The sequence below is a fragment of the Girardinichthys multiradiatus genome, chromosome 3 (genome assembly GCF_021462225.1).
Source record: "Girardinichthys multiradiatus isolate DD_20200921_A chromosome 3, DD_fGirMul_XY1, whole genome shotgun sequence".
Classification (NCBI taxonomy): domain Eukaryota; kingdom Metazoa; phylum Chordata; class Actinopteri; order Cyprinodontiformes; family Goodeidae; genus Girardinichthys; species Girardinichthys multiradiatus.
The window spans coordinates 25,780,273-25,852,361 of record NC_061796.1 but is presented as its reverse complement, the minus strand read 5'-3'; the positions used below and the strand labels follow the sequence as shown (position 1 = coordinate 25,852,361).

The 72,089-nt window shown below is 40.3% G+C and overlaps 2 protein-coding genes and 1 long non-coding RNA gene across 4 annotated transcripts in view; 2 read left to right on the top strand and 1 right to left on the bottom strand.

The window, feature by feature from the left end:
- ascc3 (activating signal cointegrator 1 complex subunit 3) overlaps positions 1–7,336 on the top strand; it is a 301,858-nt gene extending 294,522 nt beyond the window's left edge. The window contains exons 40-42 of the mRNA XM_047360681.1: positions 3,223–3,429; positions 3,840–4,015; positions 5,642–7,336. Coding sequence (XP_047216637.1) covers positions 3,223–3,429; positions 3,840–4,015; positions 5,642–5,789 — 531 coding nt within the window. The 3' untranslated portion in view covers positions 5,790–7,336. The remainder of the gene's footprint in view (positions 1–3,222; positions 3,430–3,839; positions 4,016–5,641) is intronic.
- A 6,287-nt stretch (positions 7,337–13,623) lies between these two features.
- On the bottom strand, positions 13,624–16,518 carry LOC124863946. Of its 2 annotated transcripts, XR_007037225.1 has the most exons (3): positions 16,266–16,518; positions 15,766–15,882; positions 13,624–13,905 (listed from the first exon to the last, which is right to left on the bottom strand). It is a non-coding gene; the product is annotated as an uncharacterized LOC124863946 (long non-coding RNA). The 2 variants fall into 2 exon arrangements; XR_007037224.1 differs by lacking the exons at positions 15,766–15,882; positions 16,266–16,518 and adding an exon at positions 14,320–14,466.
- sim1a (SIM bHLH transcription factor 1a) lies at positions 14,536–41,484 on the top strand. The gene is given in 13 exon segments (XM_047358516.1): positions 14,536–14,674; positions 14,874–15,383; positions 18,487–18,566; positions 21,226–21,315; positions 21,394–21,502; positions 21,596–21,681; positions 22,495–22,694; positions 22,963–23,069; positions 25,108–25,255; positions 34,980–35,148; positions 40,252–40,660; positions 40,815–41,434; positions 41,437–41,484. Coding segments are annotated over 12 exon segments (2,241 nt in total). The 5' UTR covers positions 14,536–14,674; positions 14,874–15,208.
- Positions 41,485–72,089: the final 30,605 nt, after the last annotated feature.

Sequence of the window (72,089 nt, the reverse complement as noted above, 5' to 3'; positions counted from 1 at the left end):
CAATTACAGCTTCAATCTAATTGCTAATTGCTGCTCTAATGAGAGAGTCCGGCCACAGCAACAGGCCCTGTGACTTCACCAAATTAGTGGGCTCCATCCTCCTCCTCCCACCTTCACGGCCCGCCACGTCCTACACCCCACAGAGTGGGAGGCTCTTTAATTAAATAATTAGATGTGCAGCAGCGTTCCTGTCTGACTTGCTCTAGGAGAGTAATCCTCAAATAAATAGCTTTCTTTGGATGAATTGGAGAGGCCTTTTTCCACATAGACATTCATTCATTCCATATTATTCCATATCTATGTCATTCTCTTTAGGCATTTGTCTTTTTGTGTATTTCTTCTCTTGATGGGGCTTTTAGGTCGGACCAAATGTTACATTCCCCCCAAAAAAACTCTTCAAACCACAGGAAAGCATCTGCGATAATAAAAGGCTAACGGCAGAGTGGATCCTGCTATATTAAGCTGAGGCTTTGCTGCCTAATGTCCTGGTTTCTAACATAGTTGGAACAACTAAAAGGAAGTCTACATTTCACCCTTTGGTTGTTGGGTTTAAAAAGGCTACATTATATTAGTTTGTAAAGCTTTCCATGAGGAAATCCAGTTGAGCTCTTGTTGTTCATGTGAGGAGGAAAAGTAGCAGCTAGTTTGTCAGTAAATGCAGAAGGTTTCTTCGCATGAAAACAATGTACCTACTGTACAACTTCCATCAATAAGCTTCTGAACCCCTAGATGATATTGAATATGATCCCCTTTGGCTGGTTCAATACCCCTGATGCTTCAATGTCGCTACTCTTCTGGACCTCTGAAGGTGGTTATATCTGAAATTAATCTGTTAGTAGCAGACGCGGTAAATCATAAAAGATCCCAGGTGGGGGTCTCCATTTATTCAACACATCGCAGCGACTTGGACAGGCTCAATGTTTAGAGAGGTTCTATGTGTCAAACCTATACATAAACGCCACCTACCAAGGACATCTACACTCACCGGCCACTTTATTAGGTACAACTGCCAACTGCTCGTTAACACAAATTTCTAATCATCCAATCACATGGCAGCAACTCAATGCATTTAGGCATGTAGACATGGTCAAGACGATCTGCTGCACTTTAAACCGAGCATCAGGATGGTGAAGAAAGGTGATTTAAGTGACTTTGAACGTGGCATGGTTGTTGGTGCCAGACGGGCTGGTCTGAGTATTTTAGAAACTACTGATCTACTTGGATTTCCATGCAGTATCATCTCCAGGGTTTACAGAGAATGGTCTAAAAAAGAGAAAATATCCAGTGAGCAGCAGTTCTGTGGGTGCAAATGCCTTGTTGATGCCAGAGGTCAGAGGAGAATGGCCAGACTGGTTCAGGCTGATAGAAAGGCAACAGTAACTTAAATAACCACTCGTTACAACCAAGGCATGCAGAAGAGCATCTCTGAACACACAATACGTTGAATCTTGAGGCAGATGGGCTACAGCAGCAGAAGACCACACCGGGTGCCACTCCTGTCAACTAAGAACAGGAAACTGAGGCTACAATTCACACAGGCTCACCAAAATTGGACAACAGAAGATTGGAAAAACGTTGCCTGGTCTGATGAATCTCCATTTCTGCTGCGACATTCGGATGGTATGTTCAGAATTTGGCATCAACAACATGAAAGCATGGATCCATCCTGTCTTGTATCAGCGGTTCAGGCTGGTGGTGGTGTAATGGTGTGGGGGATATTGTCTTGGCACACTTTGGGCCCCTTAGTACCAATTAAGCATCGTGTCAACGCCACAGCCTACCTGAGTATCGTTGCTGACCATGTCCATCCCTTTATGACCACAGTGTACCCATCTTCTGATGGTTTCTTCCAGCAGGATAACGCACCATGTCATAAAGCACAAATCATCTCAGACTGGTTTCTTGAACATGACAATGAGTTCACTGGACTCAAATGACCTCCACAGTCACCAGATCTCAATCCAATAGAGCACCTTTGGGATGTGGTGGAACGGGAGATTCGCATCATGGACGTGCAGCCGACAAATCTGCAGCATCTGTGTGATGCTATCATGTCAATATGGACCAAACTCTCTGAGGAATGTTTTCAGTACCTTGTTGAATCTATGCCATGAAGGACTAAGGCAGTTCTGAAGTCAAAAGGGGGTTCAACCCGGTACTAGCAAGGTGTACCTAATAAAGTGGCCGGTGAGTGTATGTGGGCACTTCCACATACTGTGGAACAGTAGAACATTGTCTGAAGCATCACACCGAACCTACCAGGCTTCCTTCATCCTGGTGCAGCTTAATCTCACATGCACAGATCTGAATATCTAAGAAATAACAGAAAACTTTGAAGAAAGTCTTTGATTTAAGATTGAAGTTGGCTTATAGTCTTTTTCATTTAATTATGTGGAAGGTCCTTATGTTGAATCCATATGAACACCTTGATCTACGATTAGAGTTTGATATGGAGTGTATGAGAGGACTCATGATGTAGTGTTCCTTGTTCCATATTTTTGGTTCTGTCCTGCGGGATTTTGGGGGAGTATCCTACGGGAATATATTAAGCCAAAGATGTTTTTAAAGGCTACCAAGTCTTTGATGTAGCCAGTTTGAGAGCAGTGTCCATATTCTCAACATAAAGTGGAGCATGTTCCAGTGCAGGTTAGACTCTACCCCTGGTCTCTGATCTTGTTTGTGGCAATCTCAGGAAACAGTCATGGAGAACAAGGTGTCCTGTTTCATCAGATGATGTGACTCTGGTGGCATTTTCAATAATAACAATGAGCCATCTCCCATAAGTCTAGGATATGCTTCCTAACTCCAAAAAAGTGGTATGTTCCCCTTAGGTTGGAGGTCAATCTTCCCTTTAAAGGCTTTAGAGGTCATGGTGCACCCCTTCTGGCCCAGAATGAGCTGGAGAGTGTCCCTGGGGGACAGATGTCAGGATTTCCCTCCTGAACCTGTTACCTTTCCTACCCACCTATGTGATGGATGTGGATGGGTAAAAAACAAGTCACTGAAATCCTTCCCTTGGCTTTTATCTCTTTTCCCCAACAAACTAACTTTCAGAACTGTAGGTTTACCCAACTGTCCAGGGCTGTTCTATTCATACTATATTTTTTCCACTTCAGCTGTTAGGGGTCAGAATGTTGCAGCTAAATATTGTAAGTTCAGCTTGCTATAACTGGCAGTGTTGCCCATCACTTCTCTTGTTTCACCTTGCTCCTCTCCTGCCAGGCATGGTCCTTCCTGAGTCACCTCCCAGTGCTGGAGGTCCAGATGAGTGTGAAGGGCTGGTGGGAGCAGAGCCAGGAGCAGATGGAGCGTGCCCTCCCTGCAGCGGGCGCTAACCTCAGAGAGGAGAGCAGCTGGTTGGACCTCCATGCTGACCAAGAGTACGTTCTGCAGGTGTCGCTGCGTCGGATTAATCTGGGTCAGCAGAGGGTAAGTGTGCCCAATGCACTGTCATGTCAGGAATCTGAAGCCTTAAAATGAAAAATTTGCTTTTAATCTGTGAGATGTAGTATAGAAACTGCAGGGATCTTGTTTAAATCACAATTATGTCACTACTGGGATAGCTGCAGTCATTGTAGAAAGAAAGTACACCCTTTGTCAGATCTAAAGTTTTAACTTATAAATGTTCTTTTATTTATCAGGTTCTAAAAATATTTCAACCTAACCCATAGATTCCACACTGCCAATAATTATTTAACAAAGGTGGAATCTAAATGGAAAAGTTTGTGAAAAACGTACACCCCAAAAGTATTTAAACCCTCATATTTAAAGGAATGTACTTTACAATAAAACTACAAGTGTAATTATGAGTTAAGATCAAGGCATGTTTGTTATTACAGAGAAAGCAAGACAGTAAGGCCCAGGCTCCCAGGTTCCCTAAGGCAAAGGATGAGGGCTGGTTCCTCATCATGGGGGAAGTGGATCGCAAGGAGCTGCTGGCTGTCAAACGGGTCGGATATGTGCGGAATCATACAGCTGTGTCTGTGGCATTCTACACTCCAGAGAAGACTGGAAAGTAAGATTTGGTTCGAAAAAAGCAATAATCGAGGCCTGACTGAAACACTGGGGACTCCAAAGATGATCAGTAGAGGAACTGCTTTATCTTTTCAAAAGAAACATCCCCTTTTATAGCAGCATTAAAACTTTAAACAAATGGTGCTCCAACTGGAGAAAGTCATTCCCTTGTAGTTCTTTTTCCTGTTATCTGCTAAAACAATCATGCATATAGAAATCATTTTGGTAATCTGTACTGACCCGAACATGGAAACATTTAGTCTGATTTAGAGTTGGACAATAAAAAAGACTAAGCCTTTTATGAAGTGTATGTAAATATCTGGTTTCACATGAAGATGAAACATTCAGTGATAGACAAATCTGCCCAGACCTCCTATGCATTTTCACCACCTGACAGTCTGATGGGGTCAACAGCTGGACTTAGCATCTGGCTGAGTGGTTGTTTGGTGCAGTTACACAATACTTCACGAGGAATGACAGTGTGTGTGGATTCATTTTAAATAGGCACTGCTTCCTATGCAACACATGCTGGGATATTGACATAACTACTCCTAACAGCATCACTTCATTCATGATGCCACTACTGGTCTAATTTATCAGCACCCCTGGTAGAGATGTTTAGAAAGGCCTAAAACCCGCTTTTTCTTTTATTGTAGTGCCATTTGATACTGAAAACAAAGTCACATGTTAAGATTTTTCTCTTTTTTTTAACAAAGACTCATTTATAAAGTGCTGCCTCCAAAAACAAAGTACTCAGTTAATCATGCCCTTACCAAACCTTGAAACTGAAGCTCATATATCCGAAGCCCGCTGCGGCTGATAGTGGCATGTTGGGGTCACCAGGTCTTCAAAACGAACATTATATGCTATATACATGCAACTTGGTCTTTGGGAGTAATGCCGGCAAAAAGCATTTTCTGTCCTCCCATCACATGTAAACGTGGAGTTTGCTAAACTTTATTGGGTCTTTAGGAACTGGAGCTGGAACTGTGTGCTTTGGTCAGATGAGATTAAGACCCTCCGGGTGAGTCTGTGAAACAAAGAATGAATATGTTTTGAAGCATTGCAGGATCTCTGTTAAATGTTAAGTATGGTGGAGGATCTGTGACGCTGTGGGCCTTTTTTTCTTCCCACGATCCTGGAAACCATATTAAAGTGCATTGTGGTCTCTGGAATACAAATCTTGAGGACTGAAAATGAATCCTTCGGTTGTTCAGCAGATTAAAGATTCAAAACATATATCCAATTCATCATCATTAATTGTGCTAAATCATTTATTTTAAGGCTTTTTAGGCATATTAACCAGGGATGCCAATAGTTGTGTTTTCTACCTGGTGTTGTAGATCAGCTACCCTGTGTAAGTTGAATCATTACCTCACTCATCCCTGCTTTGCATGTTGAGTCTATTACTTCATAATTAGACCTTGTTCTCTTGCTGATTAACTTCAACTGTTTTCCTCAGTAGGTGCTTTAATAGGGAGCTCTGTAGACTTCCAGTTTCAGTAAGTCATCAGCACAGAGTGAGCATTAGCCCAGTGTTAGCTCTTAAAAAAAAAAAGTAAACAGCTTGACTTGGGTTCAAAAATGTTGTGGAAGTATGACTCACCACTGATCCTTCTGCTTGTAGGTGCATCTACACGCTGTATGTGATGAGTGACAGCTACCTGGGCTTGGACCAGCAGTATGACATCCACCTGAATGTAACACCTGCCAGCATTGCAGCGCAGGTCAACACAGAAGTGGTGGACTCGGTGACCGGACTGTCCCTCAGCTGAAGACCAGCAACAGAGAAACCTTTGACTTGCCCCAGCATAGCAGCAGTTCCGGCCTCATTAACAGGGAGGTGGGGGATCTGAAACACAGTGACCAACTTACCCAAATTTCCTTTTTGGCCTGACACATGTGTCCTTATTTTTTCACGTTATTGGAATTTTCTAAAGTTGGAATGAAATTAACTGTGGTCCAAACACTTTGGTCAAACAGCTACAATAAGACTATCAAACAACTTCTTTATCTCTGAGCAGCCAGTTTGGACCTGTGTTTAGAGTGTTGAGCAAGCTGCCCCACCTTGAGAGAACATAAAGTAACACGAGGGAGTTCTTCATCCAGCTGATCCATTCTCAGGAGTGTGGATGTGTATGAGTAGCTCTCATACTGTTATTTCATGGTACCATAGTGGCTCTATTAAATCTACAGGTTCTTGCTACTCAACCTCCAGATGCTGAAAGACCTGTTGCTCACATTAGCATCAGCCCAATGTGAGGTTTGCTTGTCAAAACGTGGACCATTACAGAACATTATCAGCTCATTTATTCCTCACTCAAGTAACATAAAACAGCTTTGGAAACTTTCCACTTGAACTGAATGCAGCAGGTTGGAAATTTGACATAAATTCCCTTCATAGTTTACTTTAAGACAATAGAAATTCACACCTGGTTATTCAACTCTAGATAAAAAAGTTTTGTTTTCCTACGTCCTTAGTGCTGGTGGCAGAAATCATTTGTTTAATAAGGATTTTTCTGATTGGTGATAATCAGCTTTCAGTTCATGAGCAGATTTAGTTTGTTTGAAACTGGCCTGACTGACCTCCCAACAGCAGAGGGACAAATGATTTCCTTCTGGCAGGTTTACAAGCTGGCAGCATAGTTCATGAAGGGCCGTTACTGATTCATGTTGCGGCCTTTAGACAGTCTGCAGGGATTTCTACACATTGTTATAACATGGATATGGATATTGTTGAGTGTTATGTAATTAAAATGTACTTTGGCTGGAACATTGAAAGAAAACACTCAGTTCTAACAGTTCTAAGAGCAAACAGCAATGAACAGAACCATTCAAGACAAGCCTTGAGTCAACCTCTCTGGACTTGTGGGAAACAGGAGACCCATAGCAGTTATAATTGATCTAATCTGAGATAAGATATAAGGCAAAGAACATTTTCTAAAAATGTGTTAGTTTTATTTCCATGTTAAGATGGAAAGTTAAGTTTACAACTTTAAATGATATTTAGATATGAATGAAACATGTATTGCAGCGGGTTAAACTGAAAAAGGCCGACTGATCTGCTAGAGTAGATTTAAAGCAGCAGGCGTGTTCTCAACAGATGATTTACTCAAGAGAACTGTTCTGATTTTCCTCATCACCGACGTTCCTGGAGGTCCTTCAGAGTTACTAACAGGACCAACACCCGAGTCACCAACCAGAATAACTGTGGCAGAAATGGCTTTGAAATCTGTTTGTGTTGAATGTGACATTGTAAAACAAGTCAAGCTGCTTTGATGCCAAACCCTGGAATTATTTCAAAATAAAGTTTCACTCTGCATCTTGTGTATGGGTGTTCACTGTGTTATACTGGAGTCCCATTCACCTCTGGGATTTAGTTTCACTGCCTCCATCCTCAGCCTCAGCCTGATGGGAAATAATCTGGCCTGAGGTGGAGTTTGTATCTCTGGTTTGGCAGTAGTAGATTCTTATAAGTTCTTAAGTTCTTGCTGCATTAAAGCAGTGAAAACCAACTTTCCAAACAGCCACATGTGAAATCTCTAACCAAATAAACCCAAGAACCAAACTTTCCCTCTACATTTATTAGCAATGCATCGGTGCATATATGTGTGGAGATTTTCTGTCTATCATCATATGCTTCCTATGTAACGTACGCTTGTCTTAATTTTGTTTCAGTGTATTCGCCTGCTTTCAAGTGTTTCATTGCTTTCCCTGTCCCCGTGGCTCCATGATAACTTAAAGATTGTGGAATTTTGTGATGGAGAGAAAATTTACCAGGAAACAAAACAAAGACACACTGTAGCTGTTGAAAAAAAAGACACAAATTCTTTACCTTAGCATTAAAGGTAAAGGCATTTGTTTGGTTGACTGTTTCTATGTTGTAGCTATGCTTCTGAGCAGTAAGCTGTTGGAAAGCCTGTTTATTTCCCTTTAAATGAAAAGAAAAATGGATTTGTGAGTTAAGCAGCAGAGTTCAGTATGTGAGCTGTGCTCATAAGAAACTTGCCAAATTCTCTATCGCAATGCCAAACAGTTTATTCTGCTATTGACTCTTGTTTGGTGCCGTTTATTGGATTGGATGATTGAAGGACACACAACATATTGATATTGGCATCTTAGAGGATTGAGTTTGGTCCCTAAGAGTGGAGATTTGGATTTCCCACTGGTTGCACAATCTCATCTCACTACCCCCCTCTACCATTCCTGGGTGACCCCTGAGTTTAAAACCCATCTGAACCAGAAGAAAAGGGCTTTTAACTCGGGACAGAGAGGAGCAGTTCGGCACGGGCTCCAGTGGAGGATCAGGAGGTGTAAAGGAAGAAGCTGGAGGAGCAGCTCGCACAGAACAACGTGCGGGACGTGTGTAGAGGACTTAAGAACAATTCTGGTTTTGGACAGTGCCAGAGGGACACTGCACTGTTCAATGGTTGGGATTAATTGGAATGCATGTACCTGACTTTTGTGAAGTGCCTTGAGATGACATGTGTTGTGAATTGGTGCTATATAAATAAACTTAATTGAATTGTTAGCACCTGGGGTACCACAATTTCAAAACCGCAGTCAATAGCAGAATCAATTGTTTAGCAATTGACAGAGAGGATTTAGCGGGTGTTTTCATGGGCGCAGGCCACATAGTCGACACTGCTGCTCAACCCATAAATGCCTTCTCTTTGCATATGTGGCACCCAGCGCTTGGTATAGGCCACATAGGAGATTCCCTATAAGGTGCCAACTGCTGAAGGGGGCGGTGCTGCAAAAACTCCACCAAACAAATATAGAATGAAATCAACAATAGAAATAATGTGTAGCCCTGGCTGGCACCCTTTTCTCATGCTCTGTATTAAAGTTAAAAAATATATATAAAATCAAACAATCCCCCATCCTGTGCCGGTGTCGTGATGTTCCTCATCTGGTGAACCTCCATCTGCTGCCATTCAAATCCTAAAAAGGAAAATTGATCCTGCCTACCAATGTGCAACAATCAGCTGATCCAACATAAGTAAGTAAAGAAATGTGTAAATGAATTTGCTGAGTGTCTGAGGGCGGTTCTCCATCTCTTCCTTTTTATCTGGCGGGGAATGTGGGGTTGCTCAGTGGGAGCAGCCCCACTGAGATCACCACCAGAGATCAGCTGCTAGCTCTGCTACCTCTGGTGTAAACAATGGAGCATGGCCAGCCATGCAGTCTCCAAACAAGTACTGTAATAAAGAAAGTCAAAACGTTGTCCATAAAATGGTTGGCTCCATAATGTGAACAAGCAAGGTGGAAAAAACCAGGAACACAAAATGCGTCTAACAAAAGTAGATGTAAAAAAAGGTGAAACAGGCTACCTGAAGTATGAAGAAAATGTTCTCCTTTTATATAGAAATAATTCTGCCACCGGGAACACTGTATCCCATTCTATTATTATTTAAAACATATTTCACAAAATAATGACCGTAACTTTCAGAATAGGATAACAAGGTTTTGAATGAAATAGTTACATTATTTTTTTGCCACAATACGAATATTCTTCAGAAACTAGCTTGCAGATAAAAATTTCGGACCATGTCTTTATACCTGATGAGGAACAGGGCTGTTCTAAAGGTGTTTGGTAGAAACATCTGCCTCTTTGCCAGCTTATTTGTGCTTTTTGGGTGTAGAACATGATGCAGATCAGCTTTGTTATGTTGAGGGTGCAAAGCTTCCTAATAATGCTGCTGTAGAACTCTAACTGTAATGCAACCTCTTTTATTTTATAAAACCACAATCTCAACTAAATCATTTATATTGACCACATCAAGCAGTCAAACATATTTGATAGTAAATATACTGTAGTTTACACAGGGATGTCAAACACACACACACTGCAACCATCGATATTAGCACTGAGTTTTTCTACATAACATATTAAAGCTATAATAGCTTGTCTGCATACAGCTGGTAAACCCCCAACACACCCCTCCCCTATTGCACATCATAATCTCATTTAGGGCTCTGGCAGGTTCATGTAACACCACTTAAAGGCAAATAAACACCCCAGCCAATAGTATACGATTCTTTCTCAAGAAACATTGATACAGTAAAGGGATAACCAACCAAACACTGATTTACTTACTACTTCTGCTAAGTTACGTATCATACCAGCTTAACAACCATATTATCAGACATTTAAAGTCAGAAATGCAGTTGGTGAAGTGGTTATTAGAAGATGTGAGCAGCTAACACCAGAATGTGGCCATGGCATCTTTTTGGTTTAAAACATTCTGGTAAATATTAACATGTTAATACTCATGTTACACAATAGAAGAAGAAACAGGATCTCTCTTATACTCTGCAGGCCCCACTAAGCTTGTAAACATTTTAAAAAGAACAGTAAGAAGAATGCTCAACGGTGGCTTGTTTGGACAAGCTAGCAGGTGTTGTAATTATGAATATATTATTTAATATTTTAATATTTCGGTCTGTTAAGGGTTGTCCTGTGAATACCAGCCCAATAAGCTGGTGGTATTAGGACAAAAATGAAATGGATGAGCCAAGCTCTGACATTATTGAACAGCAAAACTCTGCACACACACGGAATGAATTCACACAATTTCTTAAAATACAAGAATTTATTATCAAAAATAAGTCAACTCAAAGTCAAACATATTTCAATCAACAAACTCTGCTATGCTAAAACAATCCAACTAAGCTACCAAGCAGAATGAAAGAATAAGGACAACTAATGGGCTATGTACAATATAATCAAGTATCCTTTAGACAGCCTCCAATACCAGAGAGCAAATTACTGTAGCTCAAATCACTCATACTTGACTGTCAAGCACAGTGGTAGAAGTGTAATAATTTTCACCATGATTGCAAACACAACAGAACACATAAAACAGAATAGAGACAGAAACAGAGTATGTTGAAATGTGGTAGGACCTCCAAAGAGCTGTGTATAATACAATTTCCACACACCTCATTCAACTGAAGCAACAACGCAAATAAGAATGGGGTAAATTTCAATTCAGTTCTACATAACCTTTGACCAAAATTATTATGAGCCAATGTGGGAGGCCCATAGAGCCACATGCAGCTCCAGAACCACAGGTTGCAGACCCCTGGGTAAGGTCATGTAGAAGGTCAATTTTAGTGATTGCTACTAAGGTTTATCTACATGATGCTAAATCATCTGATGGATTTAGTTTTTACCTCATATCTGGATTTGTCGAAGCTTAACATCTAAATATTGCAGCAATTAAAACCTTCATTATTGTATTTTTACTTGGCATCCAGGCTATATATGGTAGGTAAATCTATCTAGTTTCTCCTATGATCAGCCGGAGGTGGTCTATATTATCCAGTCAGTCAGTTCAACATAATTTAGTTTATTTATATTTAATCGAGCCATTTCACTTACGGCTCTTTAGAAGACAAACAGGTAACCGTTATAGTTAATTATATATATATAAATATACAGTCAAATTCCTATCAGTACAAGCCAATCATATAGGAAGATTCAGTTCAAATGACACACAGTCCAATTAATTTGTTATAATACAATGCTGAGTGAATCCATGTTGAGTGAACCACAACACTGGAGATAGTGTGGAATAATAAATCCAGCAGCTCCAGGTTCAGATCATACTTGCACTGGTGCATAATGTCACTGTTTTTCTGGTTCATTCATTTGAAGCATATTTTTCAGTCTGTTTGCTGAGGATCAATTAGACTGCAGGAGCACATATTAAATGAGGTGAAGTACCTGTTACTGTATGCGTGTCCTTGAAAGTCATTTTCACTCCCATCTTCAGCTATTGATGGCTGCCAACAACCACCTCATTTTGTGTGGATTTCTTTGTCCATCTACAAAAACCTAATTTCAAAACTCTTCTGTCATCACAGTATTATTGGCTAGGAGTGTAATAACTTTCCCCCAGAAACAAATTTTTGTTTCAAAAGAATTTAGGATGAAAAGACAAAGCTTTGTGCAGGAAATAAAAATGCAATTAAATTACTAATAATACCTCAAGAATTACCAGCTTTATAAAAGCAGGAGTTTTTGCACCTAGCTTGTCTTCAGCACAGAGGTGTTTGTTAACGCAATGCCAGGGCAGCAAGACATCAATAATGACAACCGTTGCTGCACATCAATCTGGGAAAGGTTAGTAATTTCCAAACTATTCAAGTCCATATTACAATTGGAAAACATTAAATGCAGTGGTCAATGTTAGGAGTGGACATCCCAGCAACTTTGTCCCAAGATCAGGATCCGCTATGATCACAGAAATGAAAAAGAAACTCTGTACACTTTTCAGCTAGGATGTAAAAGTGCATAAAGCACAGCTAGGAAAGAGTGAACATGTCTGCATTATTTGGTTTAAGGCTGCCGGAAGAAAACTATTCTCTCTAAAGTACATGGCAGCATGACTTGAGGTTGCCAAGTTATATTTAAATGAAACTTGAGACTTCTGGGACACTATCTTTTGTAAAGATCTGACCAAAGGAATGATGTTTGGCGGTACAAACACCTACCAGCTGGCAAACACAATCATAGAACGATGATGATTTGGGGTTCTTTTTTCGCCACCCAAGGACCTGCTGCAAAAAATAATGCAGCAGGTCTGGATGGATGGATACTTTGCTATTCATCCATCTATTGTATACACCCACTTATCCTAGCAGAGTCGGGTGGTGTGGGAGGGTTGGGGTCTGGGGGCTATTTCCAGCAGTTTTTGGGACAGGCAGGTAGCCAGTCCATCACAGGGCAACACAGAGGCATGCCAAAAAAACAACCATGCATGCACACACTAACACCTCAAGGCAAATTAGAAGGACCAATTATCCAAACCTACTCCTAATGTTTTTTTGACTGTGGGACTCCTTGCTGCCTTGCAGACCAACATCCACCTAAGTATTGGAGAGTTAAATGTGAGGCCATCTGTCTGGCAGCTGAGGCTTGGTCAAAACTGGGTCATATAAGTAAAGATGAGTTGGTCAAAATTCCTCCACACTGATATGGTAGATTATTGCAACTACAGGGAGCTATACAGTGTACTGAATCGCAAGGTGTACTTACTTTTTCACACATAACTTTTCAATTTTGACATCATCTTTGTTTAAAAAATAATGACAGTTTGAAATCTGCTCTGGTTTTTTTTTTTTTGTGTTTTTTTTCAGATTTAAATAATTTTAGAAAATAATAAATTCCCTAAATATTTTAAGCCCTAACAGAAAAAAACAATAACACAGTTTGGATTTAGTAACGTAGTAACGAGTCAGTTGCTTTGGCATTCTTTCAGTTATCAATCAGTCTCCACAAAAAGCGCAGATTACGCTGCAAACCTGCTGGCTTTCAGCTCAAATGTTGGACTCTTTCATTAAAAAAAAAAAAAAAAAGTTTAATTTCCACGGTTTGGGTAAAGTGTATCTTTGTAATGAAAAAAAAAAAAAAAATCATGATAACCCTGATTTATGAAATGATCAGCCTGACATAAACCAGACTCGTTTTAATCTGTGCTCCTACCAGTCTCCCCACAGTGGGGCCTGTCTAATTATAGTATTCATGAATACATCAATGACATGTGCTGTAACAACCTTACATTCTGCCAAGAAAAGTAATGAGAACACAACAATAACAGCAATCATTTGGTTATTTTTATTTATTTTTTGTTTATGTTTTTATTCGGTTAAGGAAATTATTTTTTCACTCCTAAGTTTATGTTGACTGCATGCTTGTCCGTCCGGACTGCATGGAGAATTCATCTTATGGAGTTCTTTCGCTCGTCGTTTTTTCCGCATGTGAGGCCTGATTACCTGCATACATCTGAAGCTGAACCTTGCAAACCGGGAGATTTTCCAGAAATAGAGCTGGATTTCATTATCGAGTCTCCGAAACACCAAGTGCAACACCATCATCGGTCCCTATGGGTTGAAAAAAAAAACAACACTTTTCTAGAATTTGTGCTCTAACAATTTTGCAGTGTGCAGACAATTAATGGAACATTTGTACACTGAATGTATAAGGCTAATAATCATAATAATAATGATTCTCTAATACAATAATAAGAAGAAAACATTTTACGGGGACTAGAGAGAGTATTACTGTTAGTGGTAGTAAATAAAAAATAACTTTTCGGACAGAGATCTCCGATGTACATATACATAACTCACCATAGTCAGAAATGCCTCGTTGATAAGCTACAAGTCAACGAAGTAAAAATAAAAGCTTTGACAGATTGAATTACTTAAATGCAATATTTAGTAGCTAATCGCTGGTATTTGTTCAATAAAAATAAATACATTATAATTGCATTTATATATAAAACTTGTACATACCGTTTTCTTCCAAAGGATAAAGAACACAGAGTGGCCGATGGTCTTACTTGATCACCCCGAATTAAAACGTGAACATTTCCCCAACCAATAACGTCCAGAGCGCTCCCTGTGCATTGGACGTTAAAAGAATAGCCAATAGACAGTCGTTGAGCGTAAGCAGTCGTCCAATAGTAGCAGGGTTATTTTCAGTGGGCGTGTCTCAAAGTGGACAGCAGATGAAGCTGGACCTGTGCTGCTGATCACAGAATCCAAGGATGGATGGTCAGGGAATCTTGTGCTTGTTGGAGGTTCTGTGCGGACACCATCGGGACCAACAGGCCCTGTAGTAGAAACTAACGACACTGGCTGCACTGAGGTAAGAAAAACACTTTTGTCGCAGTCTGAGATATTATTTAGTCTTATTCTAACAAGTGCCCGTAAAGGTTTAATCTCTATTTAATCTCTATTTCTGTTGGCGACTCAATCTTTTTAATGCTTTCGTGTTAAAAACAAATACACACATAAACTGCCAATAAATGCGTATTTGCTTTTCATTTTCTTTCTTCTTCCTCCAGGTCTTTCCTGTGGCTGCTCAGTTCAGTTTACCACACGGTGTGATGGATCCCAGTGTGAGTTGAATTGTGCTCAGGGTTATCAAATCCTGATAATAACCCCTATGAACTTCAGGAAGTAGTCGCGTCCAATGGGTCGCGAAGTAACGGAACACCTGTGAGGAGGTGTCCGCGCGCCGGCTGCTGTGGAGTTTAGGCCGCGCGCAGGGAGACAGCGCGCGCCGCTTCCCGAGCAGGACATGGGAGAGCTGCACGCGCTGTAAGCGCGCACCGATTCAGAGAGGAGAGGATTTCACCGGGCCGGGCCGGACCGGACCGGACCGGACCACACCGCCAACATGAAGGAGAAATCCAAAAATGCGGCCCGAACACGTCGGGAGAAGGAAAACGGCGAGTTTTATGAACTGGCCAAGCTGCTGCCGCTTCCTTCTGCCATCACCTCCCAGCTGGATAAAGCCTCAATCATCCGCCTGACCACCAGCTACCTGAAGATGAGAACCGTGTTTCCTGAAGGTAAGAAGTACCCGCTATCCAGATAAATGGACTATTTCTTCCGACTCTGCTGTTTGCAGTTTACGGGCGTAAAACTTTGTCAAATGTATGTTGTTGGCAAAGACGGCATCCTCAAAGATAAAATAGTGGAAACATGCTAAAAGCTGGTCAGCAGTTATAAAGGTTTAATTGTTGTAATGGCGTTAAATATGTTTTTGTTCCACCGATTTCTGAGAAGGGTATAAATAATTTACTGCAGTTTATTTTACACTCCTTTTTCTATTACCCTTAAAGGTGGCTGTCCTTTTTTCTATTTGAATATATATATATATATATATATATATATATATATATATATATATATATATATATACATACAGCCTGCACTGAAGCGGTTTCTTACAGGGGCCCCAGGCGGGCTCCAGCAGATTAGTAGAAATGAGGATCCGTTCTGCGTGGCTTTAGCAGGGCCACGGATATTCTGTGATCTACACGTGGAATCCACGAACATATGGAGCTTCTTGTAGCAGTGAGGTTGGTGATAATGAACCAAGAGGATAAACAAAAAGAAAACACCGTCATGACAGTTAAAAACGCATGCTGCAATATGAAGTCTTCATAACAAAATATAAATACTGATTTGTGCATTCTATTGATTGGAGAGGTGATCATAGTCTAGACTGTAATTGTTCAAACATGCTTCCGGTGTATGAATACAGCCATGTGGTATAAATGCCTTCAGGAGAAGATCAGATTTAGTATATTGTATTCTTTTATCAAACTTGAGATAAATAGTGAGACGGATGACTACAGGAAATGTGACCAACAGAAATGTGGAGCCTGATCTTAAATGAACCTCCAGTTTTTTTGGGAAGACTTTACTTTAGTTACATTATTAACAACCTTGGTCAACGCACATCCGCCTCTCTAGAAGAACAGGCTGAGTCGCACGCTTTGCTGCTTTGCTTGTCTGCTGGTTGCAGTGTTGCAGCGCAGGGCAACCTGCACAACTCGGAGTGATTACAGCAACAGCGACATTTCCTCCTCAGTCCTCGGCTGAGTTAAAGATCTCTCCAGCCAGGCTCCTCACACCATCTCACTCTCCAGCCTAAACGGCCTGGTTGAAAGGAGACTGCAGAAGAGAGGCAGAAAAACAAGTCAGTGCCTTAATAAATGTTGTTTGTTTGTTTTTAAATATTAAACGTTTTGTTTTAAATGTTAACGCTTAAGTTAGATGGCCCTGAGGTGTCGCTTAGTTCTAGATTTAACTACACCCACAGGCCGTATTTAGTTGATTGAATTCGCGTAAAGCAGTCCTTGTTTAGATAATAACTGTGTAAAACGTAATTAAGGTGTTTATTGTTCTTTTCAAATTTTTTTTTATTGCAATTCTTTAACGGACACATACAATTATATGATTGAGGGAACGTCGATTAAAACGTAAAATAATACATCAAAGTAGATAAGTCTGTCAGTAAAAATGGAAAATTGTTTGACAAAGATGAATTATTTCGTCATCATTGATCTTTTCATTTTTATGTCACTCGGCAGTTGGTGGTAAATTTGAAGAAGGGTTCTTGCGTGAACATTTTCTAGAAAAGGCTAAAAGTGTAATAATGTTCTCGCCTCCTTTATCCCCTCTGGTCCCGGGTTCGGTTCAGGCTCGAAATGTTTCTCCCCGACGTTTATTTAGCCTGAGTTAATAATTAGCAGCATTATCGTTATATTGTTCATTGTACTCATCATAAATGTCCATAAAAATACATTTATTTTTATTTAGCTCATTAAGTATTATGCGTTTCTAAACGTTCTAAATGTGTTTTATTTATATTGTGTTATACTTTCCTATTTTAAAGTATTTGTGTGGATTTTTAAAACCCAAACAATCATATACTATAAATCGCTTTTCTTTTTCTTATATTTTAGTTTTTCATTTTCTGGCTTTATTGTATGTTGAAAGGCTTTAGTAGTATAATTCTTCTTTTCCCGTTATCAACAGTTTTCTTTTTTCTTTTTTTGGCCGGTTAAACACAGACATTTTAGAAATTTATGTTTAATATTAGCTAAGAAGCTACGTCAATTTTATTTGATAGTTTTTAACCTTAATTCTTTACAACATCCGTTTCCATCAAGCACCTTCATTAGAATGCAGTTCTAGTTAAATCCGTTTCTTCTTACAGGCATCATTATAATGTGTTGGTGATGAGTTCAGGTGAGTCTGACGTTTTAACATTTCTCACATCCTTTGCAGCAGGTCAGATTAGTTCAATTCTTCGGTTCAGCTCTGTCAAGTATTATTATTACTGTTTTGTTGTTACTCGGCTGCTTTATTCAAAAGGTTTGTGTTTATTTCTCGTTCAAATAAAGAAAATGTTTTGTTCATTTTCTCTTTCTGGGCTTATTTTGCTGTTGGTTTCATAGAGTTTTGTTTCCGGGCGTTCCATCCATTTTGGCTGGACAGGAAGCGGCACCGCGGCACGCCGCTTGTTTACTCTGCAGAGCGGGATTTGCATCTCAATGCGCCGCGCTGGTGCTGCTGTTAACTCCTCAGGCCTAACTCCATCTGAGATCCATGTTTCTTTTCAGGACGGGTAATTGCTGCGGAATTATCTGTGGCCGGAGAGCCTAAATATATAAAAACCAAGCTAATTAAAAAGTGGCAGGCTGATTCTACTCCTGCAGACATTCTGTGAATTTCACTTTAGTTTGCAGTGCTGCAGTTTTACAGTCCTACTTGTAAACGGTTTCCTTACAGTCATCAGTCAGTGAGTGATTTTCTACCGCTTCTTCCATAGTGGGTCGCGGGCAGCTGGAGCCTATCTCCAGCAGTCTATGGGCGGGGGGTCCACCCTGGACAGGTCGCCAGTTCATCGCAGGGCAACACAGACACACACAGGGTTTCCTTACATTCATTCTGATTTACCTCCAGGTTCAAGTAGTGACTTATTTATCTGTCTCTTTTACATTTTATCTCCTTAAGCTGGATTCCTGATAGTTGCTGCGGGGTTCATAGACAACCTGTAAAATCACCAATACACCCTTTGTCTTTTCATCCATTTAGAGAGATTTCTCTCCTGTGCTTTCTACTAGCTGTTCTTGTTTGTATTTTCTTATTTTCCTGCAGGCCTTGGAGAGTCCTGGGGTCATGTCAGCCGGAGTTCTCTGGATGGTGTAGGCCAGGAATTAGGCTCCCATCTCTTACAGGTACTGTCAGAGGATTACACTTGTATTATTATTATTATTGTTATTATTATTCAGACTAGCTGGATGGACTGTGTGTATGTGTGTGTGGCTTAGTAGGTTTCACCATCTGCCTCCTGCTGCCTCCATTCTCCTTGCTTTTAGAGGGAAATGAGTTGAACACATTCCTGGTCACGCACAGATCCTGCCTGTCCTGCTCCCCCTCTCATATCAGCCGCAACACAATGGAGCGCATCTGTAGGGCTCCAGGCTAACAAAAAACGACAATCATACATTAAAACCATAAACATCAAACCAGACTTCACTGCTGGAAGGAGTGGAGTTAGGTGAAATAAGTACGCAGATAGTTTTACAAACAAGGAGTTTGCTTAACAAGTATTTTTATCAATTAAATAATAAATATCAAAGTATCATGTAAGGGATTTTCATGACTAACTACTTTCTATTTTATAAACTGTTTTCACTGGTAACTAAGCGACATCAAATAACTACAAGTTAGCAAATATACAACCTCTGCCATAAACAAAAAATCTAATTAGAAATATGACACAAATTCAACATTTTGATATACAGTAGTTGTTGTTATAGCAGAGTTTCAGGTTGAGGAAATTAACATTCCTCATATAGTTTGCATTATTTTAACAAATTCCAACATAATTCCAATTAACCAATAAAGCTGCGTGAAATAACATGTGAATGGTAAAAAGCTGAATCTAGTATATCTGATTGACCGATTTCAACTTGAAGATTTAAAGCTTTATGGAGAGCTAACCTGCTCCAACTGTGGAGTTAAAACAAAGTAGAAAACTCTGCAGACAGGCAGTGAAAATGAAAACTTTAATTCTGAGAAGCTGACAGCTTCGACCTAGTTCGAGTTAGGGGGGAAGAAGAAACTAAAACATAATCAGCAAGACTTTAAGGGTGTGATCTTTAAAAGGTTTCAACGTACGAAAACCATACGCGTCCTCAAAGCTGATCTACAACCAGGTGCTAATCACATTGTGTGTGTAAAATCAGCAGAACAGAGGATGCAAACTTTTTAGCGTGTTTACCTCAATGAATATCAAAACATACTATAATGGCCCAGACGTGCAAATATATGGGAGGAGGATATGCAAATATAATCCCTTATCACCCGCAACGCGATTTATCAAACCTGAAACGGATTGCCGTGCTGTTTTTGCTTCTAGATATAGAACGTTTGAAATGCAGCTACTAAGTGGGACGCAAAAATGTCTGCTGTCACTGTGGCGAGAAGGAGCCATAGATAGAATAACAGACAACAGACAGAGAATCTTCTGTACATGTGTCAATGGATTTGCTTTATTTAAAAAAAAAAAATAAAACTAGATGAGAATAGAGGATTCTATGTAGGATTATCTAAGGTCTGATTTTGAATCCAATCATAAACAGAAGTCATGACATAACTATGATACAACTCATTGCAACATCATTGCACATCATCGCTGTCAGTGAGATCAACTGATGCTGAAGCACAAACCTGATCATGACGAAGTGCGCACATAACTGATCATCCGCTGGAGAAGCAGCCTGTATAATTGTTATTGCACATCATGCAGAGGATCCACTGGGCTATGATGTTGATAATATAAATAATAGGAAAGAAATAAAAGACAGTGTATGTTTTAATCTTTTCACTAACTAAGAGCAGTTGGAGATGGACTAGGTTGATTATGTTTTTTGAAGGCAAACATATGCCAGGGGAGGGTTTATATTGTAACACAATGATTTTGTGTGACCAAAAAACAATTTAAACAATCAAACATATTGTATATTGTTAAAATATTGGCAAAAAAAACAAAACAAATTCAGTAAAATCATTGAAAAATTATGTATATATATATATATACATAATAATATATATAATTATGTATATATATATATATATATATATATATTATATTGTATTATATTATGTTACGGATGCAGCCAGATTCCAATTAGCCTGAAGTAACAAAGATTACACTCTTAACGCGATGAATGATAAATCTAAAGTGGTAAAAATGGAGGCACTAAAATCAAGGCAGTGAATGAAAACATGCAATGTTAAATATTTATAACATTAATATTTGCCATTTTAATGACCTATCAAATTCACGGATTCTAATTTTCACAGAGGTGATATTTATCACATGTTGGTTTTTACGGTACTCAATTTTATCATGTTGACTATTTCACACCTTCAGTTTATTTCAAGTAAATTTTTGTTATTTTGACCCTTCAAACAATGGATCTCTTCAATGATTGTTCAGCAACTTTCATAGTATAAAATGTAATGCAATGATTAATACGGTATGAAGGAAAACTATTTCAGTAAGAGCTTGCAACTAATTATACAATAAAATAATACAATAATAATTATAATAATAGGGAAAATACCTTCAATTTTTCTAAAATGTTTAGAGTCCATTTTCTAAAAATGATCACATCACTTTTAGTTGAGGCAACCTTGTCCCACACTGTCCCAGTGTTTAATACCTTATTATTTTGCCAGCTCTACTGCTGTGAAAGTCGCTCTGTAATTTTAACAACATGCAACATGTTATTGATAAAAAGCCACATGCCTTTTTATTATTTTCTGAAAGAAAACATATATTCTTGCTGTTGTATTACAGACTCACTCTTCATTTCTTTCTTGCAGACCTTAGATGGATTCATTTTTGTGGTTGCTCCAGATGGGAAAATAATGTATATATCAGAGACAGCGTCAGTGCACTTGGGCCTGTCACAGGTTAGTTTTTATAAGCATCATATGATATCCAACGACCGCGTCACATCCCAGCTCTCACCTGAATATTCCCTTCAACAGGTAGAGTTGACAGGAAACAGCATTTATGAATACATTCATCCAGCAGACCATGATGAAATGACAGCGGTCCTCACAGCCCACCAACCTTACCATTCTCATTTTGTACAAGGTAATCACTCATCCTACCGTGCAGACCTGCTAAATGTGTGTCATGGACTCACTGTACAAGATGAATAACTTGACAGTTTATACATCTTTGCAGAGTATGAGATGGAGCGCTCCTTCTTCCTAAGAATGAAATGTGTTCTGGCTAAAAGAAATGCTGGTCTCACCTGTGGAGGCTACAAGGTACAACAGTTAACACTACTAACCAATATAAAAGGAGTGTCAACTTTAAATAATTTATCTGTTTTTATTTACGTTTTATTAAAAACTGGCATGTAAAGTACTTATACCCTTCTCAATAACCAATGGGAAATGTTTATTGGCATTTTAGCAATCCGGTCCTATTTGCAACTACTAACCATTGGTTTTGCATGTTTCTGCTGGTATTTGAATGATTTATATTTGGTGATGATCTCCAAGTCTTTGAAGTTGGAAGGCCTCCATGCTATAACCCTAATTTTTAACTCCCTCCACACGTTCTCTGTTAGATTCAAGGTGGAACTTTATCTGACCCACTCCAAAACCATAACATTTCTCCCTGCCTATTTAAAACATTTTGCCTTACAACTACTAATATAGGTAGTATGATGCTTATTAGTGTATTTTGTTTGGGGTCCTTTTTTAATGTTCTTAGCAAGCTAAAAAAAGAAGAAATGTTGTAAATACATTAGATTTAGCTTTACATAGGTATTTTGGTACATAGTTTTGTACTTCCTTAATAAGTATTCGAAATAATGTTGCTGATGTTTGCTGCAGAACTTCTACATGTTTACACAACACAAATTAAAGTCTTACTTTAACCAGAGACACAGAGAAGTGTCATGATTATTGCTATTGATCAACAAGTAAGAACTCTGGGATTTCAATATGTTTTAACGTTCTTATTAATGAATGAATTAAGTTATTGAAAATTACCACAAGCATGCTCTTCTTTTCCTCATTCTTCTGAAATGAAGGGCCTAATGTGTGACAATGTGTGTGACTTCTTTGGCCCAGGTCATCCACTGCAGCGGCTACCTGAAGATCCGTCAGTACAGCCTGGACATGTCTCCATTTGACGGCTGCTATCAGAACATCGGTCTGGTGGCCGTTGGTCACTCGTTGCCACCCAGCGCTGTGACAGAAATCAAGCTGCATAGCAACATGTTCATGTTCAGAGCCAGCTTGGACATGAAGCTCATCTTCCTCGACTCACGGTAATTATAGCATTATCAATCTGCCTATTAATGTCCATGTGTAGTATGGAACTATATGAGTAAAGTATACTACCTGTAGCAGAGTAAGTGTTGTATAACCTGTTGTCACGCTGCACTCAGACAATGTGAGAGCACTTGCTTGATTTTCTAATGTGAGGACATGAAACACAGCTATGATGGTTCCTGTCTCCTCAGAAGAAGCAACAGCTCCTTGTAATGTGGATCATTTCATGATGAAAACTATTCTTTTGTGGCGTGTCTTCCTCAGTGTTGCAGAACTAACTGGCTACGAGCCTCAGGATCTCATCGAGAAGACCCTCTATCATCACGTGCACAGCTGTGACGCCTTCCACCTGCGCTGTGCACATCACCTGTGTAAGTAAGTTTGGATTTAGCTTCTAGTAAATTTCTTTTTCTGTAGTGATAAAATGCATAACAGCTTACAATGCTGTTGTATGTCTTACATTTTCACAGTTTTTTCATTAAATCAGGATATTAAGTTTTGTATACCAACTTTTTATTTATTTGTTGTTTGCTGCTGTAATTAGTAGCTACAAACTGATTATAAGTTGGCATTTCCACATGCTTGTGTCTCAGTTCAGGCGTGTCAGTACTGTGTCAGTATTGCTGGGGGCATGTGGATAATCTCATATTGGTTTATTTTATATATATATATATAACACCTTCTCATTCAAAGAGTTTTCTTTATTTTCACGACTATGAATATTGTAGCTTCACACTGAAGGCATAAAAACTATGAATGAACACATGTGGAATTATATACTGAACAAAAAAGTGTGAAACAACTGAAAATATGTCTTATATTATAGGTTCTTCAAAGTAGCCACCCTTTGCTTTGATTACTGCTCCGCACACTCTTGGCATTCTGTTGATGAGCTTCAAGAGGTAATCACCTGAAATGGTTTTCATTTCACAGGTGTGCCCTGTCAGGTTTAATAAGTGGGACTTCAAGCCTTATAAATGGGGTTGGGACCATCAGTTGTGATGTGCAGGAGGTGGATACAGTACACAGCTGATAGTCCTACTGAATAGACTGTTAGAATTTGTATTATGGCAAGAAAAAAGCAGCAAGCAAAAGTAAAGAAAAACGAGTGGCCATCATTATTTTAAGAAATGAAGGTCAGTCAGTCGGAACAATTGGGAAAACTTTGAAAGTGTCCCCAAGTGCAGTCGCAAAAATCATCAAGCGCTACAAAGAAACTGGCTCACATGAGGACCGCCCCAGGAAAGGAAGACCAAGAGTCACCTCTGCTGTGGACGATAAGTTCATCCGAGTCACCAACCTCAGAAATCGCAGGTTAACAGCAGCTCAGATTAGAGAACAGGTCAATGCCACACAGAGTTCTAGCAGCAGACACATCTCTAGAACAACTGTTAAGAGGAGACTGTGTGAATCAGGTCTTCATGGTAAAATAGCTGCTAAGAAACCACTGCTGAGGACAGGCAACAAGCAGAAGAGACTTGTTTAGATTAGACCAGTGGAAACATGTGCTTTGCTCTGATGAGTCCAAGTTTGAGATCTTTGGTTCCAACCACCGTGTCTTTGTGCGGTGCAGAAGAGGTGAACGGATGGACTCTACATGCCTGGTTCCCACCGTGAAGCATGGAGGAGGAGGTGTGATGGTGTGGGGGTGCTTTGCTGGTGACACTGTTGGGGATTTATTCAAAATTGAAGGCATACTGAACCAGCATGGCTACCACAGCATCTTGCAGCGGCACACCTGTGAAGTGAAAACCATTTCAGGTGACTACCTCTTGAAGCTCATCAACAGAATGCCAAGAGTGTGTGTAGCAGTAATCAAAGCAAAAGGTGGCTACTTTGAAGAACCTAGAATATAAGACATATTTTCAGTTGTTTCACACTTTTTTGTTCAGTATATAATTCCACATGTGTTCATTCATAGTTTTGATGCCTTCAGTGTGAAGCTACAATATTCATAGTCATGAAAATAAAGAAAACTCTTTGAATGAGAAGGTGTGTCCAAACCTTTGGTCTGTACTGTATATACAGGGGTTGGACAATGAAACTGAAACACCTGGCTTTAGACCACAATAATTTATTAGTATGGTGTAGGGCCTCCTTTTGGGGCCAATACAGCGTCAATTAATCTCTTACTGGTGCAATGTGAAATCAATGAAGACTGGCTACCAGTCTGGTCCAATTTAGCCATGAAACCTCCCACACTAAAATGACAGGTCTTTCAGTTTAATTGTCCAACCCCTGTATGTATATATATATATATTTTTTTAATTATTTTTTATTTTATTTTATTTTATTATTTTTTTCTAGCGTCTTTGATAGCCTTAATCATAAATATCCATCATACTCACATTACTTATACTGTGTGAGGATCATCACCACATGGCTGACTCCTGCCTCTTGTCCTTGTAGTGCTGGTGAAAGGTCAAGTCACCACAAGGTATTACCGTTTCTTGGCCAAACAAGGTGGCTGGGTCTGGGTTCAGAGTTATGCAACTATTGTGCACAACAGCCGCTCATCCCGACCTCACTGCATCGTCAGTGTCAACTATGTCCTCACGTGAGTGTATGTTCCAGCTCCTGGAACCATTCATTCTTATGTTTCCATTTTCCATTCGAATACTCTCAATGTTGTTGAGTAACTGATGAGATATGTTCCCTCTCACAGGACTTTATGAAACACAGATTTGCTTCACTTTGAGTTTGAAAAATTGTGCTTTTGAAATGAAACTTGATCTCAAACTTAAAAAGAGCATGTTTACAATTGTGCCTATAGTTTCTGCCTGAGATATAATGATGTGGTTTAAGAACATACTGTATGTTCCTAAATAAGTGTGGACTGAAGAACCAACTGGTAGAGCAACTTCGGTGTGTCAAATTAAAGAGGCCTTAAACACTGTGTTAATTTTCTAAACCTAAATATGTACACAGACACAAAATCCTACTTGTGCTCGTACTCGTCGTCTTCTGCTTCATCCGGGACCGGTTTGCGGGGGCAGCAGACTCAGTAGAGACACCCAGAATTCCATCTCCTCAGACACCTCCTCCAGCTCCTCTGGGGGGAACCTTAGGTGTTCCCAGGCCAGCCGAGATACATAGTCCCTCCAGCGTGTCCTGGACCGTCCCCTGGGCCTCCTCCCGGTGGGACGTGCCTGGAACACCTCCCGAGGAAGGCGTCCAGGAGGCATCCGGTATAGATGCCCGAGCCACCTCAACTGGCTCCTCTCAATGTGGAGGAGCAGCGGCTCTACTCCGAGCCTCTCCCGGATGGCCGAGCTCCTCACCATGTCTCTAAGGGAGTGCCCGGCCACCCTACGGCGGAAGCTCATTTCAGCCGCTTGTTCATCTCGTTCTTTCGGTCATGACCCAAAGTTCATGGCCATAGGTGAGGAACTTAGACCGACCGGTAAATCGAGAACTTCGCTTTTTGGCTCAGCTCTCTCTTCACCACAACGGACCGGCACTTCGTCCCTATTACTGCGGCAGCCGCACCGATCTGTCTGTTGATCACCCGGTCCATTCTCCCCTCACTCGTGAACAAGACCCTAAGATACTTGAACGCCTCCACTTGAGGCAGGAACTCCCCTCCAACCAGAAGAGGACAATCCAGCCTTTTCCGGTCGAGAACCATGGCCTCGGATTTGGAGGAGCTGATCTTCCTCGCTTCACACTCGGCTGCGAACCGCCCCAGCGCGTGCTGTAGGTCTTGGCTAGAGGGGGCCAGTAGGACCACGTCATCTGCAAAAAAAAGACACGAAATCCACTGGTCCCCAAACCAGACCTGACAGACACAAAATGTTTTACTTTATTCTGCAGGCAATAAACTTTTAGCTTGGTTAATAACTGATGTTTATGGATGCATCACCTCTCCATTTTTTTACCTTGATGCAAATAGTGTACCCATCCTAACTTAGCTCTAGATAATGGGTCATTTAGTGGTGTCTTGCAATTGTGCAAACCACTGCATATTAAGGTTATGTGTGGTAGGAGTAAAATTTGATGACTTTAACAATCAGGTAGTTTAGGATGGATACAGATCCAGATGCAGCATGTACATTAGGGCAACCATTCTTGTCTATAATCTGTGAGAAGTGTATTACAAATAAATCAATTAAGTGAATGTTTTTGAGAAAGTGTTTATGATAACCCAGGAAATGGAAGATTTCTTTCTATTGTAGATGTGGAACTGTTTGTATGCTTAAACTAAAGCACAAGCAGTAGGTGTTCAGCAGCTTCAGGGCAAAGAGGGGTAACTGAGATCCCTGATGTGCTGTCATTCAATGTTTGAGAAGATAATTACTACCGGTAACGGATTTATGTAAACCCTTACTGGGAACCAATTAATTACAGGTTAATTAAAAAGTGACACATACTTTTGCAAACAAGTCCTTTGCAAACTCTGGCAAAGGTTTTACGTTTCCATTCATGATTGAAGTTATTATTGCTCCTGTTGAAGATGAAAACAAACAGAAAACAAAGAATATGTCTATGATTTGTTTTTGCTCGCTCTTGCTTGTTCTTTGGCTACAGACATTCCTGTGCTATCTTAGAGTGCAGCCTTTGTTACCAAGTTTGCTGTGCATGCTCATGTGTTGACTTTCACATTTGGTGGCAGCTCTGTGGTGGCTAATTCTCCTGGCAGCTCAAGATGCAGATTGGGAATTCTGTCTGCAGACAGAGGCTGCATTTATCTGACAGCAGCAGTGCTTTCTAAATCAGATTGTAAAATCAAACAGTAACCTCAGCAAAAAGTCTTTCTGCATGAGTCATGCTGTTATATGTGGGGGAGATAGAGTTTTCCCCCCGATGCACATATTTCACAGATGTACAAGAGAACACAAGAATGAATAAAGCCCATAAAACCCTCCATTAAGCAGCATAGCTGGCTGCATTTAGAGGCGGAGAACAGCTTGGCACATATTTTCTCTACCTCCTACGTCAAATCCTAACAGCTTTGTGTTTCTAGCCTGTTCTGACTATTTGTTTTAAACATCAAAAGTCTCTGTATTAAAAATTAGGCATATCCATTTCTAGAGCTCTCTTTTTTTACAGTTTTTCTCTCTTTGCATATAACATGGAAGAAAAGATAAAGCAAAGCAGTAGACAGTGATATCTGAAGTAGAGCTAATTTGCACAGTAGTTGAAGTGTATAGAGTGTTGGATAAGCAGGTGATGGGGGCACTTCACCTGCGTTTGAACTCTACTGTGTGTTCTACCCTGATAGCTTCTGCTCCAGGTACCCCAGGTCAGGAGATCTTCTGTTGCCACCACAGCCCAGTGATTTAGTAATGCTTCCTTTCTTACATGTTGCACTAAATATGAATAGAGGTTAAACAGACTGACAGAAAAAAAGCCATTTAACTCTTTTCAAATTGTAAAGTATTTTCTTCAGGTGGGAGTCTTTCCCAAGGCCTTTTAAGGCGGGCATTGTAAGCCCCATTTGAAGGGAAGTAACCCTGATGTCTCCATGCTTAATCATTTTAGACCAATTTCTAACCTAAATCACCATTTCTCTCACTGTCAGATCCAGAGACTTTAGTACAGGCTTTTGTAGAATAAATTGTTCTAATGATCTGCTTTCTAGTCTTCCTAAAGGACTTTAGCTCCATTACAGCAACTTCATAACCAAGTTGCAAGAATGCTGATAAGGACCAGGAAGAGAGCTCACATCACACTGATCGTAAAGTCTCTGTATTGGCTACCATTCAGTATTAGAATAGATTTTAAGGTCCTCTTATTAATATGATAAATAGGGTGGTCCTGTTTATCAGATTTGTTTCAGTTGTGCAGCCCCTCCAGGCCCCTCGGTCTACCACTGAAACCTGAACTGGGAGCCAAGACATATGTTGAAGCGTCTTACTCCTATGAAGGCCCTCGGCTGTAGAACAGCCTTCCTGAACACCTGAGGGACAGCTGAGAGTTTAGATGTTTTTAAAAGCTGCTAAAGTTCTGGTTGACGGTCTCAACAAAGAATGCCACCATTGTCCATGGGAGGTGACCAATTCAGAACTTGCTCCTGAGTTGTCCACTCCATGAGCTTTTCACACCTGAGAATGTGTAAATACAACTTATGTTTTTCACACTGTAAGCTTAAAATAAACCTAAAAATAAAATATTAACAAGAAGACAAGGGTGATGAATGTCGACAAAAATGAACACATGACAAAAATTTGAGGGAAGCTACATATTTGTCTTTTAAAGCAGGGAAAGGGAGGGACTGTTAAGCCTTGGTAGGGTTACATGCCCTGGTGGTGTCTATACATTTAATACATTAGTTTAAAATCTGGTAAAAAGCATCTTTTTTAATTCAGAAAATATTTTAATCTCCATTTTAAATATTTCCAATATTTATTCATTTCAATTCAGTTTATTTATATAGCGCCAATTCAATTCAATTCAAAGATACTTTATTGATCCCCGAGGGAAAATTAGAATTCCAGTACAACCCATCCAGACAAACATTATGACACAAGACAAGGGGGGGACGTGTAACCGAGGCTTTGCTGCCCACTCACAGGCGCTGCCCTTGCTAGATGAGAAAAGAGGCCACATTAGGAAAGTAGAGGGAAAAAAATCATATTTCACACTTTATCCTTAGCAGGATACAGTTTGAGATTGCAAAAAACCTCAGCACAAAGAAGCAACAAGTTGACAAAACAACATCATGCCGGGAACGGTGAAGGTGGTGTGAGGGGGTGCATATGTTTATCTTGAGCATGTGTGTGTGTGTAAGTGATTGTGTGCAAGTAAGTCCATGAAGCACTGTCACAGAGGCCATTGTCCTTGATGGTTCGTTGGAATGTTCATCAACCAGCCACAAAGTTCTGAGCAGGTCCACAGATGTCCTCAGGGAAGGGAGGGGGCAAAGGGAGCAGAGTGTCATGTTTACATATCTTCCAGGAGAGGTTGAAGATAGCCAGCCATCAAGGCCATGCAGTGGAGCCAGATTCAGAAAAACAACAATTATTTGGATCAGGATGACTCTTAATTTTCTGTCAGCCTTGAGAGTCTCGCTGGTGCTTCTCAAAGGCGAATCCAAACAGCTAAATTCCTGGTCTTTCGCCAGATCCGAGCGAACAACTTTCTCCAAGATTTATCCCATTTCACCCCTGAGTCCAGGAACCGCAACCTGCCTGCGATCCTGTGTAAGGATCACATCCAGTCTGCGATTCAGCTCACGTAACATCTCAGTCTGAGTGTTGATCGCTCTGAAGATCCCATCACACATGCCAGGCAGCCTTACAATGGCCAGAACAGCTGCTGACACTCTCTGAATTTCTCGATATGCCAGGTAACCGCTGACTCCAAAAAGCAGAAATCCTGATATCAAACATCCAACTATATACACATCTTCCACATCCTCGACTGACATTATTGACAATCACACAATCCTCCACTTCTGCCAGGAGTCCATTGTGTATCCAGAGAAAAACGTCCAGCCCGCACAAGTTGGGCTCTCCTTCACCCTGTCTTCTCCTCAAGAAAATTTGATCAATTGCATTGAGAGACCAGCTGACCAAATCCATAACTAAGAATTTGGAAGATATGCAAGAAGAGGCTCCAAAAAGAAGACAAGACACAGAGCTGAAGCAGGGCAGATATGGGAGGGGGTGGGAGACAGAGAAAAAGCGTCCTCCTCCACCGAGAGCAGAAAGAACACAACACATGTTGTCTCAAGCCACTTCACAAAAGTCAGGTACATACATTCCAATTAATCCTAATCATCAAACAGTGCAGTCAGATTCAGTTATTTATTCAAATTGGATAAAAAGTTTTTCTATCTAAAGAAACCCAGCAGATTGCATTGAGTCAGAGACTTGTACGAGTCACTCCTCCTGGATGAGCATGTAGAGACAGTGGACAGTCACTGGCGTTGACTTTGCAGCAATCCCTCATACTGAGCATGCATGTAGCGACAGTCGAGAGGAAAAACTCCCTTTTAACAGGAAGAAACCTCCAGCAGAACCAGGCTCAGTGTGAGCGGCCATCTGCCACGACTGACTGGGGGTTTGAGCGAACAGCAGAGACACAGAGAACAAAGAAGCACTTATCTAGGAGTACTTTCTATAGGAAGGAAAAGTCAATGTTAATGGATGTCGCTCCTTTAGTCGTTTCATCTAGAAAGAAAGAACAGATTAACTCTGAGCCAGTTTTCAAGGTTAGAGTCTGAAAGAGAGCACCTATAATTTGTTACAATAAAAGCTCAGTCAATTGCTATATCTAGGAGAGAGAAAGGGTTAAACACTGAAAGACAGGGCCATGTGGATCATCGGTAGAGGGTGAGCATTAAGTTGTTGCCAGCAGAAGCTTGGACAATGCCCTTCTCCAGAAAGGTGTCACAGGTAGACACAGAGTCAGACCAGGTGTAGCTTCTAGGAAGAGAAAAGAGAGAGAACATAAAGTTAAAAGCTGAAATAACAGCAAATAATGCAAAATTGGAGTGTACTATGAGAATATAGCAGAGAGAGTGAAAGTGTTCATTATGTCCTCCAGCAGCCTAAGCCTAAGCAGCATAACTACAGAGATAGCTCAGGATAACCTAAGCCATTTTAACTATAAGCTTTATCAAAAAGGAAAGTTTTAAGCCTAGCCTTAAAAGTAGACAGGGTGTCTGCCTCACTGACTAAAACTGGGAGCTGGTTCCACAGGAGAGGAGCCTGATAACTAAAGGATCTGCCTCCCATTCTACTTCTAGAGACTCTAGGAACCACCAGTAAACCTGCAGTCTGAGAACGAAGTGCTCTGTTAGGAACATATGAACCAATCAGATCTCTGATGTATGATGGAGTTAGATCATGAAGAACTTTATATGTGAGGAGGAGAATTTTAAATTCTATTCTTGATTTAACAGGGAGCCAATGAAGGGAAGCTAAAATCGGAGAAATATGATCTCTCTATGATCTTTACAGCATCACTCCTGGATAGGATATTTCTAATTTTTGCAAAGTTCCAGAGGTGAAAGAAGGAAATCCTACAAACCTGTTTAATATGGGATTTAAATGACATGTCCTGGTCAAGAATAACACCAAGGTTTTTTACTTTGTTACCGGAGGTCAATTTAATGCCATCCAGGTTAAGTGATTGACTAAGCAGTTTCTTTTTTAAAGACTCCGGTCCAAAGACGACAACTTCTGTCTTGTCTGAATTTAGAAGCAGAAAATTTAAAGTCATCCAAGTTTTTATGTCTTCAAGACATGCTTGTAGTCTATCTAACTGGTTGGACACATCAGGATTTATGGATAGGTAAAGCTGAGTATCATCAGTGTAACAGTGAAAATTGATCCTATGCTGCCTGATAATTTTACCTATTGGAAGCATATATATAGTAAAGAGAATTGGCCCAAGTACTGAACTCTGTGGTACCCTGTGGTAATTAACCCAGGAATTTCAAGATGATTTATCATTTACATGAACAGACTGGAATCTGTCAGACAAATAAGATTTAAACCAGCCTAGCGCGGTTCCCCTGATCCCTACATTATATTCCAGCCTTTCTAAGAGAATATTGTGATCGACTGTATCAAATGCAGCACTGAGATCTAACAGGACAAGTACAGACACAAGTCCATTATCTGAGGCCACAAGAATATCATTAGTGACTTTCAGCAGAGCTGTTTCAGTGCTATGATGAGCTCTGAAGCCTGACTGAAACTCTTCAAACAGGTCATTGCTGTATAAATGCTCACACATTTGATTAGCAACTATTTTCTCAAGAATTTTAGATAAGAATGAAAGATTGGACATAGGTCTGTAATATTTCAAGTCATCTCGATCAAGTGAAGGTTTCTTAAGTAAGGGTTTAATTACAGCTACCTTAAAAGCTTGTGGTACATATCCATTTACTAAGGATAAATTAATAATATCTAAAATTGAGCTGGTAATCAGAGGGAACACTTCCTTAAATAATTTGGTTGGGATTGGGTCTAACATACAAGTTGACGGTTTAGATGAAGCTAATATTTCTGATAACTCAGGAAGCTCCACAGGATCAAAGCAGTCCAAACACAGATCAGATTCTACAGTTACTTCCAAAGTTGTCTCACTTGGTGAGGATGAAGTAATCATCTTCGGGAGTATGTCAAAGATTTTATTTTTAATAGAATCAATTTTATTTAAGAAGAATCCCATAAAGTCATGATGGCTGATAGCTAAGGGAATGGATGGCTCAACAGAGCTATGACTCTGTGTAAGTTTAGCAACTGTACTAAAGAGAAACCTAGGATTATTCTTGTTCTCTTCTATTAATTATGAGAAATAAGCTGTTCTAGCTTGACAAAGTGTCTTTTTATACAACAGTAGGCAATTCTCCCAGATTAAGTAGGGATCCTCTAGGTGTGTAGAGCGCCATTTTCTCTCCAATTTTCCAACATTGTGCTTTAAAGTACGCAACTCGGAATTAAACCAGGGAGCCTGCCTCCTATGAATAATGACTTTCTTTTTCAAGGGGGCTGCATTGTCTAATGCACCACGTAATGATGAAGTAACACAATGAACAAGAGAATCAATTTGTGAAGGGGAAGAAACAAAATTATTGCCCTCCACTGTATTTTTCTGTGATAACAAGGAAATTAAAAGTGGAACAGATTCTTTAAAGGTTGTTACAGCTTTGTCTGATAATGATCTACTATAATGAAATTTTCTTTCAGGTGTGGAGTACTCGGTTAAATTAAACTCAAAGGTTATTAAAAAATGGTCAGACAGGGTTATGAGAAAATATTGTTGTCTTTACACTCAATGCCATATGTCAGCAAAAGGTCCAGAGAATGAAGACAAAGGTGGGTAGGTTTGTTAATGTTTTGAGCAAAGCCAATTGAGTTTAAGATAGCATTAAACGCTATATTTAGGCTATCACTTTCAGTGTCAACATGAACGTTAAAATCCCCCACTATAATAACCTTATCTGTATTTAACACTACATCAGATAAAAGGTCTGAAAACTGATCTAAAAATTGAGAGTAAGGGCCTGGTGGACGGTACAAAACAACAAACAGAAGTGGTTTTAGTGCTTTGCAATTTGGATGAGGAAAACTAAGGATTAAATATTCAAAAGAGTTGTAGCTATTGATTGGTCTGGGACTAATCAATAAATCGGACTGAAAGATGGTTGCTACTCCTCCTACTCGCCCAGTATTTCAACGAATGTGAAAATTTAAATAATTAGTTGGAGTTGACTCATTTACAGTAACATTACATGATGACAATTGTCTTTTGTTGGTGGGGAAGGGCTTAGCCACTTTGTAGTAATAGTTTTTTACTCCCTGCTTATATGGCATGTTGCAGCGCTACAGTTGGGAGAACAAGTATTTGATACACTGCCGATTTTGCAGGTTTTCCCACTTGCAAAGCATGTAGAAGTCTTTAGTTTTATCTTCAATGGTGAGTAATGAAATCTAAAACAAAAATCCAGAAAATCAAATTTTATTGTATGACATAATTATTTGATTACCTAAGTACCAGTATGAATTCGGAATATTAGGATCACCAATGAGTAAGCTGGAATTCATAATGGTTGTTAGGTGATCAAATAAATTTGCAATAAAATGCAAATTCATTACTTAAAACTCACACAATGAGATTTACTGGACTTTTCTTTTAGATTTTAGATAACAGACAGACAGACAGACAGACAGACAGAAAGAAAGAAAGAAAATAAATAACAGTGGTGTCTCAGGACTTTCAAAATGAATATAATACAAATCTTTGAATTGCTTCGGCTTGTAAATTAATTTGTGGTTGTGTGGAGAGAAACAACCCATGTAGAATAGATCAGTATTTGTCTCAAGTTAACCCCATCCAGGTTTTTTTGTTGCCCTAAACTTGTTTCATCTTGGAGAGTGAGAACACTTAGGCAAGAAATCAATTCCCATTTCCCAGTAGTGAGATGCCCAAGCTTTTTCTCTGGGCCTGATTTAGCCAGACACAGACTTTAATCTCCCTGTGTATTTGATGGGACAGCTTTTCCTCTGTATAGTGTTTGTTAAGGGCCTTGCGGCAATCCCTCTGGTAAAACAAGCATCTCAACAGCCGTTACAGCCTTCTTAACACATCCCAACTCCTCCCAGCAGTCATACTCATCCAGACACAAAAACACAGCACTCCACATGATGCTACTTGAAGCTCATTGATTAGGCTCTAATTTCCAAACAGATGGTAATGATTTTCTTCACCAAAAAATATAAGCATACAGGTACACATAAAATGTTTGTGGCCCTTAAGAAACAGCCACTGTGCTGGGTTCGTATTGTATAGCCACTGACCAAAACATTTATGCTACTTTGTTTTAGGGAAACAGAATATAATGGCCTTCAGCTTTCTCTGGATCAGGCTACATCCAAGGCCTCCCTCCCATTTAGCAGCAATGGCGCCACCAACAGCCTTCCAGAGAACTGCAAAACCCTCAAGAGCAGAGCGATGCGACCCAAAACCAAATCTAGACTTTCACCGTACACACAGGTGAGGATTTCTTTCTGTTGCTGCAAGTCATTCAGATTCTTACAGGTTGTGCTGCAAATGAAGTGAACAGATGGAAAAAGGCTCATTGCTGATAAACTTTTTCTAAAATCAAACTGAGTGCAAGCAGCATGTTATTTAAATGATAATTGTAGATTTTTAAAGTTGGCTGACTCAACCCTAAAAATATTTACAGTTCTGGTCAGTAGCTTACACACAATCATTGTGGGTATTATAGTCCTATTAAATGATTGCTTTTAACGATTTACTTAAAACATTCTTTTTTCCATGGTGCAATGAGGATTTTCTCTAATCCATACTGGATCCACATTGTACACTCAGACTCATATATTTACAATCATAAAGGAGTATTTGAAAAGGGGATGCTGAGTGCTCTAGAATGTCTTTTAACACACAGAGCTATAGACTGCTCATTGGTGATCCTGATTTACTGTAGTTGGTAATTTCTCTTTGTTGACATAAAAATTATTTATTTGACAGCAAACTGCTCTTTGGGTTGATCAATGCTCAACAGCAATAGGGAGTAAAGGCAATTTAGGATGTAAGAAGGAGATTTACACAAGTTGGCGAAGCGTTCTGGACCATTTCTAAACAGCTGCAGATAAACGATTGTACATAACTAGAAGTTATTGAGAAGTGTCACCACTTTACCAGAGTCAAAAGAACAACCAAATGGTTCCAAACTCTGCTGCTAGATCAACACCTTCAAGCCTTCAACCTTCGCAGCTGCTTATATGAGCAATCCGTAGGGCTATGATGCTAGTAGCATTATGCTGTGGCAGTGATTGCTGTCAGGGCACTGGTGCATTTCACAGGATGGATCACCTTAAATTAACAGCTAGCTGGATGAAACAGGAACATCCTGTCATGAAATAATGAAGAGCAGGACCAAGATGCAGGGAGGAGGTGGAATGTAGGCAGGTGAAAAATACTTAAATTTTACTTTTTAAAAAAAGAAATTCAAAAATTACAAAATTTTGTCCAAGAGTAACACAAAATAATAACCATCAAGAGGAACACCAGGAAATAGGCTGGTGGCAAAAATCAGAGACTGGGGACAATACCAGGAGTATCTGACCATGAGCTGAATAACATTTAAGCCAGGAAGATGATTGCTGCACAAAGAGCAGGTAGTTGATTAGTCGCAGGTGTGAGGGAAGGCGAGGATCTCAAAATAAATTACCTGATAGAACAAGGTAGGAAGTAATCAGAAACCTGAAAAGTATAGAAACTAAAAACACAACCCATCATCAAAAATAATTAAGATTCATAATAAAAAAGATGACAAAGAAACTGAACATGACTAAATAGAACATGTTTCAAAAGATAATAGAATCTAAGATCTACAGAGAATAACCATGACTTAAGACTGCAACTTTGGGGTATACCACATCAAAAAAGGTCAATGTATCAGTAACGTGCCACATGTCGTTGAGCATTAATTACAGCTTGACAACGACATCTCTAGGCAAGAGTAACTAGCCACTAGACGGCGACTCAGATGATCCCATACTAGTTCTATGGGACTGAAGTCTGGAGGAAGTGCAGGCCACTCCATTCCAGGTATCCCAGTCTCCAGCAGCCTTTCCCTAATGATGCCACCTTGATGAGCTGGAGCATTGTTGTTCATGCGAGGGCACAATGACGGGGTTAATGATGTTATTCAGGTAGTATGGGGCTGTCACCGTACCATTCACAAAGTGAATGGTACCAAAGGCTCATCTGGTGACAACAGTGGTTCATGCATAGCACTCTTCTTGATGTCTCCAACACCGTTGGCTGCCATCATTTCTGCTTAACGTGACTAGACTTTCATCAACAAACAGCACTTAGGTCCACTGGTCCCTCGCCAGTGCTCCCTGGTCCTTGCAAGATGATGATGCCTGGTGGTGTGGTCAGGTACCCTTTCAGGTCATCTAGGTCAGGTCAGCACAGTGATTCCCAACCAGGGGTACTTCTACCCCTGGTGATTTGTGAGCACATTGCAGGGTGTACGTGGAAACATTTAATATTTTATTTCCAAGATAATGGGTTATTAACATCAGTTAGTTGGAAATATTCTTGGATGTGCAAAATACACCAAGCTGTCATCAACCAAAAGAGCAAAAAAAGGCAGAGTAAAACAACTACAGATGGGAAAGACTGGAGCAAGGGTGTCATTGCTGTTCACCTGCATGATGCTCCGCTACCAAAAGGAGAGAGAGAGAGAACAGTAAGAGCTGTTTCTATTGTGCCTCAGATCTATCAAAGCTTATCAAAGACAAGCAAGCTTAGTTATCTCATCAAAGCTCAGTGAAATGATGAATACAAATTAAAACTGATAAAGTGAGCCAGAATATTATTTTTGTTAAGTGTTCTGTTCCTGATTTTTTTAAGTTTCAAAGTCTGTCTATTGGGGACTTATTTAAAAGACCTCAATTTTTTGTTATAACAAAGGCAGGTTTATTATTTATGTTGATTTTGTATTTATTTTGATTATGTATTCACTTTCACGGCAACAAAGTTATCTTTCTGTTTAAGTTGAGCTGAAAAGAATAAAATGCCTAAGAACATAATGTCCAAGTTAATGAGATTAAATAAAATGATTTTCATTTAATAATCAGTTATTGTACATTCTATTTTTGCTAATATGTTGACTGAGGGGGTATTTGTAGTATTACAAAAAGGCTCGGGGGGTAAAAAAGTCAAAAAAAGGTTAGGAACCACTGGTCTAGCACGCAGACCATGCTGATGTAAATGGTTTCAAATGTTCTGAAATGACACTTGGGTGCCTCTCACCTCCCTTAAATGTGCCTGGAGTTGAGTGACATTCATCATTGGTGGGAGATGTGGCCAAAGGACGTCCACTTCTATGCCTTTTTGTGACTCTTCCAGTCTCTGTGTTGCAACCTGCTGATGACACTCTATGCTCAATAGCCACTTCTGTCTAAGAAGATCCTGTTTAAAACCTTACAATGGCGAGGTACTGTTGATCAATCATTATGTGTCTTCTTGCTCTTATGATGGCAAAATTTTAACAGCATGATTAGGAGGATTGTTTAAATTCCAATTCTGATTGAACCAGGAAATGTACTGGTTGATTCGTGGATCAAACACCTGTTGTGAATTTTGTCCATAAGCTCCTTGTCAGAGAACATCAAGTTGTTCAAAAAGTACTGAAACTTTGAACAGTTGGACATGTCCATTCAACGGTTTAGAGAAGGTCACATTAAGTTCTCCTGTAAAGGTTAAAGTGCATTTTAGCTTCACCCCAAAATGTCACCCGAAAGCCAAATATCCTTAACTTTTTGTGAGTAGTGTTTACCCAAACTGGTTTAGAAATAGCAGGCTAGAATTGGGCTCTTGGAATGCTCGACTCAAAGCCCCGATCTCAGTCTTATTGAACATTTCCTTACTGTGAAACCAATCAAATTAATTCAACTCTAACAATGCTGCCACCAAAAGTGCTCAAATATCCATCCAGTACTGTACTAGAAGCTAGCCAATATTTATAGAATGTATACATTCATGTTCTGGCTTCTATTCAGATTCTTATTTGCCTTCGCCAGGAGACCCAATGTTATTTGTTTACATAAACATGCACTGGTAAATTTAAGTGATCTATTAAAAATTATAATGACATCCGTCTAACATAAAGGCACCACAGAGAACAAATTCAATGCTCAACAACCACAAAAAGATCTCATCTGACATAATAACCAAAATTACAGGAAATTATACAATATACCAGCCCTGTTGCCCAGGAGGCTGTACCTCCTCGAGGATAAGCTGTTCAGTCAGCAAGCAGGTTATATTTCCATTGTTGTGGCTTCAACATGTACCACTGCACCCGTTATGTCCTGACAAAGGTATTGACCTTCTCTTCGTCGCTCCCCACCCGCCTCCATAGAAATCCTTAAAGCTATTCTGAGTTACTTCTGCTGTAATTCTCCTCCTCATTATCTTTATCGCAGGAAGCCATTATGCTGCCGTGTTTACTGCTGGGCCTATATTCCCCTCGCTACGATGCCCTCTCTCAGCAACCTTAGGCGAGTGTTCAACTATTTACATTTCCACGTTATTTTTGTTCATTTTTTCAAAACCGGTTCACTTACTATTCAAAAGGTGAACAAATATTTTTCTTGGGCCAAAAATACAAAAAACATAAAAAAATGGGTGCATAATGGTGAAATGAAAATCACTGTAAAATGTATGTTGTATTATCGGTGAAGCCTGCTAAAAGTACAGCTCAAAGGAATCATTAAAAAAAATAAAAAATAATTACGTTTAAGGCATAATGATTGTATGTAAACGTCTGACCACAACCTCCAAATGATCTAAACTATTTGGTCATTATGAGGGTTTTATTGAGGAACTGATCACTGATCCTGATCTTTCTAAAAAGATCCTATTAGGTCTCTTTTCCTTTGTGAGTTATCTGGATGTTTCCTTGCATTCTCAGATCATAAACGTGTCCTTCTCTTGTGTCTGTTAAAGATACACAATGTACAAAAATTATTTCACTTAAACCGTAATCTAAGTTTGTTCCAGCACAGTACAGACCTCACCTTCACCTATCCTACAATGGAGAATTTCGCATAAAATGTCTTTGGTTTGTGCAGAGGGGACTTGAGTGAGTTCTAATTGTTACTTGATCTGGCAGGTTAGGGTTATAGAAGCAGTTTTGGGCCAAAGAGCCAGGTGTTTAATTTCTCTAGCCAGCAAGACAAAAATCTGGCCATTAACAACCAGCTCTTGAAAATGACACATAAACCTTTCAGCCACTCATTGTGGTGATGGGTGCTGAAGACAAAGAAGCCTGTTGCTTGCAGTGTGTGTTCAAGACAGGTCCCAGTAGCTGATCTGGTTGTGTTTTCCAACCTATAGCTTTCAGTAATACATTTACAAATTTACAAAAAAATAAACTATTATTTTTTTGTGTATGTGTTAAAACGTTTTTGCCATCCACAGCAACATTCAAAGGAATCCAACATTTTGAAATAAAATCATAATCATTTATTTGGCAAGTTTTGTTTCATTTATTTATGTAACAATGGTCTCTAAACAGTTTCACTTTCCTAACGTATTTCTTCTTCCCTGTTGCAGTATCCCAGCTTCCAAGCAGATCGATCAGAATCTGACCTGGACAGTCCATGGGGCAGCAGTCCCCTCACAGACTCAGCTTCCCCTCAGCTGGAACCCAGTGAAGGCATGGACGCCTCATACAGCTACAGGAACTTTTCTGATCCACGCAGCCTCTGCTACAGCTTGTCTGAGGAGCATCATCACACCACCAGCAGTATTCACACGCACTTTCACACACATGGTCAAGAGCAGAGTTGTGAGAGGGGTCGATGTGATGCGGGCAGATATTTTCTTGGAGCTCCTCCAGCCAGCAGGGAGACGTGGTTCGGCACAGCCCGGCCCTTCATACCACTGACTAAGAGTTGCTTGGACAACAGTGATGGATACAGCAACAGTGTGGCACGCGTCTCAGCAATCCAGAGCAGCCAAGGTGAGCTGGCTAGACATGTGGGCTAGAGTTTGGGAAAACAGAGCATGAATAAAATGAGCAGGAAAATTCTGGCGGCAGCTGTACCTGCTATCAGTAATATTGGTTCAGGTTACTTTTTCTGACTGTTGTGTTCATATTGTTTCTCCTTCAGCAGGCCGAGCCCACTGGGAGGAAGACAGTATAGTCAGTTCCCCAGATGGAGGCTCAGCTAGTGACTCAGGGGATCGGTATCGACCAGATCGCTACTCCTGGAGCCCAGAGGAACCCAGTAAGATTGAGACTCTGATCAGGGCAACGCAGCAGATGATCAAGGAAGAGGAGAGTCGAATGCATTTGCTCAAGGGCTTTGAAGATACATCACCAGGTCTTGCCAACGGACTTCACAGGGGCACTGCTTCAGGCTTTACTTCAGAATACACTCAAGGTTCCTTACAAACTATGGTGTACCGAAGTTTTAATCAAGTGATAAGCCCTGCTCCTAGCCCTACCCCTCTATCTAGACTTAGCAGTCCTGGTGCTGAGCGTTTCCACAAGCCCAAAGACTACCTCCAGGTCGACATGACTCCCCTATCTTTGCAGTTACACCACCCATTTGGTCGGTTGGGTGCATGCTCAGCTTCCCCCACCCCCGCCCCTGCAGTCTACCCCTCCCACAGTCACTCGCGACCCTATTTAGACAAACATCCTGCATATTCCCTGACAGGCTACACTCTGGAGCACCTGTATGACCCTGAGAACCTGCGGGGCTACTGTACCTCTGCTAGCACTGACCCCGTCCACTACGATAAATTCCTTGTACCAGGAGAACAAAACCCTGGTCATAAAGGCTCCTCGGTCATTATCACCAACAGTAGCTAACGCTCAATAACACCCACACAAGGACCAGAGTCACAATGCATGAGTTAGTTGGCGCTCTGGCAGAAGGGAGACATTTTCAGTTTGCATTTTGACTCAGCAACACATCAGGCACTGCTTTTACAGCCAATATCCTGCATTTTAAATAATGAATGTTTTTTCTGCATATATTAAAAATATTCACAAGATAAAACCACAAAATCACAATTGAATACTGGTGGCTGAAATCTTGACAGATAATTTTATTTAATCACTGCTTACCTCTTTTTATTTATCTTGTTTTAAGGCTGAAAGAAAGGATCATGTGACTTGACCCCAACACATTTGTTAAACCCACCCTAAAATATGAGGAGCCTGTTAGGGAGTCCCAAACAGAAGCTTCTCTTGGCATTTGGAGTCATACTTTCATCATCATTTCTTCTCTCAATCACTGAGGTGAAATCTAGCCATGTTCCAATTTAAAGTTAAGAGCAAAAGAGCTTGTTTTACCACGGCCATTTTACATCGTTAAACAGCTCACAAGTGTGTGATTCTGATCAAGTCCTATAAAACAGCCCTGGGCCTGAAGCAGCCAACCAACTAGCTGCAAGAGGGAGCTTTGCTGCATGCTACGGATGTGCAACAACAAGATGCACGTACATAGGGATGTAAATACAAGGTTTGCTGGTTTTCTTATGTTTTATATTCAAAATTATACAGTACATGGATGCTATTTTCAAATACACCTTAGAAGCAACAGTGTCTCTTGTTAAACAAGCAGTCTGCCTGGATCTTTTTCTGATAACTTCCACTATGCAGTCATACAACCTCAGTTCTAGTTCCACGTTGGGACGTTATGTAAACGTAAATAAAAACAGAATGCAAAGATTTGTAAATCCTGTTCAATCTACATCCAATTGAATACAAAGACAAAATATTTAATGTCCACACAGATAAACTTTGTTTTTTCACTCATTTTGAATCTAATGCTTGGAACAAATTCCAAAAAAAGCTGGGACAGGGGCAACAACACACTGGGAAAGTTGAGGAATGCCTGTTTGGAACATTCCACAGGTGAACACGTTCATTAGAAACAGATAAGTGTCGTGATTGGGTATAAAGGAGCATCCCTGAAAGGCTCAGCTGTTCACAAGCAAGGATGGGGTGAGTTTCACCACTTTGTGAACGATTGTGTGAGCAAATAGTCCAACAGTTTAATCACGTTTTTTAATGTAGTTTTGCAGGACATCAACTACAGTCTATAAAATATAAATACAAGATTCAGGGAATCTGGAGACATCTCTGCACATAAGCAGTAAGGCCGAAAACCAACAACGAAAGCCCATGACCTTTGATCCCTCTGTAGGCACGACATTAAATACCGTCATCATTCTGTACTGGATATTACCACGTGGGCTCAGGAACCCTTCAGAAAACCATTGTCAGTTAACACATTTTGTCGCTACATCTACAAATTAAAACCATGCAAAGTAAAAGCCACGTTTCAAAAACACCCAGAAACACCGCCGGCATCTCTGGGCCCGAGCTCATCTGAGATGGACTGATGTAAAGTGGAACAATGTGCCCAGGACACGCTGGAGGAAAGAGGAAAAGGACTGTCTGGATTGTTAAAGTTCAAAAGCCAGCACGGTGATGCTATGGGAGTGTGTTAGTGCCCATGGCATCATGGGTAACTTGGGTACATACAGATTTGGAGCAACACATGGTGCCATCTAAGCAGAGACGTCCCTGCTTATTTCAGCAAGACAATGCCAAGCCACATTCTGCATGTGTTCCAGCAGCATGGCTTCATAGTGAAAGCATGCAGGTACAGGTCTGGCCTGCCTGCAGTCCAGACCTGTACACCGCTGAAAATGTGTGGAGCATTATGAAGCCCAAAATACGACAACAGTGACCCTGGACTGTTGAGCAGCTGAAGTTGGATAAAAGCAAGAATGGGAGAGAATTTCACCTAAAAAAGCTTCAACAATTAGTGTCCTTAGTTCCCAAACACTTATTGAGTGTTGTTAAAAAGAAAGGTGATGTAACATGGTGGTAAATATGAACCTGTCCCAGTTTTCATGGAACATGTAGTAAGCATCAAATTCAAAAGAAGTGAATATTTGCAACAAAAAAACAAAGTTTATCAGTTTAAACATTAAATGTATCCAGCTTCATTTAAACTGGGGTTGTGTTTGGCATATAAAATGTTATTTTACAATGCAGGGTGGATGAAGTACTTGTAGGGAAAAAGTCACAAGGATGCATCTAAGAACTTTGAAAATCTGAGTGTAACAATGAGCTCGACTGTTGAGGTGTGACTAACATTTATTCAGACAGTCCGGTTAATGTACCTCTTTATGCTGCGCTGGATTCCTTTTGGAGTGACATACACACATGCCGATGAAAAATCTTCAGATTTAATATGATAGAAAACTAGGAAAATTGAGAAGAAAAAAATGGCTGTGGTTTTTATGTAACTGGAGTCAGTTTTTCCGACTTGTCCAGAGCATCCACCTGTTTGGCCACACTGAGCTTTCTAACATTTTGCACTGTATGTAAAGTTATCTTCATATGTTTTGTTTCTTTCTTGCTGAGGAGATATTTTACTGTTCAGGTTCATCCTGACAGCTATAGGGTGTCATTTTTAACCTTAAAAATTCTAATATGCAATGCCATACACTCATGACTGTCATATGACATAATAAATATGACCTGACATTGAGATCTGCTCAGACTGAAAGAATAACTGGATATTTCTATTTACGAAATCGCATATATTTTTCATTAGGAGTGGCTGTAGTAATATTAGGTCTGTGTCCATATGCAACTTGTTGGGATGCCAGGCCAGGCAGCTCGAATGACCCGTTTACCTAGATGGATCTCTGAAGCAACTGTTAGTAAATGTTATGTTGGCATGTTTGTACCTAAATATTTAAGTGTCAAGATTTCCTTTTTTATGTCCTCAGCTTCTAAATGAACCTATATTTATACAAGTTTGGATTTTCTTTTATTTGGTTTGGCAAAGCCTGAAACGTGTTTAATTTCTTAATGTTATTTATAGTGTTACTGTAATTATGTCCAGAAGAGAAAATTCTTTCATGTGTAAGCACATGTGTAAAAACTGTATTTATTGATTAAATGTTTCCATATGAATTTGAGTTTGCAATAATAGCTTGTTTAATGAGTGTGTTTTGACAGATTCTAAAGGATCACTAAATAAACCCTTTTTGCAGAGATGTCTCATGTTTCTATTTCTGTCTGTTGCTTTCATTGGATCTCAGTCAGCAAAACACTTCTTGAAATCCTCCCTCGATGTAATGAAAAGGTTTGACACTGCATTTTCTTTTACATCTGTGGTAAAATCAGACAAAATTTTCATTTAGAGATTAAGACATTGTTTTCAGGATGATAGTAACTTTCTTTAATCATCGAGTCCTGTTAGTCAAGCCAAAAGAAAACATACGCACTATATTACGATGTAATAAAGTGCAGCATGATAATATATTCAACATAGTATCGTCCAGGAAACAGAAATGTTAGTTATTTCCTCAGTGGAGATGTCACTACACTATACTTAGTAGCATACCTATACATTGTATTCAAGAGTAGCGTTCCTTCAAAATACATATTACTCAAGTAGAAGTAAAAAAGTAGAGTGCGTTAAAACTACTAGAAGTATTTTTTTTTAATAGGTTACTCAAATAAATTTAACTACTTTCTACCCACCTTTGACTATGCTGTACCTTAAGAATATGCAATGAAGGCTTCATGATTATCAGCCAATCAGGATTGGCATAAAGAGATACATAGTGGAGGTGTATGCCATAGTTAGAAATCTCAGTCATGCTACTCTGAGAACCAAGGTTTGAAAAGTTGTTTTGTAATCGTCTCCACAGTGGAGTCTAAAAGTGGGCCAGCTCCTCTGTGTTAGCGCCTTGGCGCCCATCCTTTCATCCCTAACATATGCAACAGCACAACTTGGTAGGGTCTTGATGTTTGGGACGATAGACTAGTGGGCTCCCATCTGGCTCCTGGGGACGTGTCTGTCTGGCTGTGGGCCACAGGAGCTATGCTGGACTCTGGTGGGCATCCCTCCCTCTTGACCTCAGAGGGAGGATCGGGGGGGTCTCCCCTGCTTGTGGTGATAAGTGATATAATATTTAATAATAAAAAGAGACTTACAAATCGACAAAAGACAGTATCATGAAGATAATGGAGCAGGCAGGAAACAGTGTAGTACACAGGAGGAACCAGTGGAGAATAATGAAAACAAGAAGTATAAATGCTCAAGGAAGTGAAGAATGGAGCAGTGAACTGAGAGAGTTAATCTAGGAGAGAATAAGGTGCAGCTGGTGTGAGAGAGGCTGAGGATAACTGACGGAGAGCGACTACTTAACACTAATGAGCAGGGAGTGCAGGGAGGTAGCAGAAAGCATGTCAGTGAACTGAAATAAGTAAACAATGAGACAGTCAAAAGAACATAAACAGGGAGGAACCAGATCTATAAGGAAATACGAACTAAAACATCGAACCTAGGAATCCAGGGAGGTAACAAAATCCTAAAGACCAGAATTACTCTAATAAACCTGAATGAACTGAAATATAGCCAGTGAAGAACCTGGCAGAGAAGAGAAAGTAAACAGAACACAAGCTCAAAACCCCAAACACAGGCAAATCATGACAGAAAAAGCCTGAGTATTTCTTTTTTAGTTTCAAAAGTGAAAAATCTCCATTTTAAATGTATGAAATTCAGACATGATATTATGTTTTTTCATGTTTCACTGAAGACATTATCAATAGGCAAGTAGGAATTAGAGATTTCTTTACTTCTAAAGAAAAATTGTTGCACTCGTCGTCTTTTGCTTTATCTGGGACTGGGTCACGGGGGCAGCAGACTTCCCTCTCCCCAGACACCTCCTCCAGCTCCTCTGGGGCAAGCCAAAGGTGTTCCCAGGCCAACCGAAAGACATACTCCCTCCAGCGTGTCCTGCGCCGTCCCCTAGAACTGCTCCTGGTGAGACGTACATGGAACACTTCCTGGAGGAGGCCTCAAGAACCTTCTCGATGTGGCGAAGCAGCGCGTCTAGTCCGAGCCCCTCCCAGATGGCCGTGTTCCTCACCCTATCTCTAAGGAAGTGCCCGGCCACCCTGCGGAAGAAGCTCATTTCAGCTGCTTGTATCTGGGATCTTGTTCTTTCGGTCGTGACACAAAGTTCATGCCCATAGGTGAGGGTAGGATTGTAGACTGACCGGTAAATTGAGAGCTTCACTTTCTGGTTCAGCTCTCTCTTCACCACAATGAACCAATACAGCGTCCTCATTACTGTGGCGGCCGCACTGATCCATCCTCGAGATACTTGAACTCTTCCACTTGAGACAGGAGCCCCCCTCTAACCTGAAAAGGGCAAGCCACCCTTTTCTCGTCAAGAACCATGATCCTGAGCTGATCCTCAGCCTAGCTGCTTCACACTTGGCTGCGAACTGGCCCCCTGCATGGTGTAGGTCTTGGCTAGAGGGGGCCAGCAGGACCATGTCATCTGTGAAAAGGAGGGACGAAATCCACTGGTCCACAAACCAGACACCCTCCGGCCCTTGGTTGCACCTTGATATCCTGTCCATAAAATTTATGAACAGGACCAACGACAAAGGGCAGTCCTGCTGGAGTCCAACATGCACTGGGAACAGGTCCAACTTAGTGCCTCAATGCAGACCAAACTAGGCCCCTGACTCCGTACTCCGTATTCATCAAACGAAAAGTACCATCACGCGTCAAGTCTCATCTGACCAACAAAATTGCTCGCATGTGCACTAAAGATTTAAGAGCCTTTGCCACAGTGGAGGAGAACAGGGACATGGGCGAATTTGTTTTTTTCTTTTGCGTCCCCACGCAATACTTTTGCGTTCGCTCGCAAAAGTTGTTAATCACCTTGAGAAAGCTGTGCATTTTGGAACAGCAGCACATTTCACAAACTGCTCACAAAACAGAAAGCACTGATATGGTTTATTTGTCATATGCAGGTTAACACGCAGTCAACAATGTGATTAAATGCTTAGGATAAGAAGAACCGCTCAAATCACAATAAAAACAAAAGCACTAATGGCACTTTAAAAAAAAAAAGTACACAATACGTTGCAGCAGCAAACAAAGTGTCACAGATGTGGTTTTGTGCAGTATTATTGTCCATTGTTCAGTTGTTTGACAGCTTGTGAATAATAACTGTCTTTAAATCTGATTCAAGATCATTTTATTTAAGGCCGATTTCGAAATAAATCTCAATAAATCTCAAAAACGGGTGTAGTGTTTGTTCCATTTTTGCAGTTATCTGGTTTGGAAACTATCCCACAACGTATTGCAAGATAACGCAAAGACTATTGCGTGGGAATGCAAAAGTATTGCGTGAGGACGCAAAGGAAAAAAAATTCCCCATGTCCCCTCACGTAGAAAGGCTTCATCAAGGGAAGATATTAAATAAATATGTTGTGAAATAGAAAAAAATTTAATGTACCATTAAATGTACAATTTATTTAATACATCATTAAATATTAAGTGTACCACTAATTACGTTATGTTGTCTTTAAAATTATACTTAATTATTCAGTGGCACATTTAATTGCATAATAGTCCATTTCATGATATAATGGTACATTTATTGTTTCTAATGATGTATTAAATAAATAAATTGTACCTTTAATTTAATGGCACATTTAATGTTACATTTCTTTCATGTTACATTTACTTCACTTATGGGACATTCACAACATTTATTTATTTAATGATGATTTTATCATTTTAATTTTGTCCAGTTTGACCCTCTATTCTTGATGCCTGTATAGGAGGTCATGTCAGAATTTGAATCAGGTGTTCTGGAGCAGACAAACATCTAAAACTTACAGGGAAGGGGTCCCTGAGGACCAGGGCTGTGAACCATTGAGGTACAGTTTCTAAATTGTGAAGGTAATGCCTTTTTGCCCTTTTGTTCACCAAGTACAGTTCTCTTGCTAGGTGCACTTTTCTTTCTTTTTAGCAATTTGAAACATAAAAGTGATGTCATTGTTCAAAGGAAACAATCACTTAATAAATGAGTAAAATACAACTATGTGCTTCATTGGCGGGGTCTGAAAACCAGTCAGTATCTGGTGTGACCACTATTTACCTCACACAACTCAACACATCTACTTCGCATTGAGTTGATCAAGTTGTTGATTGTAACCTGTGGAATGTTGGTCCACTCCTCTTCAATGGCCGTGCAAAGTTAATGGATGTTGGCAGGTACTGGAACACGCTGTGGTATACGCTGATCCAGAGCATCCCAAAAATGCTCAATGAGTGACACGTCCGGTGAGTATGCTGGCCATGCAAGAACTGGGATGTTCTATTTCGTATAGGCTTCACCCTTTAAGACTATGGCTAGTGGATTAATCCCTTTACTGCAGCGCAGCGCAGAACTTTAGCCCGCGCCCACCTGGTGTATGGACCCCATCCCGGTCCGTATAAATTACGGTGAGACCAGCAAACAGCTCCCATTTTTTCTTCACCGACAGCTTATCAGCCCTGATTTTAACAACAAAAGAACGATGACTATCGCCGGCACTATCCGCCTTTGCCCAGCATGTCACACAGGTTACATAATGAACTATGACCTGCATACCATCTGCGAGGGCTGCCTCGGCCCTGACCACGCGGAGGCAGATGCATCACCAGTCCATGCCCAGGGCCTTCTGATGTCGGTGACCACCCCACTTCCAGCGATGGGTGCGCTTGTTAGCGCAATGCCTGAGCTCATAGCCAAGGTAGCTGATGCTAAAGGTGTCTCTGTTCCTGTGCCTTTGGCCCAGCTTCCTACTGATGATATGGCGGGAAAATTCGCCACTGCTCATCCAACCCGCCAAGATCCGGTCTGGCCCCGTTTCCTTGCGGTAACTGCTTATCTGTCAGGAGTGGCGGTCAAGCCGCTTGTCTCCACCTTCACACCCATCACGAGAGTGGAGTCCCTAACGGATCAGGGGTTTCCCCCAGTTCCTGTGTTGGACCCCAGTCTGTTGGCAGTTTTTGGGGTTAGGTCAGCCCAGCGCGTCGGACGACGGCTTGTGCTCCCCTCCTCCAGCGATCAGATCACAACCAGGCTGACAGATCGCTCCCACCATTGTGCTGCTCAGGTCCCTGAGTCAACGAACAACACCGCCTTCCTGGCCTGCTCCATTTCTAAGAAGGCTTGGGAGATGGAGTTGCAACCAGAAGATGTGAAGGAATTCTGCAACTTTGCGGACACCATCCTGAACCTCTGTGCAGCATCGGCTGTGTGCTCCTCCCGCATCGCTGCCTGGCAGACCTTGCTGCAGAAGCAGGTGTGGCTTTGGCTCTCCTCCTCCATTCCCGAGGATTTTAAGAGAGAGTTACTGGAGGGACCGATCACTTCGGATGGGCTGTTCGGTCCTCATTTCCAGTCTGTGCTGGGGCAGCTGCAAACCTCTCTAGAGGAGCTGGAATGGGTTAGGAGACATGGGTCTCTTAGTCGCCCAGGCATCCGATCTTCCCATGCCACCGGCTGCTGGCAGGATCGCCATGATCAGCGGCATCAACAGAGGTGTACCACGACCGCTGCCGCGGCTCCCCGAATCCCTCCGCCCGCTGCACCTTCTACTCAACCTCAGCCGCAGCAACATCACAGAGGTCGGCAGTTGGTCAGCGCCTGGCCAGCGATAGGGTCTCTACCAGTAGGGGCTCAAGCGGCGGTGCAGACGAAGGCGCTGGCTGCACATCTGACAGTCCTGACGTTTTCCATAAACCATCAAAAACGTTCTGTTTTCCCATCCCTGATGATCGTTAATCTGGGGGTGGAGATAAACTCAGCCACAATGAGAGCCTGGCTATCAGCCATATGAGACGCCTTCTGATATGGTTCACCCGCCTGCACATAGACCCTGTGTGCCAGAAAAGGCGGATGAGCGCAGTCCCTCCTTCAGTGGGGCCCGACCTTGCCCACTGGGGAAATCCCCGCATCCTGTCAGAGGGAGTTCCCATCAGCAGATCTGCGTCACACATCTCAGTGTTTAGAGATGCATCGGGATGGGGTGGAACGTGTCAGTCTCAGGCGGTGGGAGCACAGTGGCCAGACCACATGTCTCTCCACATAAACGTGCTGGAGCTTCTCACAGTGTGGAAGGTGACACAGCACTTTGCTCCTCTGCTGCAGGATCAGCATGTTTTGATCCACACAGACAACAGAGTGGCTGTAACCTACATAAATCGCCAGGGAGTTGGGTGCTCAGCTCAGCTGGGAAACATTACCAGGCAGCTGCTGTGCTGGGCGGACACAAACCTGCTCTCCATCAGAGCAGTGTACATCCCTGGCATCCTGAACCGAGAAGCGGACATCACGTCCAGAGGTGGTCCTCGTCATGGGGACTGGAGTCTCCATTCCGAGCTGATTTTTCAGATTCGGGAGAGCAGCAGTGGATCTGTTCACCACACGGAAGAATGCACAATTCCAGTTGTGGTTCTCACTGAGCCCACGGGAGGATGCACCATTAGGAGTGGACACCATTGCTCACAGCCTGTGGCTGAAAAGCCTCCTTTACGCTTTTCCTCCAGTTCCGCTGCAGTTATTTCCTCCTGTCATGAGGTATTTGGTGGTCTTTAACCAGCTGCTGATGAAGCGGCTTCTGAGAAGCGTACGTAGACACAGACCCGTGTTATGCCCGCTAGTCCCTCAGTGGGATTTAGCACTGGTCCTGCACGCACTGGTTAAAGCTCCATTTGAGCCCTTAGATCAGGCTCCACTTAAATTTCTGCTGTTAGATCTGACATCTGCAAAGAGAGTGAGCGATTTATCTGCGCTCTCTGTCGCTCCTTCATGTCTCAGAATACGAGCCGACAGCAGCTCAGCTGTGCTGCGTCCTAACCCTGCGTTTACACCTAAAAGCATCACGAGCTTGTTCAGATGGAGAGTGATAATTCTAGATGGCCATTATCCTCCTCCTCATATCTCTGTAGAGGAGGCCTCTCACATTGGCTGTGTGAGGCTATTTCACAGGATTATATTTCTTCTGGACTGGATCCTCCAGAGAATCTCAGAGCTCATTCAATCAGGGGGATTTCATCCTCCACAGTTCTGCAATGAGTGTGACAGTGGAAGACATTTGCACAGCAGCCTCATGGTCATCTCCATGCTCATTTATTCGTTTTTACCTACGAGATGTGTCAGGTTTCTCCATGACTCATTCTGTTCTCTGGGTTCTGACAGAATTATTATTATTTTGTTACGTTTGATTATTGGGTCACCCTTTTTCCTGCATGCAGACACAGGGTGCCATAATATTTATTATCAGCCACGGTTCGTGACTTCTGCTGTTATTGTCACTGCGGCTGTATTTCATTAAGCCTCCGTGTGAACAGAGGTTATTCTCCTCTGTTGTGTTGCCTGTGGCACATGGGGGTTTGTTATGCTGCATCATTACGCATGATCCAGGTGCTGATCTGTCTCCACGTTCCCTCATGGAGATATTTTGACCTGCTCTGCTCATTGTTACACCGTTACAGTTTGTAACCATCGTTTTTCTATTCACAGCAGCAGGTCTCAGCCTTTCCCTGACCAGAGATATCTTTTTTTTCTGTTCTTATGACGCGCAGGATGTTTGGAGTGCGTAATTACGCATTCAGAAGGCTGAGTTTGGTTTTATTATATGCAAGCAGATGCTTCAGTTGTGGTCTGGATGGACCACTAGTGATAGCCTTAAGGGCTACCTATACTCATAGAATCTGGGGTTACAGTACGTAACCAACATTTCAGCTTTCAGGAATTGTATACATGGGGCCGTGCATTATCATGCTATAACAAGAGGTGGTGGTTGTGAATGAATGGCACAACAATGGGCCTAAGGATCTTGTCACAGTATCAAAATGCCATCAATAAAATACATCTGTGTTCGATGTCCATGGCATATGCCTGCCCATACCATAACCTCGCCGCCACCATGAGCCACTCGATCCACAACGTTGACATCAGAAAACCGCTCACCCACACAGCGCCACACACACTGTCTGCCATCTGCCCTGAACAGTGAAAACCGGGATTCATCTGTGAAGAGAACACCTCTCCACTGTGCCAGACGCCATTGAATGTGAGCATTTGCCCACTCAAGTTGGTTACGATGATGAACTGCAGTCAGGTCGAGACCCTGATGAAGATGACGAACATGCAGATGAGCTTCCCTGAGATGGTTTATGACAGTTTGTGCAGAAACTCTTTGGTTGTGTAAGCTGATTGTTTCAGCAGCTGTCCAGGTGGCTGGTCTCAGATGATCTCGGAGGTGAACATGTTGGATGTAGAGGTCCAGGGCTGGTGTGATTACACGTGGTCTGCATGCGTTTGTGAGGCCGGTTGGAAGTACTGCTAAATTCTCTGAATTGCGTTTGGAGATGATCTATGGTGGAGGGATGAACATTCAATTCACAGGCAACAGCTCTGGTCGACATCCCTGCAGTCAGCATGTCAATTGCACTCTCTCAAAATTTGCGACATCTGTGGCATTGTGCTGTGTGATAAAACGGCACATTTCAGAGTGATCTTTATTGTGGCCAGCCTAAGGCACACCTCCAATAATCATGCTGTATAATCAGCATCTTGATATGCCACACCTGCGAGGTGGGATGGATTATCTTTGCAAAGGAGAAGTACTCACTATTGCAGATTTAGACAGATTTGTAAACAATAATTGAGAGAAATGGTTATTTTGTGTATACAGACAATGTTTTAGATCTTTGAGTTCAGCTCATGAAAACTGGGAGCAAAAACGAAAGTGTTGCATTTATATTTTTGTTCAGTGTACTTATTTTAAAATGATAATAATTAAACATTGAATAGCATTTCTTTTCATTCATTTAATTTCTGCATGTTCGTGCATCCTCGGACAAATCTGTTTCTCATATTGGCCTTTTTTCATCGGCCCTCCTCAACCAGAAGAACTCCTGCTCCCACTAAACTCTGTCCTCCCACCTAACCTCCTTTCTGCCTCTTGCTCGCTCCGTAGTTGCCCAGGGCTGATTACTTGTTTGTTATTCATCTTCCACTGCATCAGTCCCTCTTTTATCAACACCTTCATCGTTATTGGGCTTTTTGAAGAAACTTCGGACACTCAGCTGCCGTGACATTTTTCTGAGTGAAGCCAGCAATCGATCAAGTGAAGAAACCGCTAATTAATATGCTAAGCCGCCACCAAGTGGTCAGGGGTGTGAATTGCAGTCTGTCAAAATGACTGATGGGCTTCAGATTTTCGCATCACCATTCAAAACTAACGGTCGAAAACGATAAATATTCAGTTAATGCAACCCCTGTGTCTGTCAATAAAAAAAATTAATTCCAAATAGAAACAATGCATATATTGACTGTTGAAACTATTTGGGGCATCATTATAGTCCAGCTTAGTAGTAATGCTTGTGTACTCAACCCAAAGATAAGAGTGTCAAGGCTCATCCACTGTCATTTTGTAGGTGGGAGCCCTTCTGCTACTGCACAAAATACAGCCTCTGTGGCTCATGGAGTATGTAATCAAATTAGTCTTTGAATTTCTGTAGATGCATCAAAGTTTTTCTCTTAAATATTTTTAGAGCTCAACAGATCCTGCAATATGTCATTATGCTCATAAATTGTTCCTATCCTCCATCAAGATAACTTCAACCTCCTTGCTTACCTGCTGACCACCATCAGCAGTCAGTTGCCTAAGGACAGAACTGAGATGGACAGAGCAGGGGTTCGAACTGGCAACCCACCAGTTACAGGATGAATTCCAACCACCTGAGCCACAGCTGTTTTCATGCTGTGAGCAGCAAACATTTAGTTTAATTTAATTCAGTTTTATTAATATTACGCCAATTCACAATATGTCCTCTCAAGGTATTTTACAAAGTCAGTTCAGTTGAATCATACAGATTTTAAGTCAGGTTCATACATTCCAATTAATCCTAATCATTGAACAGTGCAGTCAGATTCAGTTATTTGTTCAAATTGGTTAAAAGTTTTTCTATCTAAGGAAACCCAGCAGATTGCATCCAGTCAGTGACTTGCAGCTTTCTCTCCTCCCGGATGAGCATGTAGAGACAGTGGACAGTCACTGGCATTGACTTTGCAGCAATCCCTCATTCTGAGCATGCATGTAGCGACAGTGGAGAGGAAAAACTCCCTTTTAACAGGAAGAAACCTCCAGCAGAACCAGGCTCAGTGTGAGCAGCCATCTGCCACGACCGACTGGGGGTCTGAGAGAACAGAGCAGAGACACAAAGAGAACAAAGAAGCACTGATCCAGAAGTCCTTTCTATGGGAAGGAAAAGTAAATGTTAATGGATGTAGCTCCTTTAGTCGTTTCATCTAGAAAGAAAGCTTGGACGATGTTCCCCTCTCCAGAAAGTTGTCACAGGTAGATACAGAGTCAGGCCAGGTGTAGCTTTTAGGAAGAGAAAAGAGAGAGAACATAAAGTTAAAAGCTGAAATAACAGCAAATAATGCAAAATTGGAGAGTAGTATGAGGATGTAGCAGAGAGAGTGAAAGTGGTCATTATGTCCTCCAGCAGCCTAAGCCTATAGCAGCATAACTACAGAGATAGCTCAGGAAAACCTAAGTCACTCTAACTATAAGCTTTATCAAAAAGGATAGTTTTTTTTCAAGATAAATACCACGTTATAAAATTAAGTGATGAAGCTCTTTGAGATGTCTGGAAAGCATTCAGGTAAGTCTTTATCTCATTAAGGCAAAACATTTCAGAGTTTTTGCAAGACTGAAAAACAGGTGCAACACTTTTACCTGGGGCTGCTGTGCAGTAATCCTACATTTAAACAAAGTGTGGTTGTTCTAATTGGATTAACCTATCTGTGTTTCTTAACAGAGGTTTTGTCTATTTGTTGCCTCCCCTCCACCTCTAACCCCTCTGTTCCAGCCTGCCTGCAGTTAGAGGTAGCAGTGCATGTCTAATGGAGGCTCCATAAGGTTAAATTCTGCACTCATTTGTTTTGGAAGCATTTCTCTGTGGTTTCCCATTCATGTCCACACATCCTAGACCTCTCACTGACAAATCATTTACAGATGCTTTTTAGCTCAACACGCTCATCTAATAAGCATGCAACAGCAGCCAGGGCTCAGGAAACATACTGAAATGAGCACAGGCTCTTAAAACAAAAAAGGAATCAATTTCCCTTCCATAGCTGCATAGTTTTGTTTTATTAGTGATACATATCAGATCATATAGATGATTTTATAACTGATGAATTTTTGATAGATAGCCAGTGACCTCTACAAAGCCGTAAACTAATCATAAATGGGTTTTTTTCAAAGAAAATCCACCAAAAGTCACCAAAAAGTGTCATACCCTGAGAATCCATTATTGGTCACCAAATATATGTACATTTTATATATATATATATATATATATATATATATATATATATATATATATATATAAACACCTTTAAAATTTATCAACACAAGGAAGACTATGAAAGTGTTTCTGCTTTAAAGTCAAGTAATGGGGATTACATAATGAAACATTTATTTCTGACTGAAATTGAGTCATTTGGAGAAAATATTGGCTCATTGTGAGCCAATATCCAATTTTTTAACCCATAATCATTAGAGACACAGGCTCACATACCAATCCTAAACTGCAAAGAATACAAAAAACAAAGGAAGTTAAATTACCATGAAGTATGAAGGGTCATTCACAATGTTCAACGGTCTGTTCTAAAATACCTTTCTGCTTTTAACAAAATGCAAATGTTCCTTAAAATCTAAAACACGTTCCACACTGAGAATGTCGATATTTTTTAAATGTAACTGATTTTTTAACAAAATTTATATCCATATGAAGTTGTGTGAAAATAGACCTGCAAAGAAAAGAAAAGAAAAGAAAAGAAAAGAATAGAAAAGAAAAGAAAAGAAATATCCTTTATTGTTCCTCAGTCGGAAAAATCAGGTGTACCAGAAGCAAAGTACAGGCAAGTCAAAGCATGCAGATTCACATAAGATTAAAAATACAAAAACAGAGTGTGTACAGTAAGGGCAAATTTACAGCATAAGACAAAAAATACTGCGCCAGTTGTAAGAAATAGAATACTCAGATTCATGCATGGGTTGAGAAGCATTGTCCAACAATGTCCATGTGACCATGTTCATCACATATTCATTCTTCTTTATTTGAGGGGAATATCTTTCTCAAACACTCTTAAGAAAACAACAAAAACAGAAGGTCTAGCGGTGGGTAATGATTTCCTAATATTTTAACTCGTTCAAGTTTCATCCATCCATTATGTGCAGCTTATCAGGGACCAGGACGAAAACGTCCCTTTCACTGGAAAGATTCACTGGCTCAGCAAGTTCTGGGTCTTCCTCGGGGTGTATTTGGGATACCTACAAAGGCAGAAGACATCCTTATCACATACCTCAACTGACTCTTTTCGATTCAGAGGAGCAGTGGCTCTACTTCAACCTCCCCCCGGATGATGGTATTCCTCATAATATATCTAAATGTAAGCCTGAACACTCTACGGAGGAAGCTAATTTGGCCGCTTGTATCGGGTATCTCTCTTCTTGTAGCCATGATCTATATCTAATGGCCATGGGTGAGGGTCAGAACGTAGAAGGACTGGTAAGTCAAGAGCCTTGCTTTTTGTCTCAGCTCTTTCTTCACCACAAGAGACTGGAGCAGCAGCCACATTACTGAGGACAATGCCCCAATCCGTCTCTTTCTCTGCACCATCCCATCATCATTTGTGAACAAGATACTAAGATGCTAAGATAAGATACTACACTAACTTTGGTGCAGAACTCCTAAATTAAAGAAATCTCGGTTAATTCTAAAGAAATTCCTAGTTCATTCATAGCTATCATTCAATTCCTGATTTATTCTTAAGCTAGGTTTATGTGCCTGGTCGTGCACCTCTGAATTTTTGTAACTTGGCGTGGACAGTGGGCGCTGTGGTTTGTTCAGAATGAACCAAGTTAAAAGTGCAAACATTTCACTGACAAAGAAATCAGTTCTTCATGAACAGAAGGAAGAGATTAACAGAAAAGAAAAACAACAAATAATATATAAGAAACAGAATCAAGATGACAAATAATGTTTTTGAAAGTGCACGCTGCAAATTTTGCTGCTTTCTTCTCTCTTTTACTACATTTCCGCTGGTTATGTCGCCTACTGCCCTTTGTGTTTTCAGAGAATACTGTACCAATGTCAGCGTCAAATATAAATGCCTACAGTGCATGTTGAGGCTCATGCACTGTCAGAGGAGACCTGCGTGACACCCCGAAGCACGGCTATAACTGAGCCTTTAGGCATTTCTATAAGTTCTTAACTTAATGGAGGATTTGTAAAGCATTGTCTGGACCACTCAGGGACGTTTACCCTCTAAAACTGCCCAAATTTCTCTTCTACCCTTGGAAAAAAATAAAAAAATAACAAATAAGGAAAATGATTAATAAAAAAAGTACAAAACCAAAACAAAATAACAAAGATTTTTTTAATTAAATAAAAAATATTAAACAAAGTAACTTTTTTTAAATTCATTTTTTTAATTTTATGTCCAAAAACAAGCACTTTAGTTTCTGCATTTTGTTGGCAAAAACAATCACTTCGCCTAAAACATTTTAAATTATAAATATCAACAGTAATCATTCAATAACATTCACTGGAACAGGCTGGGTGGAAAAGGCCTCCTAGAGCAACTTTCCTTATAACTCAACTCGAACAGTGGCAAATTGCTGCAGTGCACATTGATTGCCGAGGCCTAAAAATGGCATCAGATCCACATTATCTTCCAAACATGAGATCCTGAGATTTCCAAACCAGAGGCCCTGCTCTCCATGACTACGCCTTCAGATCCTGTCCATGAATTCTATAAACAGGATCAGAGACATGGGGCAGTCCTGGCATAGCCCAGCCGTCACTGGGAACATGTCTGACTTTGAGATAATTCAAGGAACTTGCAATGAACAATGGAAACCAGTGAGCTTATATACAGAGGAGATATGATCAATGACATGGGTACCAGTTGAGTCAAATCAGGTTGGATGCTGAACAGCTGTAAGAGGAGAGTACTGAGCAGGCGAACTGAGGGAAGAAGGCTAATAAAAACAATGAACACAGGGGGGAGCTGGACCAAAACACAACAAGACTAACATAAAAGAATAACCTAAATGCACAAACAGAACCTCAGAAATAAGGAAGAAGCTACACACAAATGCATTAACTAAAATTGGAGGACCTAAACAACACTGGACAGAGAAATGAACTGGATATGGAAAGCCCTAAACAATAACGAACAACTCAGATATGATAATAACACAGATTAAAACCAAAACCCAAACACCCATGGATGTTTACAATAATAGGATATGAAATCGATCTGTTTGTCTTTTGAAATGATTTGAGATAATATTTGTTATGACCTGAGGTTATATATGTGAAGCTACAACAAGATTTAGACCTCCAGACTTACTTTGTGTGCTCTACATCCTCCTAGGTACAGCAAGCTTGTCAATGCTGCCATGTTTGTGTTGTTTAACATTGAGCTCTACTGTGTTGATTGCAGTGACACTTTCTGACATTTAAGCATATGGCTACACATCTCAAATGGGACGGTAATGCCAAGGGTGGAATGGGAAGCAGGATAATCCCAAAAACTAACACCAAAGTGTGTTGTCTGTTTTACAGGGATCAATAGCACAGACATGCTGCTCTTTCCACAGCTGAGCTCCAAGTATGAAAAGACACAAAGAAGGTTTAAACTCTGAGAAACTAACCCCACATCTGCTTGTCCACACATTTTGCCTTTCCACATATCATGTAGTGTCTGGAAGTGATGATTTATGTCTTTCTCCACTAACTTAAAATGAAACTATGTGCATCTGATCAAAACAACAAGACTCCAAGATTTTGGTTGAACACAGTTTACAGTTGGAACACTAAATTGCACTTTTCCCTGAACCAGACCATAAACCTGGCAATAGATAAAACACTGTTTAACCGTGTTCTGGACTTTAATGGAGTGTTGTGGACTCAAAACGTGGAGGGGTAGTTGAGACATTACTCATTGGTCCCAATAATCAATTTTAACATCTAAATATTATATCTAAAAAAAAATTAAATATTATATTTCTGTCACTCTTATGAGAAAGTGAAACTGCAATGCAGCATGACATGGAGGCAATTAGCCCGTGGTTCTGCTGAGGTGTATTGGAAGCCCAGGTTGCTATGATTGCGGCCAGCAGGATATCTGCATTGTTGGGTCTGGTGTCTCATTTTCCTCTTGACAATACTCCATAGATTCTATTAGGTTTCATTTCAGTTTGCTGGTCAACACCATGGTCATTGAATCAGCTTTTGGTACATTTTGCAGTGTGAGCAGGTACCAAGTGTCCTGTTGGAAAATGAAATCAGCAACTCCATACAACATGTCAGCGGAAGGAAGAATTAAGTGCTCTAACATTTCCTGGTAGATGGCTGTCTCGACTGTGGGCAGAAAGCACTGTGGACCAATACCAGCAGATGACATGGCACCGCAAACCATCACAGACTTCAGGCAACTTCAAGCAAAATGGACATCAAGCAAAATTGATTCTATACCTTACCATTCTTCCTGCAGCCTGTGGAACTTTGATTTCCAAATGAAATACAAACTTTAATTTCACCTAAAAAGTGGACTTTGGACCACTGAGCAACAGTCCAGTTCTTTTTCTCCTTAGCCCAGGTAAGACGCTTCTGATGTTGTCTCAGGTTCAGGAGTGGCTTGATATGAGGAATGTGATTATTGTAGCTCATGTGTAGGATTTGTCTGTACTTCAACTTTCTATGAATACGCTTGGATACAGCACTCTGTGAACAACCCGCTTCTTTAACAGTGACCTTTTGTGGCTTACCCTCCTTTTGGAGGGTGTCTATGACTCTCTTCAGGATATCTGTCCAGTCAGAAGTCTTCCCCATTATTGTCTAGGCCATAATATGGCCAATGCATAACATTTCTGCATCAAAAATACTTTTTTTAAAATTGGTGTTATACAATATTCAAATTTTTTGAGACACAGATTTTTTGGGTTTTCGTTATCTGTGAGCCATAATCTTCAAAATGACAAATTACAAGAAATTAAGCCTTGAAATACTCTGCCTTGCCAAAAAAAAAGTCACCACCAAAAAACAAAAAAGGTCACACACTCTAATATTTCGTTGGACCGTCTTTAGCTTTGATTACGGCACACATTCGCTGTGGCATTGTTTCAATAAGCTCCTGCAATGACACAAGATTTATTTCCACCCGGTGTTGCATTAATTTTTCACCAAGATCTTGCATTGATGATGATAGAGTCTGACCGCTGCGCAAAGCCTTCTCCAGCACATCCCAAAGATTCTCAATGGGGTTAAGGTCTGGACTCTGTGGTGGACAATCCATGTGTGAGAATGATGTCTCATGCTCCCTGAACCACTCTTTCACAATTTGAGCCTGACAAATCCTGGCATCTTGGAATATGCTCATGCCATCAAGGAAGATAAAATCCATTGATGGAATAACCTGGTCATTCAGTATATTCAGGTAGTCAGCTGACCTCATTCTTTGAACACATACTGTTGCTGAACCCAGACCTGACCAACTGCAGCAACCCCAGATCATAGCACTGCCCCCACATGCTGGTACAGTAGGTATGGATGCATCACTTCACCTGCCTCTCTTTTTACCCTGACGCGCCCATCACTCTGGAACAGGGTAAATCTGGACTCATCAGACCATATGACCTTCTTCCATTGCTCCAGAGTCCAATCTTTATGCTCCCTGGCAAACTGAAGCCTTTTTTGTCCGGCAGCATTTCTTCCCCGAAGATGATGGGTCCCCACTATCCTTCCAGTTTTTAATAATGCGTTGGACAGTTCTTAACCCAATTTTGTTAGTTTCTGCAATCTACTTCGATGTTTTCTCTGCTTGATGGATGCCAGTGATTTGACCCTTCTGAAACAGACTGACATCTTTTCCACAACCACGGACATGGTTCGACATGGTTGTTTAAGAAATGAGAAGCAACTCATTGCACCAGTTGGGGTTAAATAACTTGTCAGCTGAAACATAATCGCCCATGCAGTAATTATCTAACGGGAGGCTTGTACCTTATTTGTTTAGTTAAATCCAGGTGACTTTTTTTTGGCCAGGCAGTGTATTTCCCTATATATGTAAAGTGTCAGCTGGTTTGGAATGACTTTGCAGGTGGTGGCCACAGACATCTTTGCTGCAATGATATTTCAGCAACTTGGACTAGTCTGCCACATCAGTTTTTCTGTTTAAATTCCTCTGTGACTTTGGATTAAACCCTCTGTAGGTTTATCATTTTCATCAAATGATGTGGTATCCTATTGTTCATAACACATTACCCATTCCTTGTCGGTATAGTTATCCTGCATGATTATTTTTTAAAGTGTTTTTAAAGTGTTTATTTAAATCTTTTGAGCAATGTATTTGGAGAATGACCTCCTGGCAATTCCCAGACTTCTTCCAAGATGATTATTGATCTGTTTCCTCACTGAGGTAGTACTAGCAAAGCAAAATGCTTCAAGCAGTGAACATGTCTGCCTTTCTAAAGGTCCTAATACTTTCTGAGGATCAAGAAATCAAATGTTTTTAATCCAAGGCACCTGGCTGCTTCTTGCCACCATAATCCACTAAGAAAGCAAAAGGTTGGAATTATTTTTCCAAAGCTGCTTTTGTTTAGCTTGTTTTTCTAAATAACCACACAGGATGATAAATTTGTTCTATGTCATTCATTGATTCATCAAAGAATGGTTTCTTTGAAGGCTTACCATCAACTAAATATATATATTTTTTATATCCTTGTAAACTAACATTTGTATTTTAAATTCTAAAATTTCATTCTGTGTGAAAATACAAAACAGCTTTTTCTGTTGCTGTTTTAAGACTTAACTTACAGTTTAAAATAAGTATGTTTGATAACAACACAGCCATTGAATGCTGTCTGGGAACTCAGACTGATCTGTCTCCACCATCATCACACTTAATCACTCTGGTTTTCTCATTAATGCTGTAAAGTGAGATGGTCTCTATCCATCTTGCTCACACACACACACACACACACACACACACACACACACACACACACACACACACACACACACACACACACACACACACACACACACACACACACACACACACGCGCACACACACACACACACATACAAACACTTCTTCAAGCAAAGTGTTGTCCCACACAGACATATCTCTGTGAAGTGGTTTTTGGGAGGGGGTGGGGACTAATGCTCTTTTTACAGTCACATTAATCCCTCTGTTCGCAATTTCACGCACAGCTTGGGCTTTGGTGTTATTTTCACAACCTTTCACCACTAATTCCTGTGAATCCTGAAACACTACTCCTCTCCTCCTCCTACTCCCTGCTCTCTGGGCATCTCTGTTTCCTCCAAAGGCAAAAAGAACCTATTCTACATTTCTTTTCACCAAAGTCAGACTATAGGGAGAAGGTGGAATGAAAAGCCCCATCATGTGTGACAGACCTTTACGAGGTTCTGAGTGCCAGTGTTGAAGACACCCTAACCTCTGTTAAAATGGTCAACAGAAAAAGATGTTTGTAGTGTCAGATTTTATTTCTAAAATTGGTCATAAATAGTTGACAGCATAAAGTGATAAACACCAGATATATGTGTGTGATACAGGAAAGAAATACTCATGTTCAGGAGGTTCTTTAAAGTCATCTTCAGAATCACAATGAGCTTTATTCACCAGGTGTGTGCACACAAACAAGGAATATCACTTTAGTTCCAATTGGTTCTTAATGAAGACATTTTAAATTTAAATATAAACTCAGCTTGTCACTATCATCTTCCGCTCCCTGCTACCTGAAAGTGGATATACAGTATTTAGTATATGTGGCGAATAACTTAAGTACCAGAATATAAAGTATATTATTTGTTTTCAAAAAATGTTTGACATTTCAGTATAGATATTTCATACATTGTGTCACCACAGTTTTTCCTTACCATACAAATTAGTTTAATTTGTTTTTTTGGCATGTAATTACATAGTATGAAAAGTATTTTAATAGAGTACCTCTTAATGATTAAACAGAGCGCTTTCACTTTTCCTTGTACATAAACATACACATGTTCCCAAGACTGGCTTTTCATGTACACCTAACTTAGTGGAGTGTGAACTCTTTGTTATTTTCCATTTTCATGTTTTTATGCAGACAGCTCTGCAGGAGGAGAGACCACAGTTCCAGGTTTAGATGTAGTTTCCTGAAAGCTCGCAGTGATCCTCTTCACCTTCGTGTCCTACCATCATCTAGTCCACTGTGTTAGGAATAAACCTTATTAATATTACTCATAGCTGTTTTTCACATTTATACCATAGTGCTTTATAGCATAAATTCTAATGTTTCCCTTTTGTTAGAATAGGATAAGAATGCTCATAGACACACATTACAAGGATAAATGGCCCATGGTTTGTCATAAAGGACCTGAGGATGGGGCACTGGGTTTGATGGTGGAGCAGCTGGTATCTGGTATGATTAGAAAGCCATGGCACACTTAGCTTAAGGATGGAGCGAAAGGAAGTGACGGGGGACATATTACACTGCTGGATACTGACTGACTGCTACATGCTACATGCTAAGCTAACATGCTAGGCTAACAGGCTAAGCTAACAGACCCTAGCTCACTGAATATACTGTGCTGAATAAGCTTTGTTGTCTGAGAGATAACGGAATAAGCTCTCATGTGGACAAGGAAACGATGCTGTACCGCCTGGTTGGCCAGAGTGTGTGGACGTGCATGTGAAGTGAGAGAATGACTGAGACATCACTAGAAAATGAGCTCCGTGCTTGTTCTTTAAGAGCAATGCTTGGAGACAGGGAGTAAAAATATATTAGCAAGTTTCAACCACAAAGACGCTTTAACAAGTTAAAACAACAGTCTGATGGAGCTTGTTTGGGTCCCGGGAATAATTGTCGACTCACCAGAAAAGGGTAAGAAATAGTTTTAACCATTAAGTGACACAAAGTGGTTCCACTCTAAAATGCTGTATTTACAGGGCAATCGAACTTTTTATGTGGCCAATTGTTGTCCATTTTGTCTGTCTGTTTTTGTGAAATGAATATCTGTTTCATGTTATGTAAAAAACATTAGGGTATATGTGGCAGGATACATTTAATTTAAATTGTTTTCTGATATGAAACTAATTGGAATTTTGAGTTATTAGGTCTGGTAAAGCAGTCCTGACCATGGACTGCCTGCTTGAAAGGTAAAAACATTTTAAACTATCTGACGCTCTGATCCTTAGCAGTACCATAATAATATTTCCAGTCAGGTTCAGAATGATCAAATTAGACTCACATTTAACACAAGATGAAATGCACTTTTTGTGTTCATCAATTTCATTAAGCCTTCTAAACGGATGAGAAGTGAGTTTTTTCCACAGGACTCAGTTACAGTTAAATGTAATTGAACCAGATTTTAAAGAGGGTATCTATGGTTCAGATTTAATACTTATATTCATAATTAAATTAACATAATATTCTGACCCTTTTTGATGCCTACACTACACATAGGAATAGACCCATCGAGGTATGGAAAGAGATTAAAATAAGCACAAGAACTAATGAAATTAGCACTTAGCATTATTAGAACAATAGCAACTAATAAAACTAGTGACCCCATTCTTAAATATAATAAGGACTTACTGCATTAGAAAATATAGATAGATCTAAATACTAGATTAGAATAGAACATTCAGAGCCGTTATAATCTTGCTGATAAATACCACAAACATTGTTATGGAACCAGATGATTACAAGAGAGCAGCTTTATCATGGCCAAACAGAAACATTTGCAGGGAAGAACCAATGTCCTTCAACCTGATTTTGACTTTATTTAACCCTATCATGACATTTATTATGTATGGAAAGAAATAAAAAGTATAATTGGCAGCACTGACATCTGATTATTTCAAGGGTAACCCCTTGAGATGCACTATCTCATTTTTGAGAGGGTCCATACAGAACAGAAGATAAAACAACAGTAATACATATCAAAAAATGTGAAGAAATCACATAAAAATACCCACAACATTCTCAAGGACCCACAAACACACACTCTCACAACCACGTAGTCACATACACTCTCACAACCACCAGCATAGCAACTGCATGGCACATACACTTAGCATCAAGACACAAAATAAGACAACACATACAGATGCAGAGTTCCTGCGCATATCTCTGTGAGGATTAAGTCCAGAATAAATGAACGTTTGTTCTTACTGAAGGCAAGAACAAGATGTTTTACAATAAAGTAAGTAAAGACAGCTTTAACAGTAATACGGCAAGTAAGTGAGCCAAAGTATCCCAAGCTGATGAAGCTTTAAACTGAAATGCAAAATGTCAAATTGTTCCGTATTCTTGTTGTAAAACACAAAAAGATAATTTATCAGTATTTCTCAGGCCATATAGTGAATTAAATTGGAGTAAATATTTCTAAATATGGAGTATTTCAAAGTTTGAGGGGATGAAGATTAGTTTCTGTGGCATGACCATAATTAACATCAGCGTGTTCTAGGACTGGCAGCACCAGTTGTGGAAAACTCTTTTACGAGCTGGAAGCAAAAACATTCTCAGAACGACAATGTGACAATTTTAAGGCAACAGGCTTTCAAACAATATTAAATTTAGGATTTTTGCTCAACCAGTTAGACTCAGATTTTATCTGACTCCAAAGGATGATTTGTCGAAAACTTTACAACAATTAATTGCAGTGATTAAACTTGGAAAAACTCACTTATTAAGACTTACAGCAGGAGAAAAAAGGCTGTTAACTTTATATAACTTGAAAAGAATAAATCTACCATGGCCTTCTGACAAGATTAAAATGTATGTCCTATATTAAAACTTGGTTTTCACCAAAAGTGGTAGTTGCATTAAATGATAGAATTGATTTAATTACAAATAATAAAATCCCTGGCGGATTATAAATACCAATTTATGTCACGTCAAGTCAAGTTTATTTATATAGCGCTTTTCAGCCACAAGGCACTCGGGGCGGTGTACATAAGGAGGAACATTGCAGTGGTATGGAAATCAAACATCAGAGGTAAGAATAGAATAACGCAGAAGAAAATGAACGGAATGTTGGACTGAAAACTTAACTAAAACTTAACTTATATTGTTTAGATGGCACCATCATTATTTATGCATAAATAGCTTTATTGTGGTAGGCAGAAGTACAAATTAATTTTCAACTTTCACTACTTGATACTGCAAAAAGGGAGATGAGAGGCCAAGTATCCATAGTTTTTGTGTCAGACCACCAGGTGCTACAAAGGTACAAAGGTAGGCTATACTTTCCTTTTCCAAACTGAATGATTCTGTTTATAACTAATCTATTTGCTTTTTATCTTCTTTTATTCCTTCATATGCTGGTACACAGCAAGACTGCAATGTTGTTTATTTTTGTTTTCTTTGTATAAAATAATAATGGAAATAACAATGTAAAAATATGATTATGTGTTGTGAAATGAAGATGGCGAAAGAAAGAAAAATGCTGATTTCACTACCCAAGTTTGTGATTTCTTGTTTGTGTTAATTTGTTGTACTGGGATGGCTGTGTGATCAAACTGTTTATTTTCAGGTATTGTCGGTCATAATACTCATGATTTCTCTGGAAAGGTTGATGAAGAGTCGTCCCACTATATTACCCTAAACATATAATTTTCTCCTAGGTGAAGAAGGCCTGAAAAGGTGGCTGGGAGCAGCCTGACAAATGGGTCCATTGACACATTATTACTTAGAACATGAGATCTCTGGGGTTCAGGAACAATAGGAATCCAAAGATTGTGTTTGAGGGTTGAAAACGTGTGTTTGAGAAGGGTGTGACAGGAATGAATGAAGGCCCAAGGTATGAATGATGAACGATGTGGGCCACATGAGTGAAAGGTTCATGAATCTAATAATATGTTTTAGTTTCTGTGAACTAATTTTTTTGTTTTGGGTTTTGATTCATAGTTGTGTTTGGACAACTAATGAACGTTTTAGAGTGCACCAAGTTTTGTTTTTCATTTGTTTTTCTCTAATGTCGGTGTTCCTTATATGTGTTCAGATGCTCGCAAGTTGGAACAATGTTCTGGGTTTTAGTTTCAATGGGTGAAAACTTAAATTTGGTTAAATTGGATCTAAATTCTCATTGGGATTGGAACAGAACCAAATAGAACCTGTCATTCTGCCATAGGGTTCTGGTTGAATAATGTGATGATAAAAGATTTGGCCACCCAAACTTCCTTAAGAGGGGATGGTGAAGCCGGCATGTGTTGTGTGTATTAAGTGTTTGTCGGACTAACCTTTAGACTTCAGAGAAAACAAAAATAAATAATAATAATAATCATAGGATGGAAAATGGAACTGAATTTATTGGGGAAAAATGACCGGTTAAAATGATCAAATAATTAACAGGAATGAATAACTAAATAAAGGTATGATTAAGGTTGCACAGAATATGCAAATTACTTTTATCTAGTATTGGGGGTAGAGGTTATGAGGAAGGACCCTAAAGGTCTAATTTAGGTAGATATAATCAAATTATCAATGAAAAGTAGGTTGTCCAAAACACTGGACACCTTCATGGTAAATGATGCGAATACTTTGTTCTGGGAATGATTTCAAAAATTACTATGGAACATAATGATTTTAACATATCTAACTTTGGCAACTAGTTAACGGACAATAAATTAGCAGCTAACTGGGTTACAATGTAAATACTATTTTTGGTTAAAGGTGAGAAGATGACTATTATATTATCTACATATAAGATTCTAATGAAAACAGGTATTGGAGCATTTCCTGTTTCCCCACAAGCCCTAAAGGAAACTGTTATTGATTTTATGCTGACAACAGAGTGAAAGGATGTAGAGATGTGCTGGACACTTTAACCAGGTCGGCTGAGAGAGCTAATCACACAATCAAAAAACGATTGGCTAAAGTTTGTGCTGATACAAAAATGAAGTGTGCTGAAGATGTGCTGCCCTTGGTGATGTTTTACATCAGATCATCACCCACTGAGCTCATGGGTTTAACTCCCCATCACCTGCTGACAGGAAGAACCATGCCCTGACCTTTCACCTCCTCTCTTCAGTCAGGGTATGCACCCAGTCTGGATTCACAGAGAGAGCAACTGACATGTTCAAAGATTTTAATCTGTTGTGAAGTTTCTGTCTCATAACACACAAGAGGCTCTAACCAAAGAACCAACAGGAGAAACAAATGGAACATCCGATGAGGGCAAAACTAAGGTAAGCAGATCATATTGCAGGAAGGGAGAACCATCCTCCGAAGGAAACCTCAGAGAAATCAGAAAGCACCTGAGGAAGAACATACGAAAAGGTTCGATTGGATATCTTTTGACTTAACATTTCATTTCCAGCTAACACATCAACAATGTGCTTGTGAAACTAAATTAATTTATTCCAGTAACCATAATGTCAAAAGGTAAGATTAACTCATCTTTTTGCTTTCAACTAGCAAAATATAATTATGTGGAACCTGTTTCATACATTTTGAGTGGGATGGGTTACTTCAACAGAGGGAACGTGATAAAGAAATTAGCAATAAAAATTCTATTTGTTGGGTTAAAGCTTGAAGGAATATGTCCCAGTAAATTGGAAAGGAGGTCACATAATCAAAAATCACAGAGAGGAGAAGGATTTCTAAAGTAAAATTGTGAATAATCAATAAACAAATGTTTACTTCTGTGAATGTGGGAAATTGTGGAATAAATTGCATGAAGGGTTAAAGGAGTGTTCAACTATTTAATCAATTCGAATAACTTCATAAATAGAAATTATAACTTCCTATATGCTTCTGAGTTACTTATTTATAGATGATGTTGTTTGCAACTTAGATTGTAAATTAACTTGATACAAGGCCTTGAACTTTTACTTGCTGCTGAACAGAATTTATGGGGAATAATTGTTTTGGGGGTGACTACCAATTGATTGGACAGGAAAGATGTTCCCTGGTTACACCCTGACACCGATTGGCCCACTTCGTCAGGGGGAACCTTTCAGAAAATGTGGTTTTGAATTTGATATGTCTGCTAGAATACAAAATGCTTCCTGTTAGAACCGATTCTAATCTTTTAAATGACACCACGGCAAAACAGGAGAGACAGCTGAAGGCTGTGTAAACAGAATGTTGAAATTATTTCTTGTCAAAGTAGAATAGCTTTGGATATGATCCTAGCAAAAGAAGAACGGTTGTGTGGTGTTTTTGGAGAGGCTTGTTGTTCTTTTATTCCCACAAATTACAGCACCTGATGGATCTCTAACGAAGGCCCTAATAGGATTGTAATCACCATCCATTGAATTAAAATTGTACTCTGGAATCGATGAACAATTCACAAAAATGTTTGAGACGTGGTCTGGAAAATGGGGAAACCTACTGGTGAGTATATTCACTTCATTGACTGTTATGGTGATCGCAGTTTATGTATGCTGTTCTGCAACGTGTATTCGAGCTCTCATCCTCAGGTGTATTGATCGTGCGATTGGTTCCAGTGATATCAGAGGTTTGAAATTACCAGAATGTCATATGGATGTGGTGCCAGAGCACAGTGATGTTGTCCACTGAATATTTGAGCACAAGTGATGATGTGGATCCCATGGACAAACCCAATCAGTGCCACTAAGCCACATGTACAGCCCGCTGCTGTCTGAACTAGGTAAATCAAATGGATCAAATAAGGTTACCTAAAGAAAAACCCTAAAACAAAGTCAGTTCTGCCATTTGACACAAAAATTACAGATTGATTAAGTGAAATTAGTAAGTTAAGCACATGTCATGAATGAGAGTATTAATAGAACCTCACAGATTAGTTTTGTTCAGGTGTTCACTTTTCCATAGGTTGATTTTTAGGACATGTGTTAGGTAATAAATTGAGGCTGCTTTAAAGTAAAACGTTTTGTGCTAAAATTGTGCTAAACCGGTACATTGTTCTTGATCATGATGAAATATTTTTGACTAAGATCCATTTGATTAAGTAATTTGATTGTGGCCTGCTTTAATAATAATAATAGCAGTTGCTAATTACCTACAATTGGGCGTAACCTGCCCGGTATGAACATATGATTCTATATTCCATTTTAAGACTAACCTTTTCAGGTAGCTGAACCTGCCATAGGACGTTTGGGGATGGATGTTGCCCAGGGGGTGCGAAGACGGACGAAGACAATCAACGCTTAGGGTTTACATTAACTGATTCACATGATGTTAGACAGAATTTTCTGCTGTGCTTCAGACTGTTGTCCTTTCTCTCTTTTCTCTAAATCATACACATGCAGGTTTGATGGGGTTGGAGTTGCCTCCACTAGGTGTATCAACTGTTGCTTAGACACAACCAGGGATCTACGGGAGACATGGTGTTCCTCCTTGAGGGGGGGAGGAACCACGTGACAGCTGGAAGGAGATTCCCTGGTCATATACAGGTCCTTCTCAAAATATTAGCATATTGTGATAAAGTTAATTATTTTCCATAATGTCATGATGAAAATTTAACATTCATATATTTTATATTCATTGCACACTAACTGAAATATTTCAGGTCTTTTATTGTCTTAATACGGATGATTGTGGCATACAGCTCATGAAAACCCAAAATTCCTATCTCACAAAATTAGCATATTTCATCCGACCAATAAAAGAAAAGTGTTTTTAATACAAAAAACGTCAACCTTCAAATAATCATGTACAGTTATGCACTCAATACTTGGTCGGGAATCCTTTTGCAGAAGTGACTGCTTCAATGAGGCGTGGCATGGAGGCAATCAGCCTGTGGCACTGCTGAAGTCTTATGGAGGCCCAGGATGCTTCGATAGCGGCCTTTAGCTCATCCAGAGTGTTGGGTCTTGAGTCTCTCAACGTTCTCTTCACAATATCCCACAGATTCTCTATGGGGTTCAGGTCAGGAGAGTTGGCAGGCCAATTGAGCACAGTGATACCATGGTCAGTTAACCATTTACCAGTGGTTTTGGCACTGTGAGCAGGTGCCAGGTCGTGCTGAAAAATGAAATCTTCATCTCCATAAAGCTTTTCAGCAGATGGAAGCATGAAGTGCTCCAAAATCTCCTGATAGCTAGCTGCATTGACCCTGCCCTTGATAAAACATAGTGGACCAACACCAGCAGCTGACACGGCACCCCAGACCATCACTGACTGTGGGTACTTGACACTGGACTTCTGGCATTTTGGCATTTCCTTCTCCCCAGTCTTCCTCCAGACTCTGGCACCTTGATTTCCGAATAACATGCAGAATTTGCTTTCATCCAAAAAAAGTACTTTGGACCACTGAGCAACAGTCCAGTGCTGCTTCTCTGTAGCCCAGGTCAGGCGCTTCTGCCGCTGTTTCTGGTTCAAAAGTGGCTTGATCTGGGGAATGCGGCACCTGTAGCCCATTTCCTGCACACGCCTGTGCACGGTGGCTCTGGATGTTTCTACTCCAGACTCAGTCCACTGCTTCCGCAGGTCCCCCAAGGTCTGGAATCGACCCTTTTCCACA